This window comes from Erigeron canadensis, chromosome 1 (genome assembly GCF_010389155.1).
Source record: "Erigeron canadensis isolate Cc75 chromosome 1, C_canadensis_v1, whole genome shotgun sequence".
Classification (NCBI taxonomy): domain Eukaryota; kingdom Viridiplantae; phylum Streptophyta; class Magnoliopsida; order Asterales; family Asteraceae; genus Erigeron; species Erigeron canadensis.
The window spans coordinates 11,425,586-11,497,674 of NC_057761.1; the positions used below are offsets into that span (position 1 = coordinate 11,425,586).

At 34.2% G+C, this 72,089-nt stretch overlaps 5 protein-coding genes across 5 annotated transcripts; 2 read left to right on the forward strand and 3 right to left on the reverse strand.

Annotated features, from left to right (window-relative positions):
• Positions 1-20,596: 20,596 nt before the first annotated feature.
• LOC122578966 lies at positions 20,597-21,448 on the reverse strand. The gene has a single exon (XM_043751074.1). It carries the CDS (start codon positions 21,446-21,448, stop codon positions 20,597-20,599), a length of 852 nt encoding a protein of 283 aa, XP_043607009.1.
• Positions 21,449-29,092: 7,644 nt separating this feature from the next.
• On the forward strand, positions 29,093-38,189 carry LOC122585729 (traB domain-containing protein). Its single transcript, XM_043757854.1, has 10 exons — positions 29,093-29,548; positions 30,417-30,541; positions 31,995-32,042; positions 32,168-32,227; positions 33,353-33,436; positions 33,567-33,671; positions 35,701-35,814; positions 35,935-36,035; positions 36,792-36,903; positions 37,773-38,189. Exons 1-10 carry the CDS (start codon positions 29,200-29,202, stop codon positions 37,899-37,901), a joined length of 1,227 nt encoding a protein of 408 aa, XP_043613789.1. The 5' UTR covers positions 29,093-29,199; the 3' UTR covers positions 37,902-38,189.
• A 263-nt stretch (positions 38,190-38,452) lies between these two features.
• On the reverse strand, positions 38,453-42,034 carry LOC122585164. Its single transcript, XM_043757272.1, has 4 exons — positions 41,075-42,034; positions 39,898-40,431; positions 39,321-39,492; positions 38,453-38,752 (listed from the first exon to the last, which is right to left on the reverse strand). The coding sequence occupies exons 1-3, from the start codon at positions 41,822-41,824 to the stop codon at positions 39,382-39,384; spliced, it is 1,395 nt and encodes a 464-aa protein (XP_043613207.1). The 5' UTR covers positions 41,825-42,034; the 3' UTR covers positions 38,453-38,752; positions 39,321-39,381.
• A 6,818-nt stretch (positions 42,035-48,852) lies between these two features.
• LOC122579056 (mavicyanin-like) lies at positions 48,853-50,120 on the forward strand. The gene is made up of 2 exons (XM_043751179.1): positions 48,853-49,040; positions 49,735-50,120. The coding sequence occupies exons 1-2, from the start codon at positions 48,869-48,871 to the stop codon at positions 50,118-50,120; spliced, it is 558 nt and encodes a 185-aa protein (XP_043607114.1). The 5' UTR covers positions 48,853-48,868.
• A 1,173-nt stretch (positions 50,121-51,293) lies between these two features.
• Positions 51,294-54,440, reverse strand: LOC122584827 (transcription factor ILR3-like). Its single transcript, XM_043756891.1, has 5 exons — positions 54,133-54,440; positions 53,325-53,387; positions 52,768-52,845; positions 52,510-52,672; positions 51,294-51,776 (listed from the first exon to the last, which is right to left on the reverse strand). Exons 1-5 carry the CDS (start codon positions 54,318-54,320, stop codon positions 51,510-51,512), a joined length of 759 nt encoding a protein of 252 aa, XP_043612826.1. The 5' UTR covers positions 54,321-54,440; the 3' UTR covers positions 51,294-51,509.
• Positions 54,441-72,089: the final 17,649 nt, after the last annotated feature.

Sequence of the window (72,089 nt, forward strand, 5' to 3'; positions counted from 1 at the left end):
ACATCTTGAAAATGTAAATCAGTTGGAGCAGCTTGATACCTAGCACATATACATGTTGCAAACATTATATTTGGGCGAGATGTTGTAAGATACAACAACGAACCAATCATGCTTCTATATCTCTTTTGGTCAAATGGTTTCCCATTTTTATCAGCATTAATATTTGTTCGAGCAGCCATTGGGGTAGAAATTGACGAACATGTAGTCATATCAAACTTTCTCAACATATCATTAATGTATCTACCTTGTGATATAAAAATACCATTTGGTAATTGTTTGATTTGAAGACCCAAAAAGTAGTTCATTTCCCCAATCATGCTCATTTCAAAATGATTGACCATTAGAGATGAAAAGTTTCGACAAAATGTTTGACTGGTTGACCCAAAAATAATGTCATCAACATATATTTGGATAAGAAGAACATGTTTACCTTGTTTATGAATGAACAGGGTAGGGTCTATTGTGCCTTTGGTAAAGCCACCTAACTTGTTTATGAATGAAAGTAGTTAAGGAATCATACCATACGCGGGGTGCTTGCTTAAGACCGTAGAGAGCCTTGTCTAACTTGTAGACATGGTTTGGCCTTTTAGAATCAACAAAACCTTCTGGTTGTTCAACGTAAAGTTCTTCTTTGAGTTCACCATTCAAGAAATCTGTCTTCACATCCATTTGAAACACAGTAAAGTTTCGGAATGCAGCATAAGCTAAGAAAATCCGAATGGCTTCCATTCTTGCAACTGGAGCAAAAGTTTCGTCGAAGTCAACACCAGGTTGTTGGCAATAACCTTTTGCAACTAGTCGAGTTTTGTTCCTTACTACTACTCCATTCTCATCCTTCTTGTTCTTGAAAATCCACTTTGTTCCAATAGGTTCATCTTTTCTTGGATTTGGAACTAATCTCCATACTTTCAGTTTTTCAAATTGAGCGAGTTCTTCTTGCATAGCTTTAACCCACTCTGGATCACGAAGAGCTTCAGAGACAGTTTTGGGTTTGATGTTGCTGAGAGAAAGTGCAACAAGACACTCGTTTACTGAAGTACGAGTAGATACTCCTGCTTGCGGATCTCCAATAATTTGATCAGTAGGATGATTTTTCAGTATACATGACCATTTGCGATCATGAGGAAGAGGATCTTGTTGTTGAACACCTACATCATCATCATTAAAACCTGAGTTTTGTTGAGAGATGGAATCATAGCTTGGTAGAACAGCTTCCTCACAGGATGGATGATCGAAGTCAAGTGACACATACACATTTGGAGTGTTTATCGGATTGGTAGTCTGAGTAAACTGAGTAGGTTGTTCTTCAACATTCACTTGAGAAGAATTATTAGGAGAGGGTGGTGAAGAAGAATCATTAGAAGAGAATGATGAACTACTACTAGAAGATGTAGCACCTTGCTCAGAAGAACTTGATGATGATTCATGATTGTTGTCAGGAACTGGATTATTTGTCTGAATTGGTTCAACGATGACTTGAGGTTCTTCATCATGAATCGGTTTAGAATTGTACAATTCTTCAAAAAGAATATCTAACTCATCACTCGTTGGAGCTGGAAACTTCTTGAATTTTGATGCCAAAGTAGAAGTCCTTAATGAAGTACTTGAAGCACTTGGATCATTACTTGTTGGTAGCAAACTTTCTTGTTCAAAGATCATGCCCGACATCTCATCAAACCAAACATTCATTGTTTCTTGAGTTGTATTTGTTCGGCGATTGTAGATTCGATAGGCAATCGATGTTTTGGAATAACCAACAAAGTAACCTTCATCACCTTTCTTCTCAAACTTTCCAATATTCTCCCGATCATTCAAAGTATAACAAACACACCCAAAGATATGAAAATAGTTGATGTTGGGAGTCTTCTCGAAACGCTGATTAACAATGGACCGATTCTGAGTGTGACAAGCAGTGTCAACAGCTTCAGCCCACATATTGGAAGGCAATTTGGAATAAGCAAGCATTGTTCTTGCAGCTTCCACTAGCGTTCGATTTCTTCTTTCAACGACACCGTTTTGTTGTGAGGTACGAACTGCAGAGAATCGGTGAGTAATGCCCTTGGATTTACAAAACTCATCAAATACGGCATTTTTGAACTCAGTTCCGTTATCCGAACGGATGTAACAAACTGGAAGTTGAAGATTTACTTGAGTAGAAGTGATGAAGTCAATCAAAATCTGAGTTGTTTCATCTTTGGATGCAAGAAACTTGACCCAAAGTATATCTTGAATAATCATCAACAATAACCAAGATGTATTTCTTCCCATTTCGGCTTTGTACTTTCATCGGCCCATAAAGATCCATGTGAAGCAAATGAAGAGGTGCTAATGAATTTGGAGATTTCTTAGGTTTACGAGAAGCTCGTTTAATCTTCCCAACAGCACAAGAAGGACAAACATGCTCACTTTCATACTTATAGTCTAGCAAGCCTTCAACAAGATGCTTGTTGACCAAAGTATTGATGGTTGGAAAATTTAGGTGAGAAAGCCTTCTATGCCACAACTAAGAATTCTTTGATGTAGCTTTCGAAATGAGACAAATATTGTCGGTTGGTTGGTTATCATCAAGATTGACGGTAAAAAGGTTATCATCGCGGTCGCCACACAGAATGTCAACTCCATCTAGAGTTTGAATTTTGCAAAGAGATTGTCGAAAAAGAACTTGAAGATTGTTGTCACAAAATTGTCCAACACTGAACAAGTTATGACTTAATCCTTCAACATAATGAACTTTCTTGATGACAATTCCATTGCGTTCAATGTCTCCATAACCTAAGATAGGAGCGAAATTGTTGTTCCCAAATCGAACAGTTCCCATGAATCATTCGATAAAGTTCTTGAGCAATGCTTTATTGTCAGTCATGGGTTTTGAACACCCGGAATCGAGTATCCAAACACAGATGGTTATTTCCTGCAATCAAGGAAATTTAACCGACTTTAGGTACCCACTTAAAGACGGGTCCTTTGTGGTTAGTTAACACAGGCAGGTTATATAACTTAGGAATTGCATTCAAACATGCTTTAGAATCAACATAAGCATTAACAAGCACATCATCAATAAGCACATTTGAATAAAAAGTACGAACATTCACACATGAATTGAAAGTAACATGTCCATCAGCATTCAAACCATGCACACGAGAACAAGAATTAACATTGTTTACAACATCACAAGGCCTAGCCTTGGCACCATTAACATTGTTTTTCACTGAGGACTTAAAAGATAAATTGTTTGACTCAACAGAAACATGCTTCTTCTTACTACTAACTTTTCTCCTTTGTCTTTTCTTCTTTTTCTCAACATTAGTGAACTTAGGTACTAACAACTTAGCTACCCATTTAGTATCACTATTTATGCTCTTTCCACCTGTTGAATTGACACTAAGAAGATTAGAACAAGGGTTTTGAAGCATTTTTATCTTTTTAGACTCTTTTGGAGGTGCGGAAACTTCTTGTTTCTTAGGTTTATCATGAGAAAACCAACCATATCTATCCCTATACCTAGTTGCACCATTAGAAGTATCCCTAGTCAGCAAAACTGAGCTAGACTTAGACACTTTAGGTAATGAACTAGATTGAGAGTTAGATGAAGAAACATTTGGATTGATTTTCAGAAGTTTCACTTTGTTGTACTTGATTTTGGGAATGGTCTCAACTTGTTTGGTTTTGACATGCTTATCCGAGGTAGAACACTTTGTTTCTATCTTAATGGTTTTTGTGACGGTCTTTGGTTTAGTCTTGACGAGTTTGGAAATAACTTGTTTCTTTGAATAATATGAAATTGGAACTTTGGAAACTGGTTTTTGAGATTCTTCTTTTGTTTCAACCTTGATTTTGGTAGATTCAATCTTTTTCTCAGTTTCAGAATTAAAAACATATTCTCCCTCCATGAATTTATCAAAATCATCTTTTGTGAAAAGTTTCACTGGAGAAAGTTTTGAAAAATTAGGGATCTTAGTTTCCAACTTCACATCATGGGTAGTCTCTGGAATTTGGTCGAATTGAACTGACACATCTTTGGTCTTACAAGAAATTTGAGTAGAAGTATCAACACCTATATTAGAACTAAGCTTAGGGTGAACAACTAACTCATCAAGAGTATCACAAGTGAAAAACCTATAGAAGTACCATATCAAAACTAAACTATGCGCAAGTTCGTCATTAGATAAATCAGATTGCACATAATCATCAGCTATAACAGTAGCAGCATTTTGACATGAACATTCAAGAGAATCAGTCAAGGTCTGAGTGGAGGAATTTGTAGATGAAACACAAGTAGTCTGGGTAGAATGGTCTACTAAAGCACTTAGGTCAGTTTAAGTAGAAACATTCACAAAAACTTTCTTGGTATCTACAACAATCAATTTATCCTCTGAACTTTGATTTTGAGACTTGAGATGATCAATGACTTATTGTTGAGAATCCACCTTTTCTTGTAAACCTTCTATTTGTTTTTCCAAAAATGTTGATGGAATATACATTTTAGTAGGTTTAGTTGAAGGACTGACAGATTCTTGGTTTTGAAAATTCGATGCAATTTCTTCCAATTTAAAAATTGAAGACTCTTTTGTTTTGTACGAAGCATTTAGAGCATCGTAATTAACAAAAAATCATCTTTTGGTTTGTCAACTTCATCAGTCTCAAATTCATTATCCAATGGACGAATAAATTGTTGTACCATACCAAGTCGAAGGAATTTCTCATCATACAAAGGTTCTATTTCATCCTTGGATTTTTCCAATGGTTTGATATTCTCAAATCCCAACCCGAGAAGAAAATCATCTTTTGCAATTTTTGACTTGTTAAAATAGGCAGTGAAATCCAAGAGAGGGTTTTGTTCAACTTTATATAACTTCTCTTGATAGAAAAGTATATTCTTTTTAAATTCCTCAACTTGTTTTTCAAGATTTCCAATCTCAACGCCTTTTAGAAAACAAGTATGATTTAAGTCAGAAATCTTCCTTTCGAGTTCAACGTTGTTTGGTTTAGCTTTTTGAAGTTTCTTATTGAGAATATCAACATCCATTTGTCTAGCATTTGCTCGAAGCCATTCATTGGTCTTTTGAATTTCAAGATCTTGATTGGCTTTTTCAAGATCTTGAATAGTCTTTTCAAGATTAAGACATTTTTCTAATAACTTGGAATCAGGAGAGGCATTCAACTCACATTCTTTAACCAACATCCTTTCTTTATATGATTGAAAGTCTTGTTTAATAATATTATGATCAAAAAGTAATTTTGAATATTCTTCAAGGAGTTTTGAAAATTCACTTTTAGATAATGAAATACTATTTTGCAAATTCTTGTTTTTGTTGGCTAAAGTCTTAATATGAGTTGTCAAGTTAGATTGAGCTAACTTAAGTGACTCTTTATTTCTAATTAATGAAAGAGTAGAGTTTAGATTTACCTCATCATCAGGGTACTCATCATCAGTGCTTTCAGCCTCAAAAGCTTTGTTCTTGGCCAACCTCGCCATAAAGCAGACGTTAGCAGAAAGATCTCCATCTTCATCATCTGAGAGCAATAGCCATTTGTCATCTTCAGCAAGCAATGCATGACCAGCTTCCACTTGCTTGGCTAATAACATCTTCTGCTTCTAGTACTCATAGTTCCGCTTACGAGGTTGTTTGCAATCAATAGCAAAATGACCAGGAATACCACAATTGTAGCACTTTTTGTCCGATGCTTTACCCTTCTCAACAAATTTTTCTCATAGCCTTCTTTTCATTTCAACATGCTTTGATCCAGTTGATTCACCTTTTTCACAATTCTTGGAATGATAGTGTTCCTTCTTGGGAAATGCACTTGTTGAAGAAGTGCGGAGATTGTTATTTGTAGGCCTCGCTTTGTAGAACTTTTTCTTGAAATGCTTAGTTACCGTGGCAAGAGCTTGATATAGTTCATCTGAAACACCATCTCTTGTAGCCATCATATCATCTCCCTCCTCATCAGATGAAGAAACAACTACCATTTGCCTTTTAAGAGCTTCAGAAACCTTCTTTTCAACTATCAATGCCAAAGGATCAGAAGATACAACTTCTGGCATTTTGTTTGAAAAAACTTTGTTTAGAACTTGATGTTCATTGAGTTTGAAGGATTCATGAAGATTATGGATGGTGAACTTGGCCAGATTTTGATGTTGCTTCATCTGTGTTCCATAATCTTCCCATTCAGGACCAAGAGCTTTGATGAATTTGATGTTTAACTCAATCTCTGATTTGTTGACATTGTTCTTCCTAAGTTCATTTATGACATTGCAGAATCTATAGTACACAGCCTCTAGAGATTCATTTGGCAATTTGCTGAAGTTGTCAAACTCAGTCAATACATTTGTCAATCTTATTGTTGAAGTTAGGTCAGATCCTTCCATTTGTCTTGCCACCTCATCCCATATCTCCTTGGCTGTATCATAAGAATCAACAGAACCATAGATTTCATCTGGTAGTGCTTTGTATAAGCAAGATCTAGCTCTGTTATCTGCAGTTGTTCGATCTTTTTGTTCAGCATTCAAAAGATCAAGAGTGAGTATTGCACCGGTAGTGGGATGGCGATGAACTGCAAGTCCATTAACAATGGAATCTTTAAGAAGGTGACCATTTGGTTGACATTCCACATAGTCCATGAATCTTTTCTTCCATAGTCCATAAGAACCACGGTAGAGAACTGGAGGTCTTGTATCGGAACCCAATGCCAATGCTTCACGAGAAGCCATTTGAAAGAGATTTGTTTTGAAACTTGAAATGAGAGTTTGGAAAAAAATCAGGAAGTGAAACGATCTTGATGAATATCGTTCTAGGTGAAGATCGTTTTTGGAAGATCGTTCTAGATTTGAGAACAAAGGCAAGACGATTTTAATGGAATGATCGTTTTGGAAGAAATTCAGTGGAATTTGTCTAAGTATGAAATGAAATTGAAATTGAGATATGTTTTTGGATTTTTGAAAATGAGAATTGAAATTGAATTAAAGGAATTGAAAATGAAAAATTGAGAAATGAAAGACTTGGAAATGAAACGATCTTGTTTAAAATTGTTTTAGAATTTTGAAGGAAAAATGAAACGGTCTTGTGATGAAGATCGTCTTGAAGTACTGTGAAATTTTCTAAGTAGTTTTTGAAAAATTTGACAGAGTTTCAGTATGACTTTGGAAGGAATGAATTTGAGCAAAATCAATCAAGAATGATCAGTTACCCAGGAAGTGAGTGATTCCCAATCACAACAACTTCAATTAAACAACCAAAACACACCAACTTTGAACAGACACTGAGACGATCTTAGGCAAGATCCTCCTAGAGTCAGGTAACTGAGACGATCTTGGCAAGATCATCTTAGTTTTCTGCCTTAATTTTCAAAGTAAATCACTTTGAATTGACCAAAACCGATCCTTTCGGAATAGTTAGCCACAATCAATACTTCACACCACAACCACTTGTTAGAACGATCTTGTGAAGATCGTCCTACAAGCCACAACATACAGAGTATGAGCGAATGAAAAATCAAGCACTGAGACGATCTGCAGAAGATCGTCCTAGTGAGAATCGTCCTGAGATCATCCTTTTCATCAGATAACAACACATTTTCAGAAACTCCATTAATGACTTTTAAAACTTCAATATCTTTCGAATTACTTAGAGTTAGAACAGAATCAAATTCCAAAATTTGAGCGCCAAAATCTAAAAATTTAATCTCGAGTTCTAGATTGAATTGAAACTTGAAACTTAACAAGATTATGTTTTAAGCTATAAGGAATCTAAATTTGAACAAAAATTGATGATTTTATGTGATTTAAACGATGAAAAATGATGAAACAGGGAATAGTATGAAAAACGGTTTTTGAATTTGATTTTTGATGAAATTGAGATCAAAAACAGTTATGGATCGATATCAAAATGATGTTTTGCTCTGATACCACATGTAATAACACGATTTCTGCTCTGGATTCGATCTCAACAATGGCGGATGTAAGTGTGTGTGTTCTTGGTGTGTTTAGTGTGTGTATTGAGAGAGAGAGTGTGTGTGTGTGTTTTTAGACGGACTAAGGTGTATGTTAATTATGAGGGTTGTTATGTAAATAGTTATATGTACATGTATAGATATGATGCCTAAGGAATAAGGAGTATTTATACTATAAGTCCTTACACATGCTAAACTTTATATTTAGCTCCTCATCCTTAGTTATCATATATCTATGATTTAACAACAAGCAAGTCCACAATCTTAATTACAATTTATCACTATTTTTGGATTTCTAACATGCTAGTTCATGGAGTGATAGTAAACGGCATAGTAATTATAGGAAACGATTTGTTATTTGGATTTAATAGTTGATGGTGTCACATTAACTTCAAGTAGACATGATTGTTAATACTTAACCAAAACAAATTAATTAATTGGGGTAAATCTTGTTAAACGTTGGTGGTGCCAATTTTCTAGGATTGAACTAGTTAGTTAATGGGTTTGAATAAAGTTATAAGCTTGTCGGCCACCAAGTCAGTTTCTTTGTTCGAGTCTAGGTTAACTTGTCAACATATTTGGATTGGGTCTTAATTTAAATGCAACCTAAGTTAGTGTATCACGGAGTCGAAAGTGGATGATCCTCTCATCCTATTTGATATAAAACAATTTTCTTTTGGGTAAAATCTTAGGAATTTCTAACTCTTTAAATCAACTAATTTTTAATATAAAATCAAGATGACGTGAAATCAAGATGACGTGGTGTCTTTAAAAACCATAATCTTTTTAACTACTTAAAACTCGCTATCTCTTTGTAGTCTCCGTGGAACGAACATTTACTTACTTTAATCTATATTGCATACGAATGGGTCCACTGCCCGATTGTGTGTGGTATTCGATTCAGAGTATTTTTAAGAACTTTAATTTAACTAGATTTTCACACATCAGAAATCCATTGCGCTGTAGTGGGCAAAACCACCCCCACTGCACCGCAGTGAGCCTCAGTTTAGCAAACCTAAAACCATTCCAACACTTGACCAAACTTGTAACCTTTAAATTTCAAAACAAACATCTTAAAACACATTCCAGAGATTGACAACAGCAACATAGACACATTTTAAACATAATTACAACATCAACTTGTTTCAAATTACATGAACACCATCAATGGGTCATTTACCCATTTTGACACTATTTTCATCCAAAATGCAACTTCACCAACTTTCTAAAAGCTTTACACCTAATCATTTACATAATTTTAACAAAAGTATGACCATCAAATCAAAATGTATCAAGAGCCATGAGGAGAGGGATTTCTAGGACTCTAAACCAAAAGTTTGTCATTCATCCTAGAATGACCTAATACCTTCAAGTCTTGCAAAAATCAACTTCAAGCTCTAAATCAACTCTTTCAATTCAACCACACTAGTTCCTTCTTCCGGAACTACCTATAAAATGGCAAACAACTAAAATATAAGCAAAGTCTTAGTGAATATACTTGCATACATTTATGAATACGAAGGAGGGCAAAGTGCAAGGACTTTCCCATGTAACCTATAACACCATCATGCCACATTTATATGCTCACTTTGCACACTAACAACACATATATGGATCCATATAAGCTAAACAATCATATCATTTACAACTATCGGGATTCTTAGGCCTCATATCATCAAAACTATTGGGATTCTTAGGCCCTGGAGGTTCTTAGGCCTCATAATCACAATGCCCCACATGGGCTTATGCCACATCAATTACCACACATGGATAAATAAACTTCAACATGATGTAGTCAAATACCACCCATGGACAAAAGGCTTCAACATGATGTGGTCAATTGATCCAACATATACATAAAGGTATGCAAATATACTCACCTCCTCCGCAACTTGGAAAATAAAGCTAAAACGATAATGCAAAACAAGCTTCAACCTATGATCATATCATAAAAATGCATAAGCTTATATTCACAACTTGACTAGGTCAACCTAGCCATTTACAATCACTAGCCTTTTCTAAACCCAATACCCAACCCATTTGTCATTGAGTTGCTTTCATCTTTAACAATAACATTAGGTAGTTCAACCTACCATTTTCATCCACATTTCAATAACTAGCAAAAACTCATCTTTTCTCATTAACTAAAATTTTCTCATGAACTTAACAATTTCATAATCAAACACATCACTTAACTCAATGACAACTAGGTTATCTAAGGAATTGGGGAAAATTAACCATAAATAATATTCTAGCAAAAATCCCCAAATTAGGTCACTCCATGAACCCTAATTTCAAAAAAAGGATGAAAACTAAATTAGGGGAAATCAATACCTCAACAAGAATTGGCTAATTCAAGACTTAAATTGAAAAAATCCTTCTTCCCCCTATTTTCTTGAAATTTTCGGCCACCTCCACCACAAACCCACAAACCCTAACTTTTAATCTTGCAAGATAAAGATTGTTGGTGGTGATTGTTATGATGATTTCTATCCTTTAATTGAAAGAATTGACCTTTGATTTTGAATGGATTAAGATGAATGCATGAAAATGGTGAAGGATGAGAAAAAGAGAGTGAGTGGGAAATGACTTCAAAAGAAAGGAGTGACTGGCAACTTGATAAGGTTCCACGACCTCTTCTGAATTTTTGGTGAGAAAACACCCACTATCCGCTAAAGTCCCAGCTAAATTAACCCCATATCCAAAAATAAAATACTAGGAAATTAAATTAATGTCAAAATTATAAGAAAGGGGTTAATTTCTTTTACCTTAAAATTCTTGGAGTGTTACAACTCTCCCCCACTTGGAACGGATCACGGCCTCGTGATCCAAGCCATATGCAAAAACGGATAGTAAACTAGAATGTCATGCTCGGACTCCCATGTACAATCAGACATCCTCTCATGCTTCCACAAAATCTTATAAGTCCTTACCGTCTTATTTTGCACTCTTCTAAGCTCTTCTTCTACTATGGCAATTGGTTCCTCAACATAATTCAACTTGTTATCGACCTCAATCTCGTTCAATGGCACATAGGAAAACTCATCGGCAAGACACTTTCTAAGATGAGACACATGAAACATTGGGTGAATTCCCGAAAGCTCGTCCGGCAACTCCAAACGGTATGCAACCTTGCCAACCTTAGCCAAAATTTTGAACGGGCCAATAAAACGAGGGCTTAACTTTCCATGCTTTCGAAACCGTAGAACACTTTTCCATGGGGAGACTTTCAACAAGACACGATCGCCAACATTGAATTCAATTGGTCTTCTTCGTTTATCCGCATAAGACTTTTGTCGGTCTTGAGCGACTTTCAATCTCTCCTTGGTCACATCTATCTTCTCAATAGTTTTTAACACCACTTACGTGCCGCCTATTTCTCTTTGGCCTACTTCTCCCCAACAAATTGGAGATCGACACTTCCTGCCATATAACATTTCATATGGTGGCATTTGAATACTAGAATGGTAGCTATTGTTGTATGAGAATTCTACTAAAGGCAAGTGAAGATCCCAAGTGCCTCCAAAATTGATTATACACGCCCGAAGCATGTCTTCAAGCATTTGAATGATTATCTCACTTTGACCATACGTTTGAGGGTGATAAGCGGTGCTAAGCTTGAGTTTAGTACCCATATCATCATGGAATTTTCGCCAAAAGTGAGAAGTAAAATGGGTGTCCCTATCCGAAACAATGGAGACAGGAACTCCATGTCTTGCTACCACTTCCTTCACATAGATCTTCGCCAAATCTTCAGATGATGATGCCTCATGAATAGGAAGAAATAAGGCACTCTTAGTCAATCTATCCACTATTACCCAAATCGTATCGAATTGATTTCTAGGCGTCTTGGGTAATTTAGTGATGAAATCCATGGTGATCTCTTCCCACTTCCATTTGGGTATCTCCAATGGTTGCATCATACCATAAGGTTTTTAATGTTCCGCCTTCACTTGTGCACAAGTCAAGCATTTTTCAACATACTTAACCACATCCCGCTTCATACCGGGCCACCAATATTCTACTTTCAAATCATGATACATCTTTGTAGCACTGGCGTGGATGGAGTACTTGGATTTGTGAGCCTCATCAAGTAGAACTTGTTTCAACTCACAAGAGAATGGGATCCAAATCCTCCCAAAAACGTAAAGTAAGGCCATGAGAATCCTTGGTAAAATATTGAATTTGACCTTGAATGCTTTCTCTCTTTAAATCTCGTTGCAAGGCCTTTTCTTAAACTTCTTTAACTTGATAAAAGAAATCGTTGGTGATCAAAACCCACAGGGGAGAGACGACTAAGGCATGATGAGAACTCTTCCGACTCAATGCGTCCACTACAACATTGATGTGTATTTTCTAGTCTTAAATTTATATCACGAAATACCTAGTAACTGCCTACTACATACTTGCGGGCAGTGTACCCGTTCGTATGCAATATAGTGACTCGGTAAGTATGAGGTCGAACACAAGGACTATTATAAGCAATTGTAGAAATTAAGTGATTCAAGTAAAAATGGGGGTTTTGTGGCCGAATTGCCACTTTGCAAGAGTTAGTTGAAAAATCAGTAATCCCGTAGGATTAATCGCAAGAGTATTTTGTTGTTGAATTTTGAACAATAATTTAAAAGAACACCTACTTGGATCAGCTCCCATGCCAATCATCGGGTCTAAACATTACTTGCATTTATTGAACGACTCAAAAAATAGACAAGACGAACTTCCGTTATACTTAACACTTTAATTGCTCTAAATATAGTTATCGCTTCCGCGTTTAATTTCTATCCAAAACAATTAAGCATTAAGATCCTGAGTTGATTCTCACGATTTAACCTATAAAGATTCCTCTATCATAAGTGTTAACACATTCAAAATGAATTTAATTGTTTAAAATCTTTATCGTTGGTTTCTTCCGAACTCCAACGACTCTAGGTCAATTATAGACCGATCAACCTTTTCATAAACCAATTGACAATGACATAGATTTCTTCCGAACTTCTAATTACAATTATCAATCAATAAATATAAAAGATAAAAACTATATTTAAACTCAAATAAACATGGACCTTCGATTAAACGTAAAAACCTTGTTCAACGTTTGCAAGTAACATTCACAACGACCCTATGACATGTTCACTACCCAAGCGGGTGCAAATAAGATTTAGCTACTCATAATAACCAAGGAAACACAAATAATATTAAAAGAAATCATATTGTACCGATAATCTTGATGAATTCGAAAAGCAATAATGAATCCTTGAATAAAAATTGATATTCTTGAACAAATAGATGATAGGAAATCGACCTACAAGAGCATCCTATTCGTTCTTTGCGTTTCTAGGGTTTTGAAGTGCTAAAAAGTGAATAATTCCCGTCCATAAACAATTAAAGATGATATATATATAAAAGCAGCGACTAACGACCGTTAGGGAGGTGTAACGGCCGTTACACGGGTCATCTAGCAAATCTGTGCACTTTTGGTCCTTTTTTTCTAACGCCCGTTAGATATTTGTTGCACCATCAGTCCTTCAGTGACTAACGGCCGTTAGTCTGACCCCTAACGGCAATCAGCGAGACCTTGTAGTTCCATCTTCCTTTTAACGGCAATTATGATTTGGCTAACGGGAGTTAAGTGCTGAAATGGTTATACTTGGTCCTTTTAACGGGAGTTAACCATTCTAACGGGAGTTACACTTCTTCCATCATGATTTCTTCGCTTTAACATCTTTTTCCACACCTCCTTCACCCGTAACTTCCACAAACATCATTTCATCCTTTCTAAAGTCGTTTTTAGCCATTTTCATCCGTTTTACATGTCATGTACCTGAAACCACTCACGCATACCATAAAGCATCGAATATACATGCAAATAACCAACAAACATGCATAAAACGACCTAAAAACCATATGGGAAATATGTATATATTTAGTCACATCAAATCCCCCCACACTTAAGCTTTGTTTGTCCTCAAGCAAATCAAAACTTCAAAACTTAAATTACTTTGGCACATTATGGAACCATATTTCAGTAATCAAAAAGAAGCTCAACCATAATCAAAAATGAGAATAAACGGTTAGGTAGTTTAATCTTAAATGAAAACCGGAATGTTTAACAATATTCGACTGATCTACAAGCCTTCATAACACGATTAAGCACAAATGAAACGAATAAGTGATATCTCGCCTATCCTACTCCAACTAATTTACTTTTGGGGTTGAATATTTGAATAATCACTCAATGCCAAGTCGTGATGCATAATCTTTTAACCATAAGCTTGTACTAGGTTCGTTCCTACATCGCCAAGGCGCTAGCGCCCTATAACGTCTATCAGAAGAGGACTTTAAAGGGTTGTAACAAATCTGAGGCTTAACTGGGTATTTAAACAGGGTATGGAAATTTGAGTAAACAATTAGTGTTAACAAAGAACTAACACAACATTTAACAAAGTTTTCACATATAGTCTTGTCCAAACAAACCCATGTCATTAGTTGCCAACGGTCCAAATCCTAAGAAGTTCTCCCGACTCTACCCCCAATAGAACGATCCAAAAACCAGCACCACTGTGGTGTATGCCAATCAAACATCTCGATCCACCTAAACTACCCATGTTGGCTTAAACGAGCGTGCCAACTAAAGAAGAATAACTCATAGGATATAGTATTGCAAAATCCTATTTCGTTGGTTATAAAGAAGTACCAACTCAACTCTTATAATTTGAAGAAACCTTGAAGCTTTGTTGGTGTAAATGATGAACCAACTAACAAAATGTTTTGACAAAAAGGAGAAATACTAACTGACAGCCCAAGCTCTTTTTCATTTTTTTTTCTTTTTCTGTTCTTCAATTCTTTTATTCTTTTTATTTATTATTTTTTTTGTGAGCTACTTTTACTCTGACTAATTGGTATTCTCTTACATAGCGAAGAAATAGTGACAAATCATTCAATATAATGCTAAGATGAACAATCCAGACTTAATCCAAAACCATGACGAAATCAAAACTACCCCCATTAGGAGAGAATATCCCAACCCGACATAATAAGTTAAAACCCAAACCATCCACAAGCATAGGCAACCAATGACCCACCAGGACTTTGACTATCGGTATGGCGAGGAAAAGTGTATATTTGGGTGGATTTAACAAAGAACAGGCTAATGACAACATTTTTTCTATCGTTTCTTGCACTAAAAGTGAGTGCAACATAAGGATTTTAAACGGGTGGTTCACTAACCAGTGTAGTTAGCTACTAAGCACATTACAAAACATGCACATATGACAAATGTTTATGAAACAAGGGGTGAATAAACAAATAACAAAGGTTTTAATCCTAAATTTGCCTCTTCATCATCTAGAAAACCACGGAACGATCAACAAGGACAAGTTCTAGAATCAACGCTATCACCGGCACAATCATAGCAAATGAAATAACTCGGAAATGGAAAATCAACCTCAAACTTGCACATCCTAGTACAGAGCTCAAAAAGAGACCCTTACTTCTGGATAAATCCAAAAGCCTAAGAGAGGGACAAATTTGCAAGGCTAATAGTTCCAAAACCGTACACCTATCATATCTAGCAATGAATCAATAATCTCACAATGTTGGTGTTTTAGTGCTATAAGCATGCTAGCAATGTTATTAATCTAGAAGGGATTGCCACGTTAATCAGTCAAAACACATTCCATAAATTAAAATTTTGTATCAAGGGTGTAGTTACATTGCTCATTTATATCTATAATTAAGTGACAAAAGCAATTAACTACAAGGATAAGCATGCAAAATCTTCAAAAATACCCGACTTTTCCCTATTTACCACCCCCCTACACTTAAGTTGGACAATGTCCTCAATGTCCAAAAAACTAAGGCAAACTAAGGGAAATAGGGGAAAGTAAACAAAAAGCAAAATAAAGAACAAGAAAAACTTGCCGGGTATGATGGGTGTTCCATGCGTGAATGATGCCAACAAGAAAATGAGCGCTGAACTTACTGCCAGCATATGCATATGACATTCAACTTGCTATCAACATTAACACACGATTAACGAGCAACATTATAAAATAAAACATGCATACCATTCTTCCTACTTATTTAAACAGAAATGGGAAAGAAAAATAAAATAGGAAACACGGGTTGCCTCCCGAGAAGCGCTTAATTTATTAACGAGTCGTTAGCTAGACTCGATCCTCGCAGAATTACCAAGATTGGGATTCCGACACCCTCACACTTAAAGTGTTGGGAGGTCGACCCTTGAATGGCGAGAAACAATTATCTTTCACATTTGTCAAAATCCAATCGTTGAACATCACTTAAACATAAAAAGTCTGGTGGCCTACATGAGTAAGGTGAAAATTTTGTGAACTTAAATTTCATCATTACCCGTTCCTTAAAATCCACCTTTTCAAACATGATCTATCACATCCATTTTTAAATCCATTAAATCTACCCAGTTCATCAATTTATAACTATCAAACAATACTGGGTTACCTGAAGAGTAAACACGTCTCTTTTTAGAGACAATAAAGCACTTATCAAGGAGGAAAGTAGCCGATGCTCCCTCTAGCTTCCTCTTTTTGCTCACCGGTTGAAAACCTGCTTGAACTGTCAGTAATTCATCCATAATGGTGTGTTGAAGCTCAATCCTCTTTGTTGGACCAGTTACCAACTCCTCATCCGAGTCGATTATGACTTCATTCTCCATATCCTGCAAGATATAGTTAGCAACATTAGTATCATCATAATAAACATCACATACCTTACCAAGAAAGGAGGAACAAATCTCCAAATCAACAACTTCAATCACTGGCTCATTGCTAATAAGTGTTAGTTCATTTGGTTCCGAATGAGTTAGCTAACAATCATCTTCTTTTGAGTCCTGTATCTCTGGATATTTTTGGCTTTCAGGAGGTTAAGTATGAGATTCATTTTCCAAGAGATCATAAGCTTCTGTTGTTTCATTCTCTTCTACAGTCTCATACTCTTCTTGCCATATTCTTTCATTGTTGGGCTCATACACAAATTCGTTATAGTGAATGAATTCTTCAATAAAATCAAATACCTCATCGGTATTCATTCCTACTATTCCCTCGTCTAGAATTTTGTATGATTTGTCATTTAGCCTACACAAATATATGTTAACAAGTTCACCAACAAAAGCGTTGTTTGTGGTTAACTTATCAACTACGTATCTCATCCTCAACCATGCTTCATACCAATTTTCATTGGGCAATTGCTTAAAGTTACGAATCTCATCCGGATATTCAGCCTCCAACTCATAGTCTTGATCTGTCATGGGTGACGCTAATACTGCAAAACAAAAACTACACACCCCGTGAAAAGCACAAATGGAAGAGAAAAACTAAACAATACAATGGACTAGAACTAAATAAAAAAATTAACACTAAATTACCCTAACCTAAGAAAGCAAGTAACTTTCTCATAAGTGAGAAAAGGATAGAATCACAAAATTGAACAACTACATAAACTAAGTCCCCGGCAGTGGCGCCAAAAACTTGATGTGTATTTTCTAGTCTTAAATTTATATCACGAAATACCTAGTAACTGCCTACTACACACTTGCGGGCAGTGTACCCGTTCGTATGCAATATAGTGACTCGGTAAGTACGAGGTCGAACACAAGGACTATTATAAGCAATTGTAGAAATTAAGTGATTCAAGTAAAAATGGGGGTTTTGTGGCCGAATTGCCACTTTGCAAGAGTTAGTTGAAAAATCAGTAATCCCGTAGGATTAATCGCAAGAGAATATTTTGTTGTTGAATTTCGAACAATAATTTAAAAGGACGCCCACTTGGATCAGCTCCCATGCCAATCATCGGGTCTAAACATTACTTGCATTTATTGAATGACTCAAAAGATAGACAAGACGAACTTCCGTTATACTTGACACTTTAATTGCTCTAAATATAGTTATCGCTTCCGCGTTTCTATCCAAAACAATTAAGCATTAAGATCCTGAGTTGATTTTCACGATTTAACCTATAAAAGCTTTCTTCCGAACTGCTTATTCACCTAATCAGATTCCTCTATCATAAGTGTTAACACATTCAAAATGAATTTAATTGTTTAAAATCTTTATCGTTGGTTTCTTCCAAACTCCAACGACTCTAGGTCAATTATAGACCGATCAACCTTTTCATAAACCAATTGACAATGACATAGATTTCTTCCGAACTTCTAATTACAATTATCAATCAATAAATATAAAAGATAAAAACTATATTTAAACTCAAATAAACATGGACCTTCAATTAAACGTAAAAACCTTGTTCAACGTTTGCAAGTAACATTCACAACGACCCTATGATATGTTCACTACCCAAGCGGGTGCAAATAAGATTTAGCTACTCATAATAACCAAGGAAACACAAATAATATTAAAAGAAATCATATTGTACCGATAATCTTGATGAATTCGAAAAGCAATAATGAATCCTTGAATAAAAATTGATATTCTTGAACAAATAGATGATAGGAAATCGACCTACAAGAGCATCCTATTCGTTCTTTGCGTTTCTAGGGTTTTGAAGTGCTAAAAAGTGAATAATTCCCGTCCATAAACAATTAAAGATGATATATATATATATAAAAGCAATGACTAACGGCCGTTAGGGAGGTGTAACGCCCGTTAGAATTTTGTTGCACCATCAGTCCTTCAGTGACTAACGGCCGTTAGTCTGACCCTTAACGACAGTCAGCGAGACCTTGTAGTTCCACCTTCCTTTTAACGGCAGTTATGATTTGGCTAACGGGAGTTTAGTGCTGAAATGGTTATACTTGGTCCTTTTAACGGGAGTTAACCATTTTAACGGGAGTTACACTTCTTCCATCATGATTTCTTCACTTTAACATCTTTTTCCACACCTCCTTCACCCGTAACTTCCACAAACATCATTTCATCCTTTCTAAAGTCGTTTTTAGCCATTTTCATCCGTTTTACATGTCATGTACCTGAAACCACTCACGCATACCATAAAGCATCGAATATACATGCAAATAACCAACAAACATGCATAAAACGACCTAAAAACCATATGGGAAATATGTATATATTTAGTCACATCAAACATTAGCCTTCCCGAGATGATACAAGATCTCACAATCATAATCTTTCAAAAGATCTAACCATCTTCATTGACGATTGTTAAGATCTCTTTGCTCAAAGAAATATTTTAGGTTTTTATGATCGGAATAAATCATGATTTGGATATCGTTTCTCATGCTCTTTCAATTGCCTTGAAGCATAGGCAATGACTTTACCCCGTTGCATAAGAACACAACCGAGGCCATTAGACGATGCATCACAATACACCACCATATCTTCCAAACCATCGGGCAAAACAAGGACCGGTGCTTGACTTAATCTTTCTCGTAGTTGTTGAAACGCCATCTCTTGCTCGCTTTTCCATTCAAACTTGATATTCTTTTGAGTCAACTTGGTCAATGGGGAAGCTATTTTAGAAAAGTCTTGGATGAAACGACGGTAATAGCCCGCTAGACAAAGAAAACTTCTAATCTCCGTTGGATTCTTAGGTTGCTCCCACTTCATCACCATATTAATCTTAGCCGGATCCACCATAATTCCTTCACTACTAACGACATGGCCAAGAAATTGCACTTCTCTTAACCAAAATTCGCATTTGGAGAATTTGGCATAGAGTTTCTCCTTACGTAAAGTTTCCAACACCTCCCTTAAATGAACTTCATGATCGGATAAACTTTTAGAATAAATGAGAATGTCATCAATGAAGATGATCACGGACTTATCGAGCATAGGGCGACAAACATGATTCATGAGATCCATGAAAGCCGCGGGAGCATTTGTGAGATCAAAAGGCATGACAACAAACTCAAAATGACCATAACAAGTCCGAAAGGCGGTTTTAGGAATATCTTCATCACATACCTTGAGTTGATGGTAGCTCGATCGAAGATCTATTTTAGAAAAATATGAAGCTCCTTGAAGTTGATCGAATAAATCGCCGATTCTTGGCAAAGGATACTTGTTCTTTACAGTGACTTTTTTGAGTTCACGGTAGTTGATACACATACGCATGCTTCCATCCTTCTTCTTGACAAATAGTACCGGTGCACCCCAAGGAGAGTTACGAGGTCGAATAAAACCCTTATCAAGCAATTCTTGGAGTTGTTTCATCATTTCTTGCATTTCCGTTGGAGCTAAACGGTAAGGAGCTTTAGCAATGAGAGTAGCCCCCGGAACAAGATCAATGGAGAATTCAACTTGCTGTTCGGGAGGAATGCCCGGCAAGTCTTCGGGAAAAACATCGGCGAATTCCTTAACAATAGGAATGTCTTCAATGGATAGAGATTTCTTTTCAACATCAACGATATGAGCAAGATAAGCGTGACATCTATGAGACATATAACGTTTGGCACGAGCAAAAGTACATACGGAAATAGAACGCTCCTTCCTATCACCATAAACCACCAAGTCTCACCTTTAGAAGTCTTCAAATATATCGCCTTTTCGTCACACGCGATTCTGGCGTTACATGAGCTCAACCAATCCATACCCAAGATTATATCAAACTCCCCCATTAGGAACGGGATTAGATTAACTTGAAAAAGTTCCGAAAAAATTTTGATCTCACACTCTCTATACACATCCTTCACTAATTACATCCTACCATTACCAACCTCCACTTGCAAAGTATTTTCTAGACATGACTTAGACACGAGAATAACATGAATTACCCTAGTTGCAACAAATGATCTATTCGCCCCCGAATCAAAGAGAATTCGCATAGGCACATTATACACAAAAAATGTACCTATAACAACATCATCGGTGTTCCTTGCCTGCTCCACAGTGAGTTGAAAGGACCTTCCTCGTTGATTTCCAAGTGCTTGGGCGTTCTTCCTCTCCGCCTGCCTCTTTCTTTCTTCAAGCCTCTCCTCCTCCGTCAACTTTGGGCATAAACTTCTCATGTGGCCCTCCTCGAAACATTTAAAACATATGATAGGTTCTTGAGGCTTGGACTTACACTCCCGGCTAGTGTGCCCCGGCTTCCCACAAGTATAACAACCCTTCTCCACCGCCCTACATACCCCCGAATGATTCTTCTTGCATTGACGGCAAAAGGGGATGTTTCTTCTATGGGAGTTGTTACCGGAACTACTCTCTTGTCTGAACCGTTTATTCGGGGAGTTGGTGTCCTCTTGCTTCCTTTTTAAATCACTATCATCTACCCTCGACAACTCAATTTCATGATCCCGAGCCACATCCGCCAACATGAAGAAAGGCTCCATTTGACGTAAGCTAATCTTCTCACGGAGATTCTTATTTAACTTCAAGTAAAATTGCTCTTTGAGCAATTGATCATTCTCAAGAAATTCCGGACAAAATTGTGCTTTGTCCAAGAATTGAGCTCGGAATTCATTTAAGCTCATGTTGCCTTGACAATCAGTGAGGAATTCGCTCCTCAACTTAGTTACCTCGGCCTCCGACCGGAACTCCTTGAAAAACATCTATTTCAATTCGGGCCATTCCACATTATCAAGTGCCCTTTTCTTGATAGCCAACAAACCATCCCACCATTTCTTCCCACTGTTTCTAAGCATGCCCACCGCAAATATAACTTTAAGATGTGAGGGGCATTGACTAGTACGGAAAGCCCCTTCTATCTCCGATATCCACCTCGTACAAACAATGGGATTACGATCACCGTGATACTCCGGAGGGTGGCACACTTCAAACTCTCGAAAAGTAATCTTCTTGTAACTTCTTTCTCCCGTCACCTCCACATCCTCCTCCTCCTCATTCTTCTTGCCTTTATCCTTGGCATCACGTTTCTCAAATTCTCGTTGCACGTTAATTGCAACCTCTTCCCTGATCAGTTGAGCTATATGGTTATTCATAGCCCCTTCCATCGTTGCGTTCAACCTTTTGAGTAAAACAGGAGTGTACTTCTCTAAGGCTCTCCCAATTTGGTCCGAGATATCCATACTATCTTTGGCAAATATGGGCTCTTCTTCTTTTTTCTTTCTTCTATGGTGCTCATCTTCGTCATTATGATGATCGTCCATACTATAATAACAGTAGATAAAACTGATTTAAATATACAACATATCTTTCTCTACGAGCTGAAAGCCAAAACCTATAACTTTATACTAAACCGTCCTAGGGTTTGATGCCATCAGTTTATAAAATTGTTAGTATTTTAACCACAATAAGGCCGGCTTCTTATTGAGCTTTAAATACTAGCAAGTTGATAAACTAGCATCATCAAACGCATCTTTAGGTCCCATATAAAATTTCGGATACCTAAGGTCGAGTCTCAACTAAGGTTTAAGTCTAGGCACTCTCTACACGAGGGAATACCTAAACCCCTTAAACCTCAGCTCTGATACCAACTTGAAAGGACTAGACTCGATAAACCAAAAATACTGAAATTTTTTTTATACCCCACTGCGCCGCAGTAGGTTGAGCACTTTCCACTGCGCCGCAGTGGAAAGGTTTGACACAAAAAGAGAAGAAGCCCCACTGCACCGCAGTGGGAGAAAAGTTCATTTCAGACGTGGAAATCCACTGCACCGCAGTGGGCAAAACCACCCCCACTACACCGCAGTGAGCCTCAGTTAAGCAAACCTAAAACCATTCCAACACTTGACCAAACTTGTAACCTTCAAATTTCAAAACAAACATCTTAAAACACATTCCAGAGATTGAAAACAGCAACATAGACACATTTTAAACATAATTACAACATCAACTTGTTTCAAATTCCATGAACACCATCAATGGGTCATTTACCCATTTTGACACTATTTTCGTCTAAAATGCAACTTCACCAACTTTCTAAAAGCTTTACACCTAATCATTTACATATTTTAACAAAAGTATGACCATCAAATCAAAATGTACCAAGAGCCATGAAGAGAGGGATTTCTAGGCCTCTAAACCAAAAGTTTGTCATTCATCCAAGAATGACCTAATACCTTCAAGTCTTGCAAAAATCAACTTCAAGCTCTAAATCAACTCTTTCAATTCAACCACACTAGTTCCTTCTTCCGGAACTACCTATAAAATGGCAAACAACTAAAATATAAGCAAAGGCTTAGTGAATATACTTGCATACATTTACGAATACGAAGGAGGACAAAGTGCAAGGACTTTCACATGTAACCTATGACACCGTCATGCCACATTTACATGCTCACCTTGCACACTAACAACACATATATTGATCCATATAAGCTAAATAATCATATCATTCACAATTATTGGGATTCTTAGGCCCCGGGGGTTCTTAGGCCTCATATCTGTAACAACCCTCAATTTTCGACTAGGACAACTTACTTATATTTATCTAGGTATCTATCCCTAGAGGTTTATTAAGAGAATCAACCTTCTAGACATTTAAGACAAGTGGTAATTGCCCTCTAGTTCAATAGAATACCAAATGATAGCTAGTTGCTTTAGAAATGCCATTAACAATAACTATAATTATCCAAGACAAACTCAAAGAGATTGAGTACTAACAACCTTACAAGTATGGAAATTAAACAATCAAGCATCTAAGATGCCAAACAAATCAACATTTCAACTAATAACAATGTGCATTGATAAAATTTACAATTCAATTACACATGTGTATATACATACATACATACACGACATACATATATATACGACAACTTTCACATAAGTCTCAAAGTTATGGGAAATACATTACAACTTAAAATATACATATATGTGTACATAAACTCTTGTAAAATTCACCAATCAACATACAACTAACACACTTATTCTTACACTTACACATAAATATACATCACATATACATATACATACACATAAACACTAGTTAGGACTTAAACCCAACACATACCACTTGGGTTAGCCAATGAATTCACTCCTAACCTACTACACCACCCCACACAACCAATTAGCTCACTCCTAGCTCCTTTTCTTCCCCTAAATCACGTGCTCTCTCCCCCTCCCTCTCTCATTTTCAGATTTTTCTCTCAAACCAACACACACACATGCAAGAACACTCTCTCCAACTCTCTCTAATTTTCTGCACTTTTTCTTTCTCTTTATCGGTTCAAACAAGCCAACAAGGAGCTCAAATCTAACTAATCTAATGTAATAATAAGTTCCATTGATCATCCAACAACTAGTATCATGTATGGTGGAAGCATGAGGTCGATTTGGAGGCAACAAGGTCACAAAATCAGCCTCCTAAAGAGGCTGATCGGCAACAGCAAAAAGGGGAAGCAAACAGCCCCTATCTCCTCACTTTCTTTTGATTCTTGATCATCAATGGGTACCCAACTTGTTCCTTTGTTTGTCATCTTTTCTTACATCTTGTAGCTTATATTCCCTTTTTTTCAAGCTTGCTACAGCCAACAAACAACTCTTGGGCAGCCATCAAGAACAAGACCCAACAACACTCTTATCTTCTTGTTTTGATCTTCAAAGGTTGATAACTTGTAATCTTTTGATTATCACTCTCTTTATCTTTCATTTTTATCACAAAAAGCACATAGATCTTCACATGCATGCATATTTAAAAGATTGATCTAGAAGAAATAATTATGAATGCAAGAGATAATAATGGATTTAGTGTATGCATGATAAGATTTGCATTAGTTTAGGTTTATTTTGATTTGGGATTTGAGATGGATCTTTGGATGATGATTGATGATTTGAAATTGATAATAAGAATCTGTAAATTTGATGATAAAATAATACAAAAAGAGTGATAAATTAAAGTGTTAATTAAGCAAGAAAGGTCATTGGTGGGTTGATATGATCAAGAACAAATCTGACAGAAACCATTTTCTGTCTTAGAACGGGTAAATTGGGCATGTGAGGGCATTTTCAAGAAAAACAATCAAAATAAAAGTTGTAGACAAATGAGTTAAGATTAACCTCCAACCAGAATTACTCAAAAAGACTGAATCAAACAAAATATATGATTTTTCTACTGAAACTGGTCAAAACTGTAATTTGGTATGAATATTTTATAAACTTTAACAATTTTTATCTCCTAATCCATAAGATTCCAGGAGGTCATACTTGGTGGAAAGTAATCTCAATGTGTCGTGAACTTAAAATAAAATCATGGGATTTTTCTAACAATCAAAACATCAAGAACTTTTATAAAACTTCTGATGTCGCAAGCAGTGCCCATTCGGGACAGTTTGTGTTTGGATAAATTTTAAGAACACCAAACATCATCTAAAAATTCACCAAAAATTCACAAAAATACTAGATACATATAAGTCACTGTGTAAAAATCATGAAGGTCCAAATAATTTGGCTTGACCCCAAAATAGTAGCCAACATTTCATAAAAATCTGAATTAAAAACAGAAAATTTGAAAGAAACTAACCATTTGTATAATGGGCTAAAAGATGCACTAAAGACCATAATGGGCTAACCCGGCCTAAATACTAAACCCATAGAACCATAAATCAGTAGGCTCACTTGGCCCAAAAAACCATAAAGTCCAATAACCAATATAACCCATTAAGCACATAACCCAAATAAGGTTAAGCCTAATAACTAAATTAAGTCCAAGTCACTTAAAAACCTATCACATTTTGGCCCAATTGATAATGGCCCATAACACTTAAACGAATTTCATAAGATAAGTGTAATCAAAATAAAACAAAGATAATTAAGTGAGATAGGCATAAGTAATTATGTTAACCAAGCTATATATTGATATTACAAATGCTAATTCGCGCTAAAATTGGTTACACAACAAATGATGAATAAGGATAACATAACTTAATATGGCATTTCTATATGATAACCTAATATATCAAGTGAAACCACAAATGAAGCCAAGTTACCGAAAATCTAACGACTTATAACTACGCATGTAATGAAAGTAACCTTTCTCACCATAAATCTCTACAACCAAAACGATGCGAATGTTAGCAATATACTTGGATCCCACAATTTATAGCAACATAATGAAAGTGGCATTTCTAGGTAATGGCTTAAGATAGGAACTTATGTATATTAGTCCTCTCGTAGGGATAGTCTTGGCTTTGAAATGTGGATGAGGACCATGATGGAATATATGATCAAGGAAGCAATAGATAGGAAGTACCCATTTTGGATAAATAGATATAATGATCGGCATATCAAGGTGAGTCATAGCCCCCTTTCAAACTATTTTATGTGTTTATCTATCGGGGTGAAAAGCATGATATATAAATGAAATTGTTTTCTATATATTTATGAAATGATTCTTGGGATTACAATTATGAAATGAAGTTATATCGTATGTTCAATGTGATAAATGTTATATGATGAGCTTGAGTTCTGTCAACCCATTTTCTTTCGGTACACTACTATTTACTCCAATAGTGGAGGCCTGTAGTTAGATAGTTGCGCAACTAGGTTTCGTCCAGCCACCCATAAGTGTAACGGTGGAAGGTGGGTTGCCTTTGTGACGACCTCACTTCCAGTCTGACCATAGCGGTGTTCTAGCTACCTTAAATTTAAATGGTTGTCTCCAAGGCACAACCCTATTGTTATTAATACGGCACTTGATTGACAGCTTGTGCTATGAAATGAATTATATATATATCGTTGGACTTGATAAAATGGTAGTAGTAGTGGCTCAAGCATTTACTCATCAAAAGTTACTTGAATTATGCCCTTGTGGCTAAATGAAAGTGATATTATTATGTTGAATATTATGAATTGAACATACGGTTTGGGTATTGGATCCTATATGGAATCTTGAAAGTTGTTGAATTTGGTGATAATGGAATATTGATAACCGAATGATTTTGGGTATGATATACGATAAATCGATTGATATATTTTCTCTCATAATGATTTTGATAAATGAGAACTTTATAAGTTACCATGGATTCTTCCAAGTCTTGAAATGACATTATAGTTTTTGGAAAGCTTAATGGTTTGATATGAGAATTTTGTCGGTCTTATGGTTTGGGAACTTCGAAATGTAACAATAATATACTTTCTAAGTGTTAAAATGGGCATGTACCAAGACTTATATAAAAACCTATACACTCACCAACTATGTTTTCGTAGTTGACACTTTTTTTCATACTTTTCAGGAAATAAGCTTAAGCTTTGAGGATTTATATGCTTAATGATTATTTGCATTGCACTTTGGAGTCAAAGATCAAACCTTGTGATGGGCAATGGAATCCGCCTTGATCATTGTAGTATACTACTTCATGTGCTTGTTATTTGTTTCGTAAACTTAATATTCAAGTACGGTGGACGCATTTGTACTTGGAAATTGGTTCACATGCTTGTACATTTGTAAATTCTTTTATCAAATAAAACTATGATGAATGTTATTTATAATCCTTTGTTTTGAATACTCGACTTTCTGTACATCTCATCGTTCCGCCATAGTTGGGGTGTTACAATATCATCACAACTATCGGGATTCTTAGGCCCCGGAGGTTCTTAGGCCTCATAATCACAATGCCCCACATGGGCTTATGTCGCATCAATTACCACACATGGATAAATAAACTTCAACATGATGTCGTCAAATACCACCCATAGACAAAAGGCTTCAACATGATGTGGTCAATTGATTCAACATATACATAAGGGTATGCAAATATACTCACCTCCTCCGCAACTTGGAAAATAAAGCTAAAACGATAATGCACAACAAGCTTCAACCTATGATCATATCATAAAAGTGCATAAGCTTACATTCACAACTTGACTAGCTCAACCTAGCCATTCACAATCACTAGCCTTTTCTAAACCCAAAACCCAACCCATTTGTCATTGAGTTACTTTCATCTTTAAGAATAACATTAGGTAGTTCAACCTACCATTTTCATCCACATTTCAATAACTAGCAAAAACTCATCTTTTCTCATTAACTAAAATTTTCTCATGAACTTAACAATTTCATAATCAAACACATCACTTAACTCAATGACAACTAAGGTTATCTAAGGAATTGGAGAAAGTTAACCATAAATCATATTCTAGCAAAAATCCTCAAATTAGGTCACTCCATGAACCCTAATTTCAAAAGAAAGATGAAAACTAAATCAGGGGAAATCAATACCTCAACAAGAATTGGCTAATTCAAGACTTAAATTGAAAAAATCCTTCTTCCCCCTATTTTCTTGAAATTTTCGGCCACCTCCACCACCAACCCACAAACCCTAACTTTTAATCTTGCAAGATAAAGATTGTTGGTGGTGATTGTTATGATGATTTCTATCCTTTAATTGAAAGAATTGACCTTTGATTTTGAATGGATTAAGATGAATGCATGAAAATGGTGAAGGAGGAGAAAAAGAGAGTGAGTGGGAAATAACTTCAAAAGAAAGGAGTGGCTGGCAACTTGATGAGGTGCCACGACCTCTTCTAAATTTTTGGTGAGAAAACACCCATTATCCGCTAAACTCCTAACTAAATTAACCCCATATCCAAAAATAAAATACTAGGAAATTAATTTAATGTCAAAACTATAAAAAGGGGTTAATTTCTTTTACCTTAAAATTCTTGGAGTGTTACACAAGTCACGTGGGAGGGTTTTTAACGGCCACATGACAGCCTTAGCCTCCAGTATGATCCGAGTGGAGATTTGCATACGTTGGGTATGATCAGCGTAATTTTGAAAGGAAATGTATGAAACCAATAATATAGCACAAACGTTAGTAATGAACTGTTATTATTATGATATTGATATGTTATTATTATCATTTACCTTTTACTGTGCGTTGATTATATTATTTATTAAATATGAAAGTAATAAAATAGTCAATATCTTATTTGTGCTTGTTTGGTAAGGGGCTTTTAAAGGCTTTTAAGAGCTTAAAAGCCCCGAGCTTTTAAAAATAAGCCCCCGTTTAAAATAGTAGTCCTGTTTGGTTATCTATATAAAATCAAAAGCCATAGCCCCAACTCAGAGCCCATTTACAAACTCTAGCTCTAAACCCCTAACCATAGCCCCAGCTCAGAGCTTTTATGCCAAACATACATGTTAATTTCTATTTTGTTTTAATTAATTATTTGCTTTATACTCTATTGTAATACAAAATATTTATAATTGTTACACTTAATGTTCATAATACATAATTTCGTTATTAGTTCGAACCAAATAAAGTTTCATGTCCAAGCCATCCCTTAAACGATTAACAAACACGGTAGCAACCAATTAAAGACGGTTACATAAAAACAAATGCATAAAATCGAAGTCCATAGCCGAAAGCACAATTCACATGAACAATAACCGCCTCGTATGAATGGACTAACTCCGTCACGCTCCCTAATCAACTCTCTCCAGTTACGCCTTGCAAGTCCCCACCCTCACATAGCCACGTCATCATCATTCCGGCATAACTTCGGGTTAGTATCTACAAAAACACACACACTACGTCAATTAACCGTACCGCCGAATCTCCACCAGAGATCCACCGCTATTCTCTGCCACCGTTATTCCACCGCGATGGATCCGGATTCGAATTCGCATTCTCACGCGCCGGAATTCGATTCAGCGGTTCCAGAAACTTCCGGTTCTCCGAGCTCCGATGATCAGAGTGTTGTTGCGAATGAAGAGTTTCGTGAAGCTAATGAAAGTGACCCTCAAGGTTTGATATCCGTTACCTAGTATGTGTATATCTATATGTATATGTTTGTGTATATATATATGTATGTATGTATGTATTTTGATATTGAATATCGAATTGTATACAGTGTAAAGTTAATTATGCAGAAAATGTATATTCTATTGTTTCTTATTGAGGAAATAACATGAAATTGTTAAATTGACGAATGGTTTGAATTGTGTTTGTATTATTTTGTAGGGAAAAGTATCTATGTGTGTATGTAACTTGTGACCAACTGTATGTAAGTAACTTGTTTAAACTGAATGAATCGTGTAAACAAGCTGATGTGAAGGTCTCTCATTGGGCCATGTATCAGATGCCAGGGGGTGCCACGTTGATTTCTTACACGATTCGTTCAGTTTTAGCAGATTACTTACAGACAATGAACCCGACTAAAGTCTCTTTCATACAATAGTAGTTGATCACAAGTTACATACACACACAGAAACTTTTCCCTATTTTGTTTGGGATTAGTTCCCTCGAATGTAAGAAACTTTGAACGAATGTCTATAGTAGGAAATAACTAAAGCTGTGTGTATTGTATGTAAACAACTTTGAAATAATGTTTATTGTATGTAAGAATTTCGTTTCAACCAATTACAATCTGACAAGTGGTACCTGTATATGGTTGCCACGTATGTTTTCTTACATACAATAAACATTTTTTCAAGTTGCTTACATACAATACACATAACTTTAGTTTTTTCCTACTATAGACATTCGGTCAAAGATAGTTACATTCCAGGAAACTAATCCCTATTTTGTTTAGTGCAATTATATTCAGAAACTTATAGTAATATACTGTACTGTTTATACTAAGGAGAATATGCAAATTGTGAAATTGATGAAGGTAGTGAGCAAAGGAAAGTCCTACCGGAGGAGCTATCACCGAATGTTGTGACACTTTCATGTGAATCGTCAGCAGAGGGAGGGATTTGCGACGTGTTTTTGGTTGGAACGGCTCATGTCTCAATGGTAATTGAATTTGCTTTATTTACTTGAAAGGAATTTTGTAGATGTGCAACTCTTTAATCGGTTTACTTGCAAATGAAATGATATATTATTTGGACTGTGTTTTTAGGATTTCTAGTTACTTAGCTGAGAAGCAAAATCAAAGAGGCAAATATGTGACAACGTTGAATACCTTTTTCTGTAGAGGACATTGCTTAATCTGCATTTCATGTTTCAACACACTTTTTTTGTTCGAAAATAACTACCAAAGTGATACATACCTCATACTCAGGAAAAAAGTTGTCTCTAATTTATATAGAATTTTTTGTTAATTAGATCAATATCTCTGAATTAAGATGATTCATGGTGCTTGTTTTGTTTCTGCATTTAATTAACGAATTTGGGAAGTGGGGAACTTCAGTGAGCCACTTTATATACTTTTTGGTGTTAAAATGCGAGTTGAAGTTCATTGGAAGTGTTTTCTGAGAATACTACTAGGCCAGAGCCCCCTTTGCAGTTGTCTATTTTTAATAGTCACTAGAGGTATGGCCGTATGGGCCTGAGTTTCTGAGGGGTTGTTTTTGGTATTTAAAGTATTTACCTTAGACAAATTATGTGTCATCAAAGTAGTATTACCGTATTAGTAGGTAAATTAACAACGGTACCCAATCCCGTCTTCCACCACCAGATATGGGGGAGGTAAGATGTAGAAAACCTTATCCCTAACCGAAGGTAGAGAGGCTGTTTTTAGAAGGACCACCTACCATTTTGCATGGAGTGAAGATTGAAAAACCTCTGTTTCCAAAGGTAGGGTCGGGAGTAGTATGAGTTGCCCTTGTTAGCTGTAGTGACTCTTTGCTTCTACTACCTTCTATAAATTTATTGTATGATTTAGTTTCTGTGATCCTCAAATCTTTCTTGGTTGTCTTCCGCAAATCCCGGATGTCCCGTTATTTTGTTCCCTTTTCTTTCTGAAAACTAATGCTGCAATTTAGATATTGCATTCATTTTTCTTAGTAATACAATTTCACAATTAGAATTACTTTAAGTATCATATATTTGTTTTTTTTATACTTCTTTCAAACGGTTAAGTCCAAGCATCATTGTTTAATAATGAAAGCTAAATTGTAGGTAACCTGTACAAAAATCTTGGAGCAAAGATTTCTTTTGTTGTTTCTACATTGAATATGTAACTAAGAATGACCTTTTTTCTATTGCCACTCTAAAATAGAAGTTATATGATTTGATGTGACACTACCATTTTATTTATTATTTTGGTTTTGCTAAAATTATTGAAACAGCAAATGATCAAATGCTTTGATTTGGTGCCATGCGTCATGTCTGCTAAAACATATATTTATATAGAGTATATACTGTACTGGATAAGACATTATTGTATTCATGCACATAAAAGATTACTAAGTTGCTTGTGGAATTCTGAAACTCATTTATTTATAATTATTACTTCTTTTTGTAGGAGTCCTGCCGAGAAGTCGAAGCTGTAATCAGTTTCTTGAAACCCCAGGTTCTTATCACTAAAACTTATAACACTTCATTGATGGATGCACCTTTTAGCAGCTTAGCTGCCTGCTAAATTCTATTTGTTACTATGGATGCTGTTCTTACTCACTGCAGATTAATTGAATGCAGGTTGTGTTTCTGGAGTTATGTTCAAATCGTGTGGCTGTTCTCAGCCCTCAAGATCTGAAGGTCGCTGTCTTTATTTTTTTATTGTTTTTCGCTACTCTAGTTGGAAATACAAATAGGAAAAGTTAACCAGAAGATCCAGAAGTAACCTTTTACCCGGAACTTAGGGTGCGTTTAGTGGTTTTTAGAACTTTTTTTAAGGAAACATGGAAAATAGAAAACGTGTTCAAATGTGATTCTTTCCAAAAAAAAAGTTTCCTTGAAAACAGAAAATTCAGTTTTCTAATCCATGACTAGACTCTGGAAAACCTATACTATAGTTTTCTGACTTTTTTCCATTTTAGAGATGGAAAACTCCTGTTCCACTTGACAACTAACGATGTTTCCAAAATTTTTTAGGGTTTTACAGATAAGAAACTTCTTTCATTTCATGAGAATTGAAAATGGAAAATTAGAAAAAAGTATCTATTACTAAACACAACCTAACTTCTTTCATTTCATGAAAATTGAAAATGGAAAATTTGAAAAAGCTTCTATTACTTAACACAACCTAGCATCTCATTTTGAAAAAGTCAACTTATGGGCACGCCAATTTTCGATGCTCTATTCGGCAGCACTCAGAAATATTAATCTTAAAGATTCAACATATGGAACATTTATTACACACTGTTATTGGCACACAAGACAATATTCTTTTTTCTGTATAAGAGGAATGGGAAGGGTGGTAATAGGAACCATGCTTCCATTTTGCCATCATAATGTTGATGATGTTGATTATCCCTTTCTGAATGCTTCACTTCCACCTGCTAATGTCCTCTGGTAGTTTGGTTTATTGCACAAATTACTTGGAGAGTTCATTTATGATGGATGATTTATGTAATATGCTATTCATTCTAGAAACACAGGACTCGGATCACCCTGGTTTATGGCCAAGGGTATAAATTATTGTAGCTCTAATGGTCTAAGATGTTTGTCCTTATTTATCCAGTTACAGTAAATACATCGAGATGTCCTGTGGAAATTTTGTAGCGGATACTTATCCCGGTTGCTAGTTCATTACATTCTGCATGCTGCATTATTCTAAATTTCAGCATGTCATGGTTGCAATCTGCTTGCATAATTGATTTGTTTTCAGCTCTTACTTGCTTAAATATCATAGTTGCAAATGTATTTTTTTGGGCTTGGCAGGTACCTACAATGGGAGAAATGGTGGAGTTGTGGAAGAAAAACCACAACACATTTGGAATACTCTACAGCTGGTTCCTTGCTAAGGCATGATATCTTTCAAATTTATCTTAGAACAATTTAGATTACATATAACTTAGCTGGAATATCATAATTAAATTACGGGATAACTGATTTATCTGCAAACTCACTGCAATGCATATTTGTGCATTTTCAGGTTGCTAGTAGGCTTGAGGTTTTCCCTGGTGCTGAGTTTCGTGTTGCATATGAAGAGGCAATGAAGTATGGTGGCAAGGTGGTTCTTGGTGACCGTCCAGTAAATGTAAGATAATAAAGTTCCATTTCTCCAAATCTATATTTTAAAGTGCTTATGTAAACACCTTTGAGATGTTCCAAATAATCATATTCTGTATTGGTACTATATCTAGAATTTGCCTCTTTTAAAAAAAACGAAAAAATGGTTGATCGATGGGAACCCTTGATCCCATGTACAGCATTGGTATCTGCGAAACCCCCATGCTAAGTTTATTTGCATCGATGGTTAGTTTCCGTTCTCAGACTTGCCTTTGGAAAGAATTGAACCTGGGTCTCTCAAGACACAGGCCCCCAATGGCGTCAAGTCCTGTGAATAAGGCTTATTCGGTGGGATAGTGATCTTTAGCTATGCTTCTTCCTTTACTATGAATTTTAGTAATATTTTGAAGGAAACATTTTTGCTCCTGTGATATTAAAGCACACAGATGCTTACAATGCTAATATGCAACTTCAGTAGTTGCACTGATCTGATTTTGAAACACCTTAAGAGCCTTTCTGTTGTTTGCTAATTACTGACTTTATGTAGCCTTGGTTCATGAACTTCATTGCATTATTAGATAAAGTTTTAGCATTAACTTTGCAGGGTTAATGAGTTATTAGCCGCCGTAATCAGTTGATTTTTGTCAACCAGCAGTGAGGGTAATATGCAAACAGCAAACTGGGTATGGATAATTGAGTATCTCTAGAGTTGAGAGATTGGAATCATCTGTATAGTTGGATATCCTAATTCATAGGCAGTAAGATGACTGGAGATGTGGCTGTTAAATAAAAATAAAAAGATGACTGGTGACGGAAGAGGGGAAATGAGTTTGCGTCTTTGGTGGTGGGTTAAAGATCCTAGATGGTATTCATTGTTGGTTCCGTTTGTTAGTCACTTGTAGCCCATTTTTGTTTGTCGAAAAATTATTTGAAGTATTTTTTCCTCTCCTTTGGTTTCCCTTTACTAGCATTACCCTTTCTTTGGCAATGTCGACCTTGATAATTCTACAACTTCTGATGACATTCTTTAAATGCTTCTGATGTAACAAAAGAGGTGTTTATGCACCTGATAGAATGCTGTCAACGGTTTTTCCACCCTTTAATGCTTTTGTTGGCACCTCTTATGTGGCAAGGAAGGACTCCTGTGTAACAACTGACATTTTCGTAGTTCCCAAATCTCATTATTTTCTATTCTACGCGGGATGTGTCACCTTAGTTGGTCATGGTTATCAAGTGTGATCTGGTCAATGGTTTTGGGTATGACATCGACTTTATCATGGATCATGGCAATAGGTGCACTCTTTTTTTTTTTTAATTTTTTTTTTTAGTACTGGATTAAGAGGAACAGATACCTTGACACCACTCACAAAGGTTAATGCATGAAGACATATGATATTGAAGGAGCAACATAAATGTTACTGTCTTGAGAAACAATGAGTACATGCCTTTACTATAAAAATGAAAGGTTTGTTGCTGCAAAGTAATAAAGCAGATATGCATATGTAGTGGGCCTGTATTAAGGCAAATCAGGGTCAGTGTAGAAAGCAAGGGGTGCTGGTTGATGAAGACAAAGAAAGTAGGCGAAATATCCGTATAACGACAATGCCCCTCAACATAATTCAATTGCAGCCGCCTACATGTTTAATGGTAGGTTATAACTAATTTAGGCAGAGTTCCAGCCTAGCTTATTAAGGGTCAGCTATAATTACCTTTATTAAAAGGTGATGAACATCTTAAAACTTGAAGGTCTTTTTTAGGATACTGCAGTTCTTCCTGACCTCCCTTGTTCTGCTTACTCTTCCTACATGATAATGGTCAGGGTCAGGGTTAGGTTTACAAACCTGTGTTTATTTAGTGGAGACATTTTTGGTACGTTTATAGCTTTAGGTCCTTAAGGTATCATTTACATCATCTTCAAGCTATATATTTTACTACTCTGTTTTATTTTGTTCCCCAACCAGATCTATGATGGCTAGGACACTAGTCTCAAGCTATGCAGTTCTTCTAAACGGGACTTCACTTTTACCCCTGTTGATGTTTATGTGACGATTGAACAGATTACATTACGACGGACGTGGTCAAAAATGCCTCTATGGCATAAGACAAAGTTGATGTATTCCATGATGTTCCAATCAATATTTTTACCTAGCCCTACGCGTCTTAACGAAATGGTACATGCCTCATTCTCATATCAGAACCATCTTTTTCCACAATGGATGTTTAAAAAATTAATATGAGTAATATGATTATATTCTCACTTTGTATTGTATGCATTTATTTCTTAAGTTTAGTTGAAGGAATTGAACGATGTGGACATGTTGACTCTTGTTATCCAAGAGATGAGCAAGGAGTTCCCGACGTTAATGGAAACCCTAGTACTTGAAAGAGACCAGTTAGTATCTTCTTTGCTATATAGTATTTTTTTTTTCCCTTGATGTTAAGTTACTTTTTTTTTACCTTCATTTCGAATAGAATGATACGAGTATCCTTTTGTTTTACTACTCTAGCGTTTATTTAATCTTGTCTCATAACAATGATGATAACTATGATAAAACATGTGCGCTAGTAACTAATGTACGGTAGTTGGTAGACACAGCCTTCTGTGTTGATAACACCATCAGTTGAAGTATAAACCCTATATTTTCGAAATTTATGGCAATGACTGCGGAGTCACGCTTATATGATGTGACCTTTGCAAAGACAAGGAAATTCCCGGTGAACTAGTATGACTTGTTGTTTTTATACAAATTGAGGTGGCAATTTCATCCTATTAACTTATAAATAGGTGAAAGGGGTTTTGTCATATCTTAAATGTGCCAAAAAGGGCACATTGTTAAACAAGAAAAAATGTGGCTGAAAATTGACCAAAGGATATTGTTGATTCATGCAACCTACCAAGCACACTGAGTACAAAATCTTAGGTAATTATTGTAACAGTGTTTTCTTGTAATCTCATTTAATACATACATTAGTTACAAATTACTTCTAAAATAACTTGATAAAAGTATTTCGGGACAACTTATGTTATCCTGTTTTGACCTCTTACCCCATGTATGAATGGCCCATTTTCCCCCCTGCAGTATTTAGCATGTAGTTGTGCTGGAATAGGATTTACGATATTGTATTTTCTGATGTGGTTTGTATGTAGGTACATGTCATCCAGCTTGCTGAAAGTAGCCCGTGAGCATAATTCTGTGGTCGCAGTTGTTGGGAAGGGGCATCTTCAGGGGATCAAAAAATATTGGACACAGCCAATAGAGGTTGGTGATTCTTTTTCTTGGAACACCCTAAATGCTGTACAGAGGTTTTTACACAAATTGCAGAAATATTTTATCTTGATTCTTTGCTAGGTTTATGCTAAAATTTTATATGCTCATTCTCATAATTCTGAGATATAATGCGACAGATTTAAATCCACTAAAAAACTATTTAACTGGCTTATAATTTAAAATGCAAATTGTGCCTGGCAGTGAATAGTCAAACTGCAAGTTATTTTCAGTTCAATTAATGCAATGGAGGGGTTGCTGCTCAAACACTGCCAGTTCCTTTTTTGGTTCATGGTGATTCTTAGTTTTTTATCCCTTGAAGATTTCTATGTTAATTTTGGCCAAAAAAAAACGTTTCCATTTTAATATCTTTTATTAGATAAGTATATTAATTATTCTTCTCTTTGTCTCTGTGGCTATATTACTAAAGGAACACTTGTGATTATTAGATAAAAACTAAAGTACAAATGTTAGTGGGCGGCAATAGTTTCACACTTACGTTTGTTAAGTGTGTGGATGTATCTAACATGACTTTCATTTTTTTGAAGTTCATGCATAACTAGTATGTTCACATTACTTCATGAACTATTTAGGAAGTCCTGTGTATTTTAACAAACTTGGTGCGAATTTGGATACCATGGACCCACTTTTGTCAACTATCTTAGTTTACCTTTTTAATTCATTAGAGAAAAGTCACCAAGTTGGTTCATTTAACTTCAAATGATTGAAGTTGTTACCCCTAAAATTCTCAAATGACTTGCGGGCATTTTGCTTTAAAAAGGAAAATTTTCAGTCGTAACTTTAACATCGCTATGAGAACCACTAAGCTAATCTTATGATTTTTTATTTGGCACCTGATTCAGATGAGAGAGCTTCTGGAGTTGCCATCAACAAAACCAACTGTTACAGTTTTTAAGGTTCTGTCAACTGTTGGAGCTGCTGTTGCTGGGGTGGCCATTATTTCTGGTATATATCTTTCCACCAGGAAATAACTTGACTACCCAATCCTTACAATCAACTCGCTTTTTTTAAGCTAGTCGTCGTTCACAGTAATTGAAACTTGCAACAAACGAAAGGAGAAATACACATTACACAGATACGACACAAACATGTGTTCCTTTTACTTACTTTTTTTGTGTCAAGTTTGGCCTGTTACTGATTGAGGTCTTATAATCATGAAACTTTTTTTTTAGTGCCTCAACATACATGCAAGTTTATGGTTTTGTGAAGCTTTGTTCAGTGTTTGATTATATTTCCATGTGGGGTTGTATTTTTTTTTTATCTTATCTTTAATTCCTGGTTGTTATTAAGTTATTATCATTAGTTGATTATACAATATGTATTTTTGGAATATAAAAACAACTGAATGAACGAATTACAAGAGCAAAAATTTTGTACGAAACTATAAAACTAGGTGACTAGACCAATAAAATGCATAGATATTTCTAAGTGCAGATGTTTAAAATATTAAATAGAAGGAATGTGTATTTTTGGGCTATCAACTTCTTAGTTGAAAGAAAAAGAAAACAAATGATTTATAATGTAGTATAAAAGTAAAATTTTATAAAGCGTGTTAATCTCATAGTCCTTATTGTTACAATAAACATCCTAATAGAATATGATGAATAGTTGAATACCACCAACTAATCGTGTGAAACAGTTTCAAATGAACTGCTACTACCCAAAAACTTACGAGCACCTTAATTCAAAGTAAAATTTTACTAATAAAAAGTGCATGCAATCATCCTCAAATTCTTACTATTAGCTTTTGATCGTCACGAGTCAGTGTGGAATTCTTAAAATGTCCAGGAGTTTGATCTCAAGCGGTTCTTTCATCGTGATCCTGAAAGAAAGCAAAAGTAGTTAGTCAGACTCCTTGAGTCCTTGTCATGAAATAGACTGCATGTCGTTCCAAAATGAAATTGGGCCTCTCATAGTCAAACCCTGATGTTGTTCCATATGAAATTGGGCCTTTCTAGTCAAACCCTTTTCAAATGACGTCCAAGGTGACTTTTTGAGTTTGTTAACAATATCGCTGTCTCTTGGATTGCAAACGATCATTACAAGTCCAAGGCAGCTCTTAATTGTTTTCACATAAAACACAAACTAGAAATGATAAATTCCAAGTAAAAAAGTATCTGCTTTGACTTTTATAAAATATAAACACTCATTTTGTACCAAGGATGGAGTATTATAAGTAGACACAGAAGCATGTTTGCAAATCAGTGGGACTTGCAGAGTTGCAGCACTGGTCCGATTCATAAAGGACTTCTTTTTTATTTGAACGGCATAAAGCACTTCTTTACTAATCGATAATCATTAGACTAACATACAGCAGAGGCTCTCATTCAAAGATCATATTGCATCAGTCAATTACTACCTTAGAGATAATTACCACCTGAATGATTTACCTGTCTTAGGCTACACAGCTTTGGAGGCAGCCTTATCATCGAGTCTCTACAGAAAGGAATCTTATGGGTGCATTGCAATTAGTTCATCTATTTCACAACGCCGCAAAGCAATAACCATGGTTTCACTGTAAGGTGGTAAAATATTACAGCATTGACGACGTGGTGCAATCATCTGCAAGGGGAATAGGATTAACTTTAAATCACTTCCATGGAGTCAGATTTAGTGAAATACATATACTAGAAGTCTAGAGGTGTCAAATAGATAGCCAGGCGGGTCAAAAAACAGGGTGACTTTTGGTACATGTCAGAATTGTTGAATGAGGTTGAGTTAACATGAAAACTTCTTTTTCTCATAAAAGTACCATCAAATGTGATAACTACATATCTACTATTTTAATACTAGCATAATTAGTATAATGATAGGATTTAGGAGGTTTATGCATTCAGATACGCTACATTTCATTTAAGCTGCTAGAGCACAAGCACACACAACATAACTCAAATCACCACTAAGTATAAATGGGCCGAAATCACTACCTCTAGAAATATGTAAATAATCATCAAGATGTATGCATACCTGTTCGGTGTCAGCATCAAACTTTCTAGAGAAAACTTTGATATTGGTTAAATCCTGTATCTTGTTACTTCTAGTGCAGTTCACGGATATTTTTCTTTTATAGAGAGTGTAAGACCTGTTCTCATCTGGAATGACACCTTCCAAGAAGAAAATATCCGGGCTTTTGCACATATCTTTGCTATAATCTTGTGTGTTAAACATATGCAGGCTAGAAAAGAAGTTCTCTTTTCTCCTCCATGAGTTAAATGTTTTCTGCACCTGAATGAGATCCGGAAGCAATCGATTACCTTCAAACACCTGAACTGCATACCCCCACGAAACTGATACGGTGATTGAATTGGCAGAATCATAGCAAACAGTCTGCTGAAGGATCCTAGCAGGATCGTGTTTCACGGCTTTGAAAAGATGTTTGACTGCTTCAAGCTTGGTCAAACCTGGAAATATTGGATCAATGATGTCAAAGTGGTGAAGTGATAACAATGGTGACAATGGATGCGCGGCAAGGATTCCAAACATGTTGCCTCGAACATCAACCTGAAAGTGAAAACCGGTAAAGTCAAACTTAGAAAATCAACAAAATCTCACATCATCCATATAATCCTAAATCCTTGATAAAGCAATCTTAATCGTGTTTAACATCAGTCTGCTTTATAAAGTCATATAACATACAGTTTACTACAAGTAATTTCTTTGTGCATAATTGCATATCACTACCATATCTATGTGTCCTTCAAATAACTAATATCTCTAATATGTCTAAGACATACCATCTATATGTATTAAAATCAAAAAGCACAAAATATTGGTCGTAGTATATGAAAATTCAGGTCTTACCCCTAAACATTATTCTCAAAGTGAAATATACTATGAGAAGTTAGAAAAATGAGCATGTTAACTCTATATGCAAATAACTTTTAACCTTGTGTATGAACAAACAATTATTTGTACCTATTAACTTCCTAAATGCAATTTTGTAAAATAATCACTACTTTTTTTAACGCCAGCTCTACTCCAACTCCTAAATTACACCATATAATCCTAAATTCACCCATATGAGGGATTGAACATCGACTTCTCTCCGTGAGGCATAAGCCTCTACCTGGTAGGCTAACAAATACCCGTTGACTTTACAAAAGTCAAAGGGAACAGGGCAACAAAAAAACAACTATATCTTTACCTGATGAAACCCTGGTTCATATGTTAAGTGAACACCAAGTTCAACCAAACAAGAATAAATCCTAGAATCACTTCCATAAACATGTGGATATCTCATCAAACAAGAATCCAAAACCTTAGCCAAAACAACACCTAATGATCTACTAATCACAAAACCACCCCCACCAAACGCCATACCAAACGAATGCTGCGAATTCTGTTCGTAACTTTCCGAACCACTTCCAATATAATACCACTTATTATGATCATATTTCCTCAACACATTGACCAAATTCTCCTTAAAAAACACAGTATCATCATCTCCAAATACAAACCATCTTATATTGCCATCATTTTTATAGAATTCAACTGTTTCTTTAACTATCCGGGCTACCCGGATAGCTGACCGTAGTCCTTTTGGGAAAGTGTACGGAAAGCGTGACGTGTCTTTTGAGATGATAATCCTAGGAAGGGAAGAGGAATCAGAATCTTTGTCGGGGACAGAGTTATCGAGGAAAACCACGGCGTTGGTTGTGTTGGGGTTGTACCAAAGACAAATGTATGGTTTTCTGTTTTGGTATGAGTTGTGCGATGATGCTATGGAGAATGATAGGTGGTGTAGTGTGGTGGGTGGTGGTGGTGTGACGGCGGTGGTGGGGGTAGGGACTAGTGGTGTCAGGGGGTGAGAAAGAAGGTAGAAGATGGAAAAAGTTGAGATTATTAAACACATGTCTTTTATTTTTGATGGTATTGTTTTGAAGAATACCGCCATTTTCTTTATTTTTCACGGCGACGGTGGTGGTGATGATGATTTTGCAGGCGGTGGTGGCGATGGTTTTCAAGATAGTACTGTATTTAACAAGGTTTGAGTGAGAAAGGTACAAGTTAATAATGCATGACTCATAAGTTTGACGTTTGCTAACTTTGCTTATTTGTGTCAAAAGTGTTTTGCTAAGATGCTTTTCACAAGTTATTTTCCATGTGCAATACATGCCAACAAAAGATATAATGACTTTGAGATTAATTAAGGTGGCGTATTATAGTATTGGAAAAGTGAACATAGGACTCAGTGAAAAATTATTTACGTACTGAACTTTTTAATATTTTAAATAAATGTTTAAGCCTTTATGTTTTTTATGTTTTAAAAAATAGTATTCGAGTGATTTTTTTATCTAATTTGGATGCTTTAAAGCTTTATATTTTCTTCCCTCATATTGCATTGGGAGGAAATTCTCTTACATTATCCTACATGTTAGGGTAATTTTGACCCTTATATAAATGAAAGGTCAAGATTCAATCATTTTTTAATCTTGACCTTTGATTTATTTAAAGGTCAAAATTTTCCAACTTGACTCAAATCGAGGAATTAACTTGAGAGAAACTCCTCCCGTAATATTATAGTAAGTAAGCATGTAAAATTAACAATTATTCAATCTTTTTTTCCCTATTCAAAATTATCGACATTGTTTTCAGATGATATCTACATGGCTTGAGGATCAAATTCTTGATCTTTCTTTTTAAAATGTAAATATGTATTGGTTTTAGGTAACAAAAAAAATAAGTATTAAAATAATACAATAGGTTTTCTTCATTGAAAATCACCGTGCATTATGAAAATCATCGTGCATAAATTGCTTCATGAACACATCTAAATGGCATAATTTGTAATAGGTCCTTCTTATCCCTTTCTGGAATGGCTTGATATATTGACATTGAAAACAATTGAAATTTACTCTAAGATATTTTTCTGAGTTTGGACACTTTACCACTCTGTTTGTATCTATTTGAGTATTTCCAACTATAATTAGATCACTTGTATTTGAGGGTTGTTAAAATATTACACTTGGGTGTTTTATTTTGGTTCTACAACAAACTTTGTATTTTATTAAACATAATCAATCATACATTTGAAAACTATATATTGTGTTCCTTTACCATTTACTTTGTTATATTTTGTATTATATAGGTTCAATCATTTTGTTTTTTGTTATTAAGTATATTCAATTAACTGAAATCTGGATCGTCTTACTGAACTGGTCCACCAGTTTAGTGAAGCTTGTCAGTCATTGTTATTGACATAAAGGTGTCTTCAAGTCTCCATATAGTTTAGGACTTACATTATGGTTTCTTAATCTTTTGTTGAAACATTTTAAGGCTAGTGATGCCGATGATGCTTATATTCTTGAACAAACTCTGGACAAATGGATAAGGTAGCACAAGACAAACCATTTAGACATAGACTTGGGAAATTGTGTGCAAGATGACAAGTTCTCATATGTCCTACCGATGGATGGTATTTCGACGGAGCTAATTACTCTAACGACTGAAGGGGTGATACTAGTGGTAGTAAGCGGGTTTGCATAGATGAGTTTAGCCACTGCACAAGGCTTCTTATTTTAAATGAGAACTCGATGCCTACGTACACTTCATCGCAAAGTAAGAACAAATTGCTGAACCAAGGAAAAGCAAACAATCGTTTATTGATTCCGTTGAGGAGTATAAGGTGGTGACTTTAAAAGAAAAAGAATAAAGGAGGCTCGCCCAAAAGAAGGAGGTTAAGCGTCATTAATGAATAATGAACGTGAAAAGCTCATCACATGAGATTTGCTACAATCTTAACTCGATTGGTAACAAGAAAAGGTGATTGATCAAGACATGAATGTCGAGCCTTGAACTCAGCCTTGCAACGTTGACACCGCGGACAAATACGGATGACCTCAGCCCGATTACTAGAATTGTTTGGTTGTTTTATTATTGTTATTTTAGCATTGTTGTTTTCTTAATACCGTCGTATTGTATTTTTAATTTTAATGGTATTTGTAGTTTTTATTATATGAAGGGATGAATTTTATTTATTTTTATTGAAAATTGGAACCACACCCTTGAATTTGAGAAAAAATTATTACTTTTGTTTTCTAAATTAAATGTGACATAGTCACATAGACTCATAGAGGATGCTAATTGGGATTAACAGTTTTTTGTTAAAACTTTTCAAAATGCGACTTTAACAACCACACTCTTCACTCTTAGGCTACCTCCGCATGTTGCGTTTTCTTCAGTCGTTGTTTAGTTTCTTAATAAAAATTTGCTCATAGAAAAAATAGGTAACAAACATTCAGATTTGCCACTTCAAGAAAGTTTACGAGTGAATTCCAACTGTCGTAAATGTTGGGGTGGTTAACTACTAACTATAGTTGACTTTTCCTACGTAAACACTGTTGCAAAGTCATGAATGTTAGGTTGTTTCCAATCAACCTTTTTTTTCCACCAAAAGTTTATTTTTGTTATAAAAGCCAACAAAAGTAAGCTAGAGTTATAATTCGTACACTATTAATTTTTAACATTATATCATCGAATATGTTTTAAAGAATTGTACAATATAACTATATTATGTTATTCAATTAAGAGGTTGTGGATTAAACCTTTAATAACGAAATTTGATCAATTATTGAGCTTTTCATTAACTTTATCATTTTAAGAATTATATTCTAATTACCTTTAAGTTTTAGAAGCTTTCATCATTGAAAAACAAAATTTTTTATAAAATACTTTTACACACTCTTACATCATATTTTTAAGGGATTATGACACTGGAATGTAACCAACTATGATTTAATGGTTATATAATGTAGTGACCTTTCAAATTAGCTATCTGATGCAAGTACCTTCAATTTTTGTTTTTTTAATGTATTCTACCGGGTAACATCCTATTTGTAATCGGTAATACCACGTTGGACATAAAAAGGAATATAGATTAAGGCACCGGAGTGTAACCAACAATGAGTGAATGGTTATGTAATATATTAACCTACGAAAGTGTTAAAATTAATGTAAAAACTTCTCTGTTTTGTTTACTCGATGTATCCTACCGGGTTACTCTGACGACTTTATACTCTGGTCATCTCCTCCGGCTAATTTCCGGAACTATCTTCGGTAACAACAATTTTTCCCGGAGAGCAAATGTGAAACTGTAACTCAATGTCTAACTTCAATCCTGAACAAAAATCAACCCTAGATATAGATAGATGCATATATACTTTTATTGATTTCAGAACACGATTCAATAATAATCATACTCAAACCTTCATCCCCAAATCGGATTGTGTTATGATCACTCCATCATCGTTAACCTTAAAGATGCGGCCATCCCATCCCCACCACAATCAAGATCCAGCAACTTTGGTTTACAACGGGGTAAAAGGGGGGATTTTGACAGAGAATGACAACGATGGTTGTCTGGGTAGCGGCTCGCATTTGTTTATTTTATTGGTGGCAATCAGCGGTGGCACGTCTTCGGATGTGGAGACGGTGAAGAGATGGTTGCACCTCTTGAATGGAAGAAAAAACGAGACCGAGACCACCCACTACAACCTTGTAAGAGTCTAAGACCATCCACCATCCATTTCGTCAGAGTTCATAACCCACAACCGTAACCATGACCGTACAATAGGTCAACCGGTACATGAAAAGTACAAAAATGAGAGGTTCTTACATTAGATAGCCAGTTTTAAAGATCAATACATAACATAACCATTAAGTCATAGTTGGTTACACTCTAGTACCATAATCCCAAAGTAAAACTAACATTGTTACCGGCTACCGGTACTACAGGTCAACCGATACATTAAAAGAACAAAAATGAAAAATACTTACATCAGATAGCCAATTTGAAAAATCACTACATTACATAACTATTGAGTCATAGTTGGTTACACTCCAATGCCATAATCCCTATTTTTAAAAGAAACTTTTGAAATATACTAGATTTTGAATGCTCTAAGACAATAGGTTAGAAGTACATAGAAGTACAATTAGTTTGCATAGTACCAGTACGTACGTTACAAAGGTCCATATAATAAACAGAAGAGATGGCCAAATCCCGATACTTAACCGACCTAGCTTGAATTGAAGTTGCTGGACATGTAGATATGAATTATGATTCGCTTGAGAGGTATATATATCAAACTCTTAATCCCTTTTTAGTTGAGTTAATGATTTTGAAGAATTTTGTATATATATAAATAGGTTTTAGGTAAAATAATACTAAAACAAATAATTAAATAAAATAATAGGTTTTTATTCGCCGTGCATCATGAAAATCATCGTGCATCAATTGGTTCGTGAATCTTTTTACATCAATTTAACCATGATTTAAAGGTCAAGATTTTGTATTATTTGTTCTATTTTGATACTTGTTTTACAATACTCAACCCACATATATATATATATATATATATATGGAAAAGTGAATATAAGGGTAAACTTAGGTGTGGAACCTCTCACATACTAATTATTTAATATTTGTTGAATTTTAATTAAATCACATGGCCCACATGATTTTTATGCATTAAAAAAATAATATGTGAGTGTTCCACACCTAAGCTTAGGTACGTAGTAGCCTTATATTTCCATCACATTTGGTTTTATAATCATAAAATTTATGGAGGACATGTATTTATTTAAAATTCAAACAAGTATTAAAACATTTGTATGTGATGGGTTCCCCATTTAAGCTTAAATGGGGAAACCCCATACTCACTTTTCTCCACATATTTGTATGTATGCAAGTCGATCACATGTAATCATAGCAATATTCGTGCATATATAATCAAGAATCCAAATTTTCACATAATTATATAATGGATGATAATACATGCCCCACACAATTATAAACTTCAAAATTACACATAAGTTATTCAGAAAACAATCAAAAAACAATTTCCATGTAAAGAATAATCATCGGTTGGGCTTGATTTGAAAAGTTCTCGTAAAAAAAAAGTTTCTCAAAATAATTTTTCAATATATATATATATAAATTTATAGCTAGAGACCTGTTCTTTGTTATACTTCATCATAATCATGAATTTGAAATTTATTAATTGATGAATCTGTTATATTGGTATATGATTTGCTAATATTTTCTTGATTTAATGCTCCAAAAACACATGTCTTCGGCAATTCTAGCCTTGGCTACGTAAGTACGTAGTAGAGGTTATTCTTTCATCGAGAGAAGTTTTGAGATTATATCTAGAAAAATATTTAGATATTTTAAGAGTAAGAGTAGAGTTTTTTTTTTTTTAAAGGTCAAGTGGATAAATGGCTAACACCTCTCACTTTGATGCGTTCATGCCAGGTTCGAATCTTGACGATGTCCACATTTGTGTGTCAGTATATGGCAAGATTTAAACCCATGACAATTAAGAATAAACCACTGGAAAACTTTCTAACAACTAGGCTTTCACCCAATTAAATGACGAGTAAAAGTAGAGTTAATAGCCATTAGAAATAGAAAATAGAACATGTAAGTAATAACCAGTATTGAATATGGTTAAACTTTTTCTTGGCCTATGTGGTATATCTGTCCCTCCGATTTGATGTAATTATTCTCTTCAGCGTATTGCAAAATAATTTAATAATAAATTTTCTGCTTCGTTTTATAAATATAAAAGAGCTAGTGTTGAATGGGTGTAATATATAATACTGTAATGAATACATATAGAAGACTATATCCTCCAATGTGATGCTGAAATTAAAGAATGTGTTTTTGTACGTTTGTCTTTGTTTATACGTACACTATTAGAACAATAGGATGTTGTTTCATTAGAAAATTACTAAAGGCTTTAGCTCTTGTAATATGCGTTTGATACATTGCTAATCCATATGTTATGTCACGGGGTTGTGAGTATAATTTGTAAATTACGTGTGATATTTGGTGTGATATTTGTATAGAAGAAATTGAAAAATATAATGTTCGGACTATATATGTAAAAAGTTATCTTGAAAAGCTAATTTTGTTCACTCTTTTTAGGTACCTCCGTAATGAATGTCACATATAGTGAAGGTACATCCGGAAGTAGGAGAGGTAATAATAAAAAAGGACGACGAATGGTCATGGCAACATTTTAACGGCTAGATAGTTTTAGCTGGTTACCAATTGAATTATTCTAATGAGTAATCTTGAGATCAATCTCTTTAATATTCATTGCATGTAACAAACTATGTACAAATGTCTATAGAATATAGCTGCAGTCGGATTTGGTCGGTTTATCGCAAGAGTTGGATAAAAACAAGCTAGACAAGTTACATAGTTTGGTGCTTACTATGACTATTCACAATTTCGTCGATGTACTAACATTTGGGATTATAAGCCAGACAAAAAAAATGAGATACCATATGTCCAAATCTTGACGCATAGTTTTTATCAAATGTTCAATAAATCGACATTAACTTCACAGTTACATAAAGTTGGACAACGTATGACAGATTTTTTGTATTTCTTGTGCATCCAATGCGTCCAATACCTCAAACTGAATAATAGTCGTCTTGCACTTTGCATACATTTTCATACAGTCAAGGCTGCTCTTTGAAGTTTGAACAAGATTGAATTGTCTAGTTTAAACCTTAAAGGCAACTAAAGTAACCAAGACACGTACCTTCCCTATCTTCACCTAATCTTTCATTATTCAAATGCATACGTTCATTTGATTAGCATTTGTCAACTAAATATGTTCCCACAAGCCAAGTCAACAAACATTTCATATATGATAAGAAAAGTCAACTACTTCATTTTTCATATACCAAATCAATACCACCATGACACCTCCATCCAATCTTAATCTGCAACTAACACCATTTGAATAATGCAAGAAGGAAAGCTTCAAAGAAAGTTGTGCAGCAATAAACAATTCGGAATGCGTTCAATGGCTCATTCTTCTCCATCCTATCGTTCTATAAATATATAGACCGTTTACGTAGAGGCTAAGTCTCATAACCAAGTACTTTTTTAAATATCAACTACATTTTAAAAATAAAGGCAATGGTTAAAGTTTCAATTATGAGAATGCTTATGGGATTTGCTGCTACAGCAATGCTCCTACAATTGGCGGCAGCTGTGGATCACTCTGTCGGATCTTCAGGGGGGTGGGACTTATCAGTTGATTATGACTCATGGGCTTCCTCCCAAACATTTTCAGTAGGCGATAATCTAGGTAACGAATTTATTGAATTCTAAAGTCTTGCACATATCTCTATCCTTACTATTTCTATCTCTACTACATAATAAAACTTTTGTTCCCACCATTTTTTTGGTAATAACCCCAAATTACCTTTTTCTTTTGTTTATTTGTTTAAACATCTCACTTAAGATCCCTGTATTACTTTTAACAGTGAAATGATTTACAACGTACATTCCTCAACTCTTCAAATAACTATATCGCGCCCTATTACATTAAAAACTATTACATTAATACCCACGACGCTACCACCGCCACCACCACTACCTGTCGACGCCACTACCACCCGTTGTCGTCGTCACCACACCGCCGCATCGCGCAGACATTTGTCTAGTGTCATATTAAGCATACTCATTTGTCGCTGCTAATGGCATCTGCAAGAGCTCTCACTGGTAGCAATGTCGACTTATCAACTTATAATTAGTCAATTTGGATTGCCATTTAACTCAAAACATGTAGAATTTCAAACACTTGTGAATATTGAATGGGACACAGACTTTTACATAGTCTATATTAAGAAACTAACCTGCTCATCATGAAACCTCCAATTCCCTTTACTGTGTTATGACATTCTTTTTTGTTCTTTACATCTATATACACTAATTACAACACTATACAGAGTTTTCGTTATGAACATAACCGCCCTAACGATAGCTTATTCTTATTGCAGTTTTCAGTTATGATTCTAGTCATGATGTTCTTGAAGTCACCAAGCCAAACTATGATTCGTGTGGAACACAAAGTCCTATATCAACATCAGTTAATAGCCCTACCAGAATCCCACTTACGGCTGAAGGAAGCCGGTATTTCATTTGTGGCAGAGGTTCTCATTGTAGCCAAGGCATGAAGGTTCAGATTAATGTAGTAGCAGGAGCATCTGGCCCACCATCCCCAACTCCACCCACAGATGGTCCTTCAAGTAACCCATCACCACCACCCCCTACCACGAGTATCTCATCACCGCCACCCCCAACTCCATCATCCGCTATAAACCTAAAGACTACTGGTTCTAAACTCGCATTCGGGCTTCTTGCGCTTGCGCAAATACTCCTTTAGAAATTCCTAATTTGAGGCTTTTTGTTTATTTGGATTATGTAGTTTATATTTTTCACTTGTGACAAAACCATGTATTGTTTGTTTGTCAACATTTCACATTAACTCCTCCCCCATTAATAACATTTGTGCAGCTGTAAGATATTCATCCATCTATATATTACTCCTATAAATAAAACTGAAATTGGTGATAGCCATTGCAATTTGGTGTAGAAGATTGTGGGATTGGATAAAGTGATAAACAGCTAGCGTATTCGTAGTCAATAGAGTGTTAGAAAATAGGGTTCAGGGAATGACCAGATTCGTCTTTGAATTGTGAAACATTTTCAAAATACAGTATTTTCACCCCATACGATAGCCAGGGTTACACAAATCTAATGATAAGACAAAGGTTTTAACTTCAATATAGGCAACAAAAGTTCAAGTAAGGAAAAAAAACATGTATAAGTTAAAACTTGTGTTAAAATTTAACACCAAAAGTGTGCATTTTTAATGCATGAAAGGTTTCACCTTTCGAATTAAAAAGTAGCAACTCTTCACTAAAAATAGTTAGGAAACTGTTACAAAACCAATGTATTAAACATCTCTTTCTGGGCGGCACAATGCCCCCTAAACCTAATAATAAGAGGCACTACCCCTTGAACCCGCAAGGGGGCACAACCCTCTCGACCCATGCAATATCAACGAAGATCGAATTATCCTAACAAGTATATACTTAGCACTCACCAACTCGCAATAGAACTTAACTTGTAAGCTTTTGGTCTCAAGCAAATTACAATTACACAAAAAACGACACATCACTGGTCACACTAAAGTTTCCAACATAGAGGTGACAAAGTAGGCAGGTTAGACAGGGTGGGTAAATAGTTGAAACATATTGTGCAAGGTGGGAAATGTTTTATTTTGAAAAATGGAGATTGAAAAGTGAAAAACAATAAAAATGAGTATTATAATTTTTCATTGAAAAGTGAAAAAGTTATTTTGGAAAACTATGATTGATCGAGTTTTTTGTTTTTCATTTTTATTGGAGAACAATGAGTGTTTTTCGCAACTAAACGTCTTTGAAAATGGAATCGATCCGTCGCCTTTTAAGAGTGACGATCATAATAAATCATCAATGCAAGCGAAACAATAAAACAATAAAAGCTTAAATTGTTTGAAATTGCCACATAATGATATCTGAATATAAAAAGTAATATGCAAACAGACAAACCAAAGAGTATTCGATATATTACATCAATATATAAGAAGATAATGCAAATTATTGTGTCCATTTGAAATGCATTATTACTTAGCAAACACCTTCAAGCACCACCAATTCAAGAACAACCGAATGTATCATGCATAAAGTTTAGGAGGAAGACAAGATAACACACCAAAAGAGTCATGTGATTATGCCACTGGAGGTCGAAGGACGTGATCATGTGATGTGTCGACTACAGAAGAAGGCATGAATTGCCACATTGCAACACCAGGGTACCCAACAAAAGGCATCAACTTGTTTCCAGCAGCTTGCTCTTGTGCAGCAAATGCAGAACGCATGGCAGTGGGAAGTGCCAGGCAACTTGGTTGACAGTTCATAGACTTCATTTGTTGTTCCAGCTTGTCCTTCTCGACTTTAAGCCTCTGCTTTTCATCTCGGAGTTCATTCTTCTCAGCCTATCCATTGTGTTTTGTATAAAAATAATAACAAGTCATCAAAAGCGCCACAAGTAAGAATACTTTGACTTTTGAAGTCAAGCACATCCCATAACTAATGAAACAGAGGATTACTTTGACTTTTGAGGTCAATGCAAGCTGTTTTTTAATCCTTTAAAACTTATGGAACAGACATTCACCTCCAATAATATTTTGTAGTCTCATGTTAATTGCAATAACGTCGTTTGGCTACTGTCTATGGATCTCCACCGTCCAGTTAAACATGTTAGCTCTCTATATATCATTTTGCAGACAAGTACTTGTTTAGGTCCCAACTTTGACCCATTACTACTTATATGATCAATTCAGCTTAAATTTTATCTCTAACAGCTCCAATGGTTACCCCAAAGCATTAGCTTAAACAAATATGCAATGAAAGGATCACCATACCTTTCTGACCTGTTATCTGACCTTTCCGACCCTCCCCTTTTGTCACCTCTTTAAGGATGGGAAAATATGTCTTAGACATTTGAAAACAGAATGTGTTTAAGTTCGTAGCGACCCAAAATGATAAACTTTGCTTTGTTCATGCGATGGAAAAGGTTTGTTTATTTTTTTAGTTACCTTCTTGTTTTTTGGTCTGGTCCTTTATACTCGTGTAAGGTATCTATTTCATTGGTATACCTCTACCTCTTTTCTGTGTATGAAACATTTATCGGATGACACTAATTAAAAACCTAAATCATGCACCCACCTTTAATTCCTTGATCTTTTCCTGCAATTCAACATTTGACTCGCTGAGCCTCTTGGTTTCTGTCTGTAGCTGAGTTATCATTCGAATAGCATCGCTCAGGATAGCCGTCTTATCTGTTTTTGGTGGTCTTCCATGCTCCAGGATTGAGCCCAATTCCAAAAACCTATCAAATTACATTCATATTTAAAATGTCAATATTCAAAATAGTAGCTCAGGCCTTCCTGATATGAGGAACAAGTGTGAAGAGTAAAAACATGCCTCTCATTCATCCTATCTCTACGTAATTTCTCACGCCCAGCTTTGGACCCGCATATGTTGATGGTCTCAGACTTCAACCTGCAAAAGTAAACTGCACATGTGTTAATTGGGATTAGAAGGTCAAAATGGGCGGGCCAAATAGGTTGAAAGTGGATCAAAATGGGCGGGCCAAATAGGTTGGAAGTGGATCAAAATGGGTGGGGCTAAACATGCAATCTGTGCGAGTCTGGTAATCAGATTAGGTCAACCTTCTAACATTTTTATATATGTTTACAGGAAGTATATAATTATACAAAAAATCTAAAACATTGATAAAATGATTTAAGAGGTTGTATGAACAAAAAATGCTAAACAAAACAATTTTATGACTTTTGACGAGTTTAACCTTAGACCCGTTTCCTTTCTGACTGAATTCTTAATTTGATCCATATGAGATAAATCATAAGCAAACAGGTTGAAAACCAAAATAGATTCATGGAGGATAACGTAAATCACAAGTTCCAGTTTTCTAGAAGTTAGCTTCATAATGAGATGTCACAAAAGGTAAGGATGTTTACCGTTTTCGTGATCCTGCTTCCTTAGGCTCTTCAAAATCGATAAATGAGCTTTCAATCTCTCCACTGTGGAAACAACCAACGGCAATCAAGAAATGAACTTCATAAAAATAGAATTCACTTTTGCATAACTACCATCCAAGAAAATGAAAAAAACAAACTTTACCACATAAAAAACCAGAAAATTACTGTGGTACAGAAACTACCATTCACCCTCACGAGACAAACTAAAGCAGCTGCCTAACATCCGGATTTCAAATACGTGATAGTAACACTTATAAACATGTTTTGGAACGCAATCATGACAGTCTCTTTGTAACCATACAAATACATATCTAGCAAAACTACGATGCAATAAATCTATCTTCTCCTAAGACATTAAACCTCCATGAAAGTATTCTTCCATTCCCAGCCGTTTTTGACCACAACTTCAGAAGAGTGAGGACTAGTTAAGTTAGCGGTGATGATTTTAGTGAATTACATATCACGAAACATACACTAGAGTCACATGTCAAAATCGTGAGTAATAGTATTATTACGATGTATTTGTCTTTCACCATATTAAAATGGTAGATACCTCTTGTAAAATGAATGGTACTATTAATTTTCATAGTTATTACTATTATTCCAACAATCACAAACGCCATATGTACAAAAAACAAAAAAACAAAAAAAACAAGCAAATATGAACTTTAGTTTTAATTTAACTTGGACAAGCTATTAATTTTAACAATCACATAATCTTTACAGAAAAACGATTCATAAACTTGTACTCGTATATGACACGGAAAAAAAAAACATGAGCAACAACCTTAGAGCAGGAGCAGAGCAGGTAACGACAGATGATGGCCACGTAAAACCAACTGCTACTGCAGACTGTGGTGGTGGTGGTTGACAAGTGAAGTGAGCATGATCAGCTGAAATAACATCCATCATGAGACCATAATCCAAAAGCCAATTTGGGTTTTCATCTAAAACTACTACTTGATCAACTTCCATGATTAGTTAAAAGTGTCAAGAATCAAAACCAAATGAAAGTAGAGAAAAAAGGTTGTCTACAATTTTTTTTTATCTTAATCATGAATTATTATTATTAGTGATTGGACTGGGGAATAATAACAATGACAATAATAATATGTTGTTTGTGACGAATGAACAGTGTTATAAAAATTTGTCATTATCAAAGTAAACGGTTTTCTTATGTCATGTATTCTTATTTCTTAATTCTTTACATAGCTGCTCCGATCTAACACGGAGAATAACAAGTAATAGAGGATCAACGGAGCCACGAAGGAAAAACATAATTTATGTGAAAATGGGTGGTTTTTTATATTATTCTTTATGAGAAAATAATCGCTACACCGCTCTATTAAAAAAATTATAAATTAAACCTTTAAATGTGATAAACATATAACTCCCAAATTTTACATAATCCCTCCTAAGTTTTACATAATCCTTTTATGCTTTTCTTAAGATAGGTATTGCATATTTTACCTAACATTTCCCTTTTATTTATATTCATCTATGTATCTATACAATTTATCAAAATCTATCTTTTATTATACTAAAGCACAGTTGCTCTAATAAATTATCGACCAATCACAACTCTCAATTTTTTAAAGTTGACTATTGTTTTCAATTTTGACTTTAATTTACACTTTTTTGTTTTCCATCACAAATTTACACTTTTTATCCAATAATTTTAATATATTAAATAAATAATAATTATTAATATATATCTAATAAAATAATAGTTAATATTTATCCAATAAAATAATCTCTATATATATATCCAATTGAATAATAACTAATATACATTCAATAGTATGTTCTATCATATAAACATAAAATTAATTAATTAATTTGATGTAAATATATTAACATTTTAAGACAACTTCGATGAATATATTTGAAAAAAATATTTTAATATAAAACTCAAAGTGTTGATATATCGATCAATTTTTATTCAAAACAGTATATTATGTTCTAAGTTATAATAAAAACATCTAATATTGATAAAATCGTAAGCCCCGTGTATTAGACACAAGCCTAAAACAATTGAACTAATGACTTATTGACCAATCACATCGCTCAATCTCGTCAAATTGATTCTCGCTTATGTCATCATAATCCTAATAATCATTATTAATTTTTGTAGCAAAAGTCTCACTAATTTACACTTTTTTGTTTTCCATTATTTATATTTTTTAGCCCTAAATACCTAATTTATACTTTTTATAATATTTAGTCCCATCAACTTGAGAATATTTTTTTATAATATTTCATCATTTAATTAGTTTGTTTATTGACCAATCACAACTCTCGATTTTTCATTAATTTTTCACAAGTATGTTTAATATCACATTATGAGTATAACTGGTTTAAAAAAAATTATAATATAGAAAATATTATAACATTTGTCTTGTGGAATGACTATGACAAACAAATCCATCAATATATCTCATGTAATTATTGTATTACAACTTGCAAAGTATAACACTTAGAATCATATATATCTTCAAAATTGTAAACTTTTATGACTTCAATTGTTAAATGTATGAAGATCTGATATTAATAATATCGTAAGTCTCGTGTCCAGTGTTGGACGCGGGTCTAAAATCTAATACTATATTATAAAGCAAATTCACTTTTGATTTTCAACATTAAACTTAAAATTTCAATATTGATTTTAAGTTTCAACAATGTACACATTCTATTGCATGATGTACCATTAATCATAACCACAGTACATCAATAACTTCCACTACTCACCGGCACAACAACCACCACCAATCTCCGCCACCACCACCGCCGCTCGCCGTCACCGCCACTGCCACCCGTCACCGTTTCCACTCCCGCCGCTATTACATCACCACCACCGCCGCCACCTCCATCACCGCCGTAACGCGCAGGTACCGTTCTCGTATATTATAAAGCAAATTCACCTTTAATTTTCAACATTGAATATAAAATTTCAATATTGATTTCAAGTTTCAAAAATTTACACATTCTAATGCATGATGTACCATACATCATTGCCACATTACATCAATAACTCCTACTACTCACCGGCGCCACTGCACCACCACCAATCTCAACCGCCACCGCCGCCGCTCGCCACCACCACCCGTCACCGTCACCGCCACCACCGCCTCTGCCATTACATCACCACCGTCGTCGCAATGCGTGGGTACCTTTATCTCGTTATATTAATAACAAATCTTCTTTTAAGTTTCAACATTGAACTTAAATTTCAATATTGATTTTAAATTTTAACAAAATCATCAAAACCGCATTACATCAATAACTTACATTACTTGTTGCCGCCGCCGCCACCACCACCAGCGCTGCTACCTTCGCTTATCACCACAACACGTCATCCTCACCACCGCCACCATTACAGCGCCACATCGTGCAGACATAACTCTTTATATTATAAAGCAAATAGTTTTTTTATTTAAAATTTTAAGTTTCAACATTTTATCAAAACCAAATTATATCAATAATCTATCATTGCTACCACCACACGCCACCACCAGCTGTCACCGCCGCCGTCATTACATCCCCACCATCGTTGCCATCTCCACCACCGCACACCGCTGCATGCCACCACCACCACTACCACGCCATTATACCGACATCACGTACTATTTTGGTTTAAATTATTATTAAAGATAATAACATATCGATTTATTTTAGCATTAACTTAAATATCATATAGAATATCTTATTTTAGAATATCTTTTCATCTAAATATTAGAATATTTTATTCTATTTAAATAAAAATTTAATCCTTTAATCAAATTAAATAATTTCATTTCTTGGAATTTCCTCAATTTTGTTTATGTTTTGTACATTAAAATTGAATTTATGTTTGATGATTTATTTATGAAGTATTTTATTTAAATTATTGTTATATAGTTATATGATTTAAACATTATTAAAAAATAAGTTCATTGATTAGTATTGTAATATATTTATTTATGATGTAATGCCTTAAAATAAATAAGTTTACATGTGAATATATAGTTTTGCTACAATATTGTAGTCGTATACTTCAAATTTGAAATATGCATTATTTATTTTTAATAGACTTTTATTACTACATTTATTTATCATACAACGTCTGAATTTAATTTGGTTTACACATAAAGAAGATTAAAGTACACAGAATCTATAATTCATTCTTGGTATTAGAAACGATTCAATGATATATGATAGGTAGTTCACTCTTTCAAATGTTACCACAAAGTATTTTACGTTATATGTTATTTCATATCATAATTTGATTCAACAAAGGCTATGACATCATAGGCCCCTTATTATAGCTTCCTGTGCATTGTTTGCAATATGTGTGAAAAGGGTTGATGGAAGGAGCCCTGACACCAGTATCTTTTCCATGAATACCCACCTATGAGTATACCACCCTTTAGGGCTTTGGGTGCCGATGAAATACCGCCACTTATTTCCCGCATGATATGGGCATCCCTAAAGATCGAACCCTTGTCATTTATGACTTCCCCTGTAGGCCGTAAGCATCATGGGTGACGGGTATCACTGGGCTATTGCCACATTGGTATAAATATATATAATTTAAAGTTTCCCTCTAAATGGATTTTAAACCATTTGTTCCCAATATGTGTGTAATCGTATATTAGATGTATTCACTAAGCTTAAATGTTACTCTTTTAGTTGTTTATACTTTTATAGGTAGTTTCGTAAATGAGAACAAGTGAAGATTGTTGATAAGTTGATGTTAGAGTGGTTGTTGAATTGAAGGCTATAGCCATTATGCGGAAATAGTATTTTTGCTAGAAACCGTACTTAACCCCTTTCAAACTCTTGGCTCATCTTGTCCAATTTCTTTTTGATGAAAATGATGTATATGTCGAATTTCAAGTTCTAAAATGTATGATTGTATGTGGAGTTGGGGTCAAACGGTTGTTTTAGACACTTTGGGCATAATGGGTAAATGACCACTTAGTTGTGTAAACATGAATTTAATTGGTTGATGGAATGACATACTTTCATTGTGTCGTATCATGTGTTTTTAGTCCATTTGAAATGTTGCTTGCTGATTTGAAGTGTGGAAATGAATGGTGTTAATTTACAAGTTGTTTGCAGTGTCAAAATGGGTCATTTTGCTCCCAAATCAAAATTTGAGGCACAATTATTGTGTCCGAGGCGTAAATTTTGACTTGAAGTTTCAATTTGAATCTAGGCTGAAAGTTGAGGCGCAACGATTGGGATTGAGCCATTGAGGCTCAAACTTTATAAAACAATATTTAAAAAAATTTGGTCGAATCGGGTCCTTCAAATCTGGTGGCCTCTTTGTAAAATTCTTACATATATGTAAAAATATCTATTAGTCTCCAGTTCAAATTCTATGAGCAAGAAATTTAGCCCCTTGTGGTAATGCCGTAATGGAGGCTTACCAACGATGACTCCAGACTATTTGAAAATTGAGTTGTCGCCTTCATTTTAGTTGGCTCGCAAAGTTGGTCAGATACTTAAGTTAACTAAAAAAATTTAACCAATGTATATACATAAAATTCTTATAATCAATCTCATTTTTCATATAATATATACATAATGAGAATATGTAGTTGTTAAAAATCTATGTTTGAGTATAGAATCTCTCAAATCTTGATATTTTACTCCATAAAATGTGTGTACCTCAATCATTTATCCATTATATAATAAATATTAAAATTAATTAATGTGTGAAGAGTTTTATACCTAACTTCAGGTATTTAACAATTATATATTTACTTTTCAATATATATACTTCTCTTTCTTTCTCTCTCTCTCTTCTCTCTCTCTATATATATGTAGGGGTGAGTTATTTTGAGTACAAGGGGAAAAAAAGTACAAAAAGTATATGTGTAAGTTAACTAAGGGGAAAAAAAGTACAAAAAGTATATGTGTAAGTTAACTTACTTCCTTCTTCTCCGGCGAGACTGTCGCCGCCAACCACCACCATGACCATCTCCGACCACCACCACCATGATCATTTCCGACCACTACCATGATCCTCCAGTGACGGCGACCATCTCCGGCGAGACTTACACATGTGGTCCTTGTCGCCGGAGATGGTCGCCGTCGGCGGAGAATCATGGTGGTGGTCGGAGATGATCATGGTGTTGGTCGGAGATGGAAATAAGAAGGAAATAAGTTAACGTACACATGTACTTTTTGTACTTTTTTTAATGTCTATACTAAAATTAACTTTCTCCTATATATATATAGGGGTGAGATATTTTGAGACCACCTCTTATTTTAGGACCAACTTGGACCATTGATTTTTGTACACCATCATCATCTACTACGATATACTAAGACTTTTTTGTAAAAACACTAAGACTTTCCGGCGACGGGCCATCAGAAAATCATTAAGTTAACTTACACATGATTTTTCTGTGGGCCCGTTGCTGGAAAGTCTTAGTGTTTTTACAAAAAAGTCTTTTATATCGTAGTAGATGATGATGGTGGTATGTAAGTTACGAAAATCAATGGTCCTTTTTTGGACTTTTTTTAGTTGGTCTCAAATTATCTTTCCAATATATATATATATATATATATAAGGGAGAAAATGTTTGTTTTTGATTATTTTTTGTTTTTTTTCTCTTCTTTTTTCCTTTTTTTTCTTTATAACTAATTCTAAAATAAAATTTTAAAAAATTTTTAAAAGTAATTTTTTTTAAAGGTCGTAACCCGTAAGTTATAAGCAAATTCTGTGAGTCTATGGCGGAGCCATGATAGTTAAGGGCATAGCTCGTTAGGTAGATCACCCAATCACCGATCACCCCCTATGACATATCACTCCCACCAGCTACCCCTTATTTATATCCTTAAAGGCGAAGCCCGTACCGTATCCTTATATGTATAGCTCACTAACTCGAATTAATATTATTATTTATTTTTTTTAACTTGTTTTTTGGAATAAGTTAATTAAAAAAAGAATGAAAAAAGTAAAAAAATATATATATAAAAAAATAAAGTTAAAAAAAGAAAATAAAAAATGAACCTTATCTCTCTTTTCTCCTTAAGATTCTTATCTCAGGATCTCTACCTTATATCTATATTTATTTATATTATAACTAAAAGAATAGGTTGAGATTACAGTTTGCACCTCTAATTCGTCTTCTTTAACCTAATTTTTCCTCCTAATTAATCTAGCTCTCTCTTTTTTTTCTAGATTTTTTATTTATTTATTGCTTATTAAATAGATAATAATATTTAAAATCTATCATAAATCTTTTCCTATCAAAACAAATCTTTTTAAATTTTAAAGATATATACTATTCTTAAAACTCTCACAAGAAGTTATTATATATACAACCTAAATAAACTTTATTAATCGTTTTCCTCATTCTTCTCCTTTATATCTTAAAAAAAATCATGTTCATATAACTTATCAACAAAAGAAACATACGTGTTTTTTATATCACTTTAATTTAATTTTTGGTATTTTGTTCATGTTTGCTCATTATTCAATATTGAATTGTTATGTTATTGTTATTTTTCAACTCTTTTAATTTATTTTGTTTTCAATTGTAGGTTGATCATGGCTTCTTAGGGCGCATTTGGTTCACATAATATTTTTAGAAGGAATGAAATCTTTTGAAGGAATTGGAATATGAATAAATGGAATTTGACGGAATGTTTTTAATTTTTTGAGAATTCAAGTGACAGGAGGAATCAAATTCCTTCCTCCACTCTCAAGGAATGGAGATTCCATCAAATGATGGAATGTTTACATTTCTACGCAATGAGATTCCTCTTTCTTTGAACAACCAAACGCATTAAGAAATATTCTACAAAATTTTTTATTCTTTTAAATTTATTTTGCTTATTAATTTTTATTTTTTTTTGAACGACATTTTGCTTATTAATTTATTTTGCTCGTTATTATATTTTTCTTTTTTAAATTTAGAATATGACATATTTTTTTATATGAAAAGAATGTATGTTGGTTTATGTTGAAAATTTGAACCTACATTAATTATCATCTAACACATATATATGATTATGATTCCTTTTGACATATATATTTTGAGATTATCCATTTATCGGAAAAGCTGAAGACTAGTATCTTCTATAGATAGATTAAAAACTACTCGTACCTTAAAATGCTTAATAGCTATATTCTATCTTCTATAGATAGATGGCATGATTCATGCTGGACCTTTAGATTACTTAAATCAATAATTTGGAATTTTTAATTATTTGAAATTACTATTAAAAAATAAAATAAAATAAAATTTTAAAATGAATCAAACCCAGTTCCAATGAGTTTTAATTACTTCGTTATATTTTTTTTAACTTCGTCTCTATTTCGGTTATTCTAAAGCATATTATAATTAATCTTGAATTTTAAAACATACGAATATTATAATATAGTCCGGCCTAATACTCGTACGATGTACGGTAGCTATATAGATTGTATCATAATGAAATTCGAATATGCCTCATACATGATTCGTGAGTATGAAATAAATTGTAGTAAAAGTAAATCAATGATCGAAACTAAATTATAATAAACATTGATCATAAATATAATACATGTTTAGTTAGAGTTTTGGATTTACCTTAAATATTCAAAACTAGAGTTTTGGATTTACCTTAAATATTCAAAACCACATCAAACTCGAAACTTGTAAGCATAAATTGATGACAAATAGCCTTGTGATTTCGAATCGTAAACTCAAATTTTTGAAGTCTTAATGTTAATATCTTATTATAGTTAATATAAGTAATAGGAGTTGAAGAATTGAGAAGGAAAAAAAAGACAATTTGTTAATGAAAAAACGATCAATCAAATAAGGTTATAATGTCTTTTGTATTAATAAGCCAAGAGTTATAGTTTAATTTTAAGTCAAATAAGAAAATTGAATTTATATACAACTAAAAATGTTAACTTAACAAAATAAATAAATTAAAAGGACACATATCGATAAAGGATTACGTCACGTGTCGTTTTCAAGAATATGTCAATCCTGTTTTAGTTTATTGGTAGATTGCTTTTTTTAAATTTCAAAGTACAATATCTACCAATAAAAAACATGATTGTAAACTTTTTTTATCGACACGTAACGATATATTATAATGACAAGTGTTATTTTGGTCATATTCCTTTAAATAATTTATATAATATATTCCTTTTTTAAACCCTCTAATCTATATATATTTAAATTAGGATTAGGATAATAATAAATTTATTATTTAAACTAAGATATATATTAGTTTCCTAAGTTATTAGAACTTATACCGATCCTACATATGGTATGTTGTATTACGATTATGAAGCTTTAACGCTTCTAATCCATTTCTTATGTTTTTCTTTTTTATTACTAGCTAATCAACCCGGGTTAAACGATAAATACTTTGCAAATAAACCGAATGATACCCGGATAACTTTAAAATATGTTGTCATATTAAAATGTATAATAACAACGTTAAATAAGTTGAAAAGTTGTGATAAATTATTATGTAAAAAACAAAACTAAAAGGAAACAATAGTTGTTTAGTTGTGGACATAGGTTAAAACACATTCGGTTGGCAAAAACAAAAACGTTATCCGGAAAAAAAACACCATAGTTTCGGTCTATTATAAGGAAAAAATAGGGTGATTAAAATCTTACATAATAATGTGGACATTTAATAAAAATTTATATTAATGATACATATTTAAAAAAAAAGATATTTCTAATTTTAAATAAAAAAGTATGACGATGTCATAATTAAAATAAAAGGATGTGTGGTAATACAATTATTAAAAAATCTTATGTCATCACAATCTTTTTTTATTAATATAATAGATTAATGACACATATTTAAAAAAGAGTTAATTTCAAATATCGTCCTTGTGGTTTTACCAAAAAATCACGTTTCATCCCTTAAACTTCTAAATGACATTGGTAGTCCTTTATACGCGGATAATGGTCACGTTTAGTTCTTTAGTCGACCGTATAAAGGACGAAACATGAACATCACCTGTTAGATTAAAGGACGAAATGTGACCATCATCCGTTAGATTAAAGGACTAAACATGACTATTATCCGCGTATAAAGGACTACCAATGTCATTTTGAAGCTTAAAGGATGAAACATGATTTTTTGGTAAAACCACAAGGACGATTTGTGAAATTAACTCTTTAAAAAAAGGATATTTTGGATTTTAAATACAAAATTTGATGATGTCATAATTAAAATAAAAGGATGTGTAGTAATATAATTTTTAAAAAATCTTATGTCATCACAATCTTTTATTGTTATTGTTATTGTTATTGTTATTGTTATTGTTATTGTTATTATTATTATTATTATTATTATTATTATTATTATTATTATTATTATTATTATTATTATTATTATTATTATTATTATTACTCTTAGAACGACATTCTATCATATTTTTAATTTTAAAGATGCATGTCTAGGATTAAATTCAGGACTTTTAAAAAACCTTTATTCATCTACTCTCACAAATATGGGAAGCGTGACTCGAACATATATTGATTATTGTTATTACTATTATTGTTATTTTTAGAATGACATTCTCTCGTACTCTTATTTTTAAATTACACGCATGCCTAGGATTAAACTCAGGATTTTCGAAAAACCCTTATTGATCAATTCTTACAAACATGGGAAGTGTGACTCGAACCCTCATGAGAAGTCAAGTTTTACAAATTGTTATTTGTCAACTCGGTTTCATTGTCTACTTGAATCAACCATGACCATTGCACGATAGGAGAAAACATGTCTAAGTGAACATATATGTTCATACTTGAGCGTTTGTTTAAATTATTTGTTATTTGCTTTATTTATTTGTCATTTGCATTTTATGTTTTCTTTTCTTAGTTTAAAAATCAAATCTTAATAATCCTTTCTTTTTATTAACAAAGTGCATTTCAAAAGATTAGATAGTTGATTTAAGTTTTCAATTCACCATGTAACACCATGTTTTGTAAATATGTGGATTTGAAAATTTTTTCAACATAAAACATAACTCCGTTAAGTAAAATGTGGAAGCGACGTTTAAAATTCCCATTTGATCCATAACGGAATCAATAAAACACATTAAATGTTTCAAAAAGGTGTTACCAACAGTATCATCACAATAATTCTTATGAAATTCACAATCAATATAACAAACGCCAAACAGCTAAATAATGTCTACTTAAATAAATACAACTATGGGTACCTAAAGTCAGCGTCCATAAGCTCCAGTAAAAGCAACCCATCTCACAAGCAAGCTACTGTGACAATCGCCAAAATCGGATCAACAAAAATTTTTAATATAAAGATTAATAAGTTAGTCTTTCCTAATTATAAATTAAGTGAAGCTTAATTAAGTAAGAAATATGTGTTAGAACTTTTATTTGATTATTATGTTGAAAACGGATAACTATTTATGTTCTAATAATACAGAACAAGATAACAATTAATGTTCTATACTTACAGAACATGTATCTATAAGATGTTGTGGTTACAGAACATCTATTTATTTGAACCGTTAAATCATACACTATCTCGGATGTTTTGTAAAACAAATTACTATATGAATACATGGGTCTTTTAAGATGTTTTGTAAAACAAATTACTATATGAACACATGGATTTAGATCCGAAGAATAAATATGTCAAACTACTATCTCGGATTCAAGGACATGGTATATGTTCTATTATGATTTAATATGTTTGGATTCAAGAGAATATTATATGATGTAATGTATATAAATATACGGTTCTCTGATGACAGTTAAACCCTGTATATTGTTAAGATATGAAATACATATTAAGGTTCCGTGATGACAGTAAAATCCTGTATATTGTTAAGATATGAAATATATATATATACATTAAGGTTCTGTGATGACAGTTAAACCCTGTATATTGTTAAGTTATGAAATATATATATATATAGGTTATGTGATGACCGTTAAACCTGTATATTGTTAAGATTCGAAATATATATTAAGGTTATGTGATGGCAGTAAAGACCTATATATATATATATACGACAAAGACTTGTGTATTGTTATGATATGAATTATTTGAGAAATTTCTATGGTTAGAGTAACGACCTATATGTTGTTATTATGTGAATTATTTGTTAACTTTCGGTATCAACAGTTTACCTATGGATATTCATGGTATGAATACCAATTAAGTTTTCATTGTGATAGAATAACTATCTATCTTTATATTATGACTGTCTATTATGGAAATATATTTCCAAAAATGTTTCGGATGAATGGTCAAGGATATCATTGGGATTATACAGGTAAGGGTATTACTAAAACCTTATTATCCACCACACTATATTGTTGTAAAACCTATGACCTCACCAATTTTATGTTGACGTCTTTTAAACTGTATTCTGAGGGAATTAAGGCAGTATCGGAGCAGGCTTGGTTTGGAGTCTCATATGCATACATTAGAGAAACGGAGGATTTTGATTAGTTAATTTCTTTTTAGAAGTAGTTGTTCAAGTTCTATGAACGTATCTACTTTCCTTGTAAAGAAATGCTTCGTTTATAAATACAATCCGATAACGTCTCATTTAGAGGTCGTTTGTTATAATGTGTGATTGTGATTCATCTAATTGTTCACACCTTCCATTTCCGCAAAATTAAATATTTTGGGGGTGTGACAGATTGTTATTAGAGCCACAGGTTATAGCGTACTAGGTTGCATTAGTGAGCCTGATAAGGATTTCGTTAGGCTACATTAATGAACTTAGACTATAACTGTATTCCTGGAAAACTGCTATCTATACTTGCTTACATGCTTAGACTTGCTTTACATAGGACGGTAGTTAGATTTAAGGATGCTTAAATTTAACGGGTAGATACTATATAGATCTTACTAATGCTTCTCCGATCAACCCTCATATCTCATCAGACGAACACCATCACATCCGGAAAAGTTTTGAGTTTTCTTGAAGTTTCAAACTTTTCATCTTTAGTCAATACGAGATATCAAGAATTTCATTTTTAAGTTAATACAGAATGTTGAAACTTGCGAGATTTAGAACATATTATATTTTTTCAGGACTTTAAATTTTCATTTTAGTCCCGTAAGTTTTGAAAATATCACTTTTTGTTCCTGTAGTTTCGGGACGATCAATTCTAAGCTCTAGTTTCAAAATTTTCAATTTTGGTCTCTCTGGGTATGTTCTTGAGTTTTTTTTAAAAGGGAAAGGAAAGGATTATGAAGGATATTAAAATTTTTTGTGTTCTTTAGTTTTATTTAAAAGAAGAAGAGAAAAGAAAGGAAAAGATATAGAAGGATAATTCAATAGATTTTGTTAAGGATATTTTCTTCCCAATTTTGGGATGATTTGAAAGGAAAGAAAATCTACTCTTTCTCTTCCATTCATCTCTCTTCTCTTTTTCCCTCTTCCTTCATAAAAAAAACTCAAGAACATAAGCTTTAGCTACACAGTTGTAAATTTTGATCGTTGAAGTTAAAGTTTCACAAATGCTAGTATATTTCCCCATAGTTGGAAAAACTTTTTGAAGAAGTCTTATCACGAAAATACCTCGATTCATTTTATAAATTCTGGTTTGTAAACCAACATCGATATTTGTCATTTGATGAGATACGTAACCCACTATCATCTTCGAATCAATATTACTCTCGTGCTCACGAAAACTGTCAAGGAATCTATGACGGATTATCAACAAAGACTTCACGTAGGTTAATCTTTATGGTGGTTCAGCCGACGACTAATCTTTACGGTGGTTCAGCCGACGACGATTTATTTAAGAACGGTCATAATGAAACGATTCTCGTAATCATTCCATCAAATCTAGACAACGAGTCTCACTACGCTAAGCTTACCAACTTATCAAAAGTTAAATAAATGATGATAAGACACATGAAATACTGACATCATAAAAATGGTACGTAACGTTTTTATGATTATAGTATGTGATGTTGAATAACATTAATTGGTTAGAAATGGTTAGTTCACAAATTTGGTATGCGCCAACGGTGTGGCGGGTTAGCTGCCGGTACACCTTTAGAGGTAGCATCATAGAGGGTTACGAACTTACCATGAATGAACAACAGAATATTTACCATTATTTTTCTCATCTCATTCACGAAACAAATAGTACTATTAACAATCTATTGGAGTGTGATCATTTTATTATAAATCGCATGTTCGGGAATAATTTAAGCCTACGGGGTCACACGAAATGACACGATAACTCGATAATATTAATTGATATATTAAAGTAATATATTGATTAGTTTGATCACGAAATGATTAATTAAACATAATTAAAGGGTTAATTGTATTTAATTAATTAAAGAGGAGGATTAAAATGTGAAAATTGGAAAATGGATTTAGGCCCTAAAGCTAGGGGGGCCGTCCACATTAGGGCTTTTTAAGCCTTAATCTAGCTTATTTTCCAAGCAAGGTTTAACCTAATTAACCCCTATATATAGAGGGCTTAATTCTAGGTTTTGGTGGTTGTTACACACACTTTTCACATAAGCAATTCTCTCCTTTATTTCTCCTTTTCTTTGAAGTGGCCGAAATCTCTTTTCTTTAGGGGATTTTGACTTCAAGTTAAGGGTTTGAACAAAGGGTTGTTCGGTTAGTGATTGGGGTACTAGCATACGTTATCCGGGGTGTCTAGTGTGCGATCGTAGAGGGGTTTTGCTTTAAACCCTAAGCATTAATAATAATCTTATTATTATTATCTTTATTGGAGCTTGCATAAGGTACATGACTCAATTCTAGTCTTTGTTAATTAATTTGATTGCATATATGTTTCGATTTCTTCCGTTGCACATACTCGTGATTATGTTGTTTAGGTGTTCATATTCTAACAGTGGTATCACGAGCCACATATGTGATCTATTAATTACAAAGATCAAAACTTGAAGAGGGGTTTAAGGGTTAGTTGATTTTAATTAATTGTTAAATAATTAAAAGGTTGTTTTTTCTTATTTTTAATTAATTAAATCGGATCTTGATTAAATAAATTTAAGGTTTTTGTTTAATTAAAATTTCAACCTCATTCAATGGAGATTGAAACCATCAAGCAAGTTTTGAATTGTGAATTGACATGATATATGTGATGAATTGCATGATTATGTGTATCTTGATTATTTAAAGTTGTTAAATAATAGTAAAATCACAAGAAGTTCATGCAAAATTTATTGTGATTTTACTGGATATATAGAGATATATTTTTGCAAAGCAGGATGATCCAATAATTAGGGTTGATTATTAGAAAATTATGTGACAATGTGAATTTTTCGTGTAAATTTTCTGGTTTGCGACTGTTTTCTAAAAAATTCATATCTTTTAATCGGTAATGAGTTAGAATCCAAATTCGGACTGTTGATTGTAAACACATAGGGCTACAACTTTTTAGTTTTGGTCGAAAGCTGAATCTGACCAGAAACAGGCTTAAAATGGTTGTGAAGCTACTGGAAATTTCCAGTCAGCATGTTTTTATGTGTTTATGTGCTATGTGTTAGTTATTTTGTTTAAAGGCTTACGCAATCAAGGTAACTTGATGCATGTGGTCCTCAATCAAGGTAACTTGATGCATGAACCATAGTGACCATGTTTTGGTGGCCTACCTTAACTTGTTACATGATTAAGTAGTTCGTAATTAGTAAAGTTTATTAATTTTTGCATTGTTTATAAGTTGTATAAAGGTGATGCAAAATTTGGTTTTTGAAAATAAACTTGACTAAGAACTATCGAAATAGAGATTTCATTAATAAAATTGGAGTCTTGCAACCTTGAGATACATCGGCTCACCCATTTGAACAAACTCTAAGAGAGGTATAAGTCGGAGTGCGCTAGCCTTCTAAAAGGGCGGATTTTTAATTGCGTCCATCGCAAACCTTTGCCCTTGCGCTTCTTTGTACGTTCAAATGGAGCTACCGAGCTCTTTTGTGTTGTTAAGACTAAACAAATGATTTTATTAAATATTATGTTTCGAAGATTATGCATGAGTCTTCAAACATAAACTTTTGATTCACATCAAATGCATTACCCATTTAAAGTTAAGTCAATGCCACCCACTTTGCTAAGAACACTTGCCAGTGCTTTTTGCTCTACGTGAGACGTAGGTGAATTGTATCTCTTCAAGGTAGATTACCACTCGTTGTGAGACAACGGTGAACTATTTACATGTTCTTAATTGGGCGACTTAAAACGAGTTAAGAGGTGAGACCTTAACCCGTGGCATAAGATGGGACAAAACATGTTTACAAAACACTTAATACCCCTTTACAGTGTTGTTGTAAGTCCCATAATTCTAGGAGTTGCATGAATGCAATTATCGATTCTCGATTACCTTTTGAATACCGTCATTTCTAGCAGATCAACTGATGAAATGATTGTATGTCAAGTTGGATCCTAGCCTTAAAAAATTAATTTGTTAGATGAATTTAACAAGGGTAAATTACATTTCTTAAGGATTAATTATCAAAAAACCCGATAATTGAACTTTTGTCTGTTTTGAAGATGGCAACAACAAATCCTTCTCAAAACATACACCAATCGGCTTTCAGGTCGATGCTAGAAAGGAAAAAACATTCTGGAACCAAACTTCAATGACTGGTTTCAAGTCATTGATGAGCAAACACCATTGTTCCGGGGGCGAATGCTTAAACTTGAAAGTTGGCTGCATACAATGCTCAGTACGATAGACACAATGAGGTTGCTTGTTTAATGTTGGAAAGCATGAATGCCGACCTTCAAAAGCAATTTGAGCATTCATTTCCATGTGATATGCTCACTGAACTCAAGTCTTTGTACTAAAAGCAAGCCGGAGTGGAGTTGTTCGACCTAGTTGATCAACTTCATGACTTGCGACACGAGCATGGAACATCGGTTAGTCCTCAAGTACTCTAGTTGAAAAGATACTCATGGGCAATTGAAAAGGTTGAACTATGCTTATCATCTGCATATTACTATTGGCATGAACCTAAAAAGCGGATTTTTTAGGAGTTCGTGCGCAATTGTAATATGCATAGCATTAGTAAAACCACAGCTAAACTTCATGTCATGTTAATTGAGTATGAGAAAGAGCTTCCAAGGAAATCTGCTACATCCCGAGTTCTTATGATAAAGGGGGGAAAGGTTCGGAAAGCAAAACAACCGTAAGCTAAGGGCAAGATTTTTGGTAAGAGAAGACAAGTTGTGTTTGTCTCAAAACCTTAAAAGACCCTTTTGGCAAAAGGAGCATACGGCTAAAGTATCTAGCTGAGTTGAATGTGAATAAGAAGCAAGCTGGTTCGGCAAGTCTTCAAGTATCTTCAAAATTGAATTATATGCGTTGTTATACAAATAATAATTCAATAGCAAAGAGTCAAGTTTAACTTGGACTCTAATTATCTTTGACATAGTCATCTTGTTTAATTTTGTCAAGAAATGCATTTAAAGACTTCAAAGGGATGGTGTCTTACAATCAAATGATGAATCATTTGAAAAATGCATGGATTTGACATTATCATTAGTAAGAAACGCATTGGAAATCTTTATTATGAAGAGATCTTGCAATCAAATGATGAATCATTTGATAAATTGTTTGTTTTTGGGATTGTCGTTAGCAAAAAACACATTGGAAATCTTCATAATGAAGGGATCTTGAAATCAAATGATGAATCATTTGATAAATGTGTTGTCATTAGCAAGAAATGCATACTTCAAATTGAAGGGATCTTAAAATCAAATGATGAATCATTTTACAAGTGATCGTTAAATCAAATGATGAATCATTTGACAAATGCATGCCTTGTGTTTTCGGCAAGATGACAAGAATACCTTTTCCACATAAAACCAGAGAGGGCTAAGGAATTACTTGGACTAATACATTCAGGTGTATGAAGCCCATTTAGGCATGTGTCAAGGAAAGGCTAGCTACTTTATTATTTCTATGAATGATTTAAGTCATTATGGTTATGTTTAATTGCTTAAACATAAAACATGAAGTCTTCAAAATATTCAATGAATTTAAAAGTGAAGTAGAGAATCAACTCAATACAACCATCAAGATTCTTCATTCGGATCGAGATGAAGAATACTTAAGCCAAAAGTTTAAAGATCATCTAAAAGCTTGTGGATTTATCCAAGAGCTTGCTCCTATATAAGGGTATATGTGAAAGGAGAAATCGAACCTTGTTGAACATGGTAAGATAAACGATGAACCTTAAGACTCTCCCATTTTATTTTGGGATTATGCTCTAGATATTGCTGCATGCATTCTCAATATGGTTCCAACCAAGAAGGTTGACAAGACACCGCATGAATTGTGGCATGCAAGTGTTCCTAAGTTGTCTTACTTAAAGGTCTGGGGATGTGAGGCACTCGTGAAACGAGACACGCCTGAAAAACTTGAATCTAGATCTGTCAAGTGCATCTTACTAGGACACCCAAAGGAAACAGTGGGTTACTACTTCTACTTTCCTACGGAAAACACTGTCAAGGTTCATCGATATGCTGAGTTCTTTGAAGAGAAACTCATATATCAAGAAGACAGTGGGAGGATTGTTGAACTTGATGAGCATCAAGAAGATGTGTCAACTTCTAAAGATACTAGCAATCTTCAACTTGGGGGGGGAAAATATTCAAAGAGATGAATTTCAAGATGAACTTCAAGTTGAAGATGAAGCGATTCCAGTTCGTAGGTCCTCAAGGACAATACGTGCTCGTGATAGATTAAATCTTATGATTGAGTCTGAAGAACACGTAGTAGGAGATTTGAATGAACCTCCTAAATT

Coding starts and splice junctions, on each gene's coding strand:
- LOC122578966 (XM_043751074.1), bottom strand. CDS start 21,448: ATGTTTTTCAAGGAGTTCCGGTCGGAGGCCGAGGTAACTAAGTTGAGG.
- LOC122579056 (XM_043751179.1), top strand. CDS start 48,869: ATGGTTAAAGTTTCAATTATGAGAATGCTTATGGGATTTGCTGCTACA. Junction 49,041..49,734: donor TTCAGTAGGCGATAATCTAG/GTAACGAATTTA, acceptor TTCTTATTGCAG/TTTTCAGTTATGATTCTAGT.
- LOC122585729 (XM_043757854.1), top strand. CDS start 29,200: ATGAATGGACTAACTCCGTCACGCTCCCTAATCAACTCTCTCCAGTTA. Junction 30,542..31,994: donor GAACGGCTCATGTCTCAATG/GTAATTGAATTT, acceptor TTCTTTTTGTAG/GAGTCCTGCCGAGAAGTCGA. Junction 36,904..37,772: donor ATTGGACACAGCCAATAGAG/GTTGGTGATTCT, acceptor CACCTGATTCAG/ATGAGAGAGCTTCTGGAGTT.
- LOC122585164 (XM_043757272.1), bottom strand. CDS start 41,824: ATGGCGGTATTCTTCAAAACAATACCATCAAAAATAAAAGACATGTGT. Junction 40,432..41,074: donor ATGAACCAGGGTTTCATCAG/GTAAAGATATAG, acceptor TTTCACTTTCAG/GTTGATGTTCGAGGCAACAT. Junction 39,493..39,897: donor TTGATGCTGACACCGAACAG/GTATGCATACAT, acceptor TTCCCCTTGCAG/ATGATTGCACCACGTCGTCA.
- LOC122584827 (XM_043756891.1), bottom strand. CDS start 54,320: ATGGAAGTTGATCAAGTAGTAGTTTTAGATGAAAACCCAAATTGGCTT. Junction 53,388..54,132: donor TGCTCTGCTCCTGCTCTAAG/GTTGTTGCTCAT, acceptor TTGTTTCCACAG/TGGAGAGATTGAAAGCTCAT. Junction 52,846..53,324: donor GAAGCAGGATCACGAAAACG/GTAAACATCCTT, acceptor TTACTTTTGCAG/GTTGAAGTCTGAGACCATCA.